The 72,089-nt window shown below is 35.4% G+C and overlaps 1 protein-coding gene across 1 annotated transcript; it reads right to left on the bottom strand.

Annotated features, from left to right (window-relative positions):
* Positions 1-13,487: 13,487 nt before the first annotated feature.
* On the bottom strand, positions 13,488-55,273 carry LOC149533566 (Calcium-binding EF hand family protein). The gene is made up of 7 exons (XM_089807776.1): positions 54,446-55,273; positions 18,785-18,890; positions 18,545-18,610; positions 15,653-15,832; positions 15,440-15,536; positions 15,058-15,184; positions 13,488-13,817 (listed from the first exon to the last, which is right to left on the bottom strand). The coding sequence occupies exons 1-6, from the start codon at positions 55,026-55,028 to the stop codon at positions 15,062-15,064; spliced, it is 1,155 nt and encodes a 384-aa protein (XP_089663902.1). The 5' UTR covers positions 55,029-55,273; the 3' UTR covers positions 13,488-13,817; positions 15,058-15,061.
* Positions 55,274-72,089: the final 16,816 nt, after the last annotated feature.

Genomic DNA, 72,089 nt, shown 5'->3' with positions numbered 1-72,089 from the left:
ATTGAACCAAAGGAGGTGGTTAAGCCATGTCATGAACCCTACGAGGGGTGCTGGCCCACTACTAACAATCCCCCTCCTAGCATCACTCATCATGGCCTACAAGATTAGAACCTATAACCTAACTCTAATACCAATTGTTAGAATATATAGTCCACCAATATAATTGAGAGGTGGGTAAATCATTTATACAACTATTATCACAATTATCAACTATAATAAAACTTAACCATATGATCAATATAATCAGAAACTACAACAAGATACTCATGCATAATAAAACTAGATATGTTAACTAAGGAAACCCTTGATCAGATGGAAATCCCTAGTGGGGATGATACCCACAAGATGATGTACTAATATAAATATTCCTTTTTAGAGGATGGACATGTTAAGAGTCTATGAAAACATTCAGTACATATCAGTCCTTATTAGGAGACTTTGAATCCCTATTAGCAGTTGTAGAAGGCAGATGGATCCACTATCCAAACAACCTCAGGGGCAAGACCAATGAACCCACTGTCCAAATGATCTATGTATCATTCCTTGCAGAATAATAGAATTGTACTGTATTGCTCCTTCCTCTTTCTTTGTCCTGTCAACCGAACCTTTGTTCCTTATGATCTTGTTACCAGATCACAAACCTCACATCCAATAATCCCTTGGATCACTTACTCGCATTTACCAAACACTCTGCTCTTATTCGCAATTTGCACTTGATATGCTTGACACATATTCCTTTTTTTTAACAAATAAGGAAAACATCTTTCCTTTATGTCGTATCTTCAAAATAATTTCCATAGTCAGCCTTGAGGATTTCTCAATTAATTATAATAAGATAATTAATTAATTTGCAATTACAATAGCACTATCAGCTCACTGTCTATACAACTTCTCACATGTGCAACACTAGGGCTTGCACACTTCCTAACATCACCATTAGACTATCTTCTGTCACTGTCTAACTGCACATCACTAGATTATATATCTGATATAAGATATAATGCAATCATCAGAAATTGTTTAACAGTTACTCTGTCTCTATACTACTCTCTATAAATCACTTATAACTTTTGTACATCTTTGACTTATGTGCATTTAACCTTACCATCAAGATATAGTGTGGAACATGTCCTTTCTCATGCATCACCAGAATATTAAACCTCTTTTCGTACAATCTTGATCTATATTTTCTACTCTGCCAGCCTTCACAGACTTATTACTATGTTGACATCAATGACAAACATAGTCATGAATGCAACATGTCAATACTTCCACATGCTCGCCAATGCTTAGGATACTCCCCAAAAGGAATGCCATCAGCATTCATGCTAACAATCTCCCCCTTTGGCATTGATGGCAACACAGATGAAAAACATCTAAGTTCCAAGAATACCAAACAATACTCTATTGTTGTTGTTGTTGTTCTCATCTCCTCAAATCCTCTTCATCAATCAAATCTGAAATCCTCTGGAACACTGCTATGTTCTACATCTTCAAGATTAGCATCATGAGTTTTTCACTAAACGACTTCTTAGCTTCTCCCTAATTCAATGGTACTCTTATCTTCCCTTTGGCATTAATAACTCTTCATGCTACATATCTCCCCCATAGATACGAGGAGATGTTTTTCATGCACTCTTCTCCCCCACTGACATTAATGACAAAGGTCTCATTATGTCAATTTTACTGCTCCATGTCTTCAACCAGCTCAAGTGTCCAAAGACACTATTCAATACCAAATACCAAGAGTCCTCAATAACTCTTCTCATCACAGATACTCCCCCATACAAGAAGCATCAGCATTCAGTCTAGTCAAACAATAGTGCTTTGTACCATTGGACTAATGCAATATGCATCATCTACTCAGAAATAGGTAGGGGCATAACCCCAAGCATACCTCTCAAGTACTTAAATGTATATTTAAGTAAGGGCTTTATAAATATATCTACAATCTGATCTTTAGCAATCACATACTTCAATCTGATCTTTTTTTTTGACTTCTCTCTTAAGACATGATACTTAATAGATATATGCTTAGTCTTAGAATGCAATACAGGATACTTAGACATACTCATTGTACTTGTGTTATCACTGTATATGATAAAAGGTTCTAAGAATTATATCCCAATATCTTTCAGCATCTACTTCATCACATAACTTGACTGTAGTTATTTGTTATTGCTACATACTCTATCTCAGTTGTGCTCTGCAAAATACAATATTGTTTCTTGCTTAGCCAAGAAACCAATCTTCCTCCAAGAAAGAATGCTCCACCATTGGTGCTCTTTCTGTCATTCATACTGCTTTCCCAATCCACATCAATATAAGACATAGAGTAAAATCACTTGATCTATCATACCATATTCCATAATTAGATGTTCTCTTCAAATATCTGAATATTCTTTTTACTACTGCATAATGATACTCCTTAGGATTAGCTTGAAATCTAGCTACAATCCCAACTGCATTGTTATATCTAGTCTGGTGTGAGTTAGATATTGCAAACCTCCAATCATGGATCTATACTTCTTCTACTCAATTGTAGGTGTCTCATCTTTGCTAGATAAATTGTGACCAGTTATCATTCATGTACCAACAGGCTTACAACTTTCCAAGCCAAATCTCTTCAACAAGTCCTTCAAATACTTCGCTTGTTAGATGAGAATTACATCACTTCTTTGTACAATCTAAAAACCTAGGAAAAACTTCATTTCTCCTATCATACTCATTTCAAACTCATTCTTCATTTCTTCAAAAAACTTATCACTTGTTTTGTCATTGCCTCCAAATATTATGTCATCAAAACATATTACTATTACCAACAAACCATTCTCAATTTCTCTCAAATACAAGTTACTATTTGTTGTACCTTTAGAAAATCCAAGCTTTGTCAAATACTTGTCCAACCTTGCACACTAGGTTCTAGGTGCTTGCATCAGACCATATAGAGCTTTCTGCAATCTGCATACCATATCTTTTTCTTCTATCAGAGGAAAACCTTCAAGTTGCTCAATGTACACCTCTTCTTCAAGTTCTCCATTCAAGAAGGCTGATTTGACATCCATCTAATACACTTTGAATTTCTTACTTGCTGCATAAACCAGGAACATTCTCACTACTTCCATTCTGGCTACAGGGGCATATGTCTCCTCATAATCTATTCCTCGTTGCTGTGAATATCATTTGCACACAAGTCTAGCCTTGTTTCTTACAACTTTACCTTGTTCATTCATATTGTTTCTAAAAACCCATTTGGTTCCAATAACATTCTTGTCTTTAGGTCTTGGAACTAATTCTCGCATTTCATTCTTAACAATCTAATGTAATTCTACCTTCATTGCTTGAATCTAATGATCATCTTTACATGCTTCATCTGTACTCGTAGGTTCAACTTGAAAAATTAGATATATTTCCTCATTAACTCTATTCCTTGTCATCACTCCTTTGTCTTTTCTTCCAATTATTTTCTCTGGGGGATGATTCTTTGTCAAGTTCCTATTAGAGGTGGGAGTTGTTAACTCAACTCTTATCTCTTCTCTTGGTTTAGATCTTTGTTCTCCTCTTTACTCAACATTTTGCAAGTCATTTTTAGTCTCAAAAAAAACTTCTACATTCTCATGGTTACCCTTTGGATCAACAATAGTTACCGAAGCTATCTCTTCTACTATTTCTTCTTTCTTAACTAATTCAAGCTCATTATCTTTATCATCGTTGTCATTCAAGAATCTTTCCATACTTGCTTTAAATTCTTCATCTTCATCAAAAAGTGAACTCTTTCTAGATTTTCTTACTCTCTTAGGACATCTAGATGAAAAATAACCAAACTCTTTACATGTCCAACAAACAAAAATTTTCATACCTTTTGGTTCTCCTTTCATAAGCAAATCAATACCTTCTTTGATCTTCTTATCTTCTACGGATCTGGATCTATCTTTACTTGTGCCTCTATTCTTTTGTATGCAACAAAAGGATTTTGAATCTGGAAACTCAATGCTTTGTTCTTTACACAAATCTGATAACTTACAAAGAATCTTCATCTTCTAAGTGTCAAAATTTTCTCTATCTGACTTGGGACTATCTTTTTTGAAATGACTTGTCATTGATCCCCCAAAGTTGTTAACTTTCTCTTCAAGGACCTGATGCTCTGATCTCGATTGTTAGAAAGGACAGAGTTGTTATTACACCAAAAGATCGACCTGTCAATGCCTAATACAACCAATGGTCTTATTGAACCACAAGAGGTGCTTAAGCCATGTCACGAACCCTGTAACTGACGCTGGCCCACTACCAACAGTTGCACCAACATCAAGAAGTTGATTTGGATTCATTGAGTCTGAGGAGGCCAAAATAACAAGAGCACCATCCTAAGCGGGTTCATCATCAACTTTCAAAGAGCCATTAGAGGAAGAATCAATGGATAATACAATCATATGATCATCATTTGCATCCTTCCACCTAGTGGAAACACTTTTACGACATGAGGTAATATTAATTTGCAACCATATAATCAGTAGGAAAGCATCATCAATATTGAAAGGGGATGCGATTCTCAACCAAAATGTGAACAAAGATAGAGGGGCCAATAGCAGTCGCAACCTCATCCAACTCTAAGAAATGACCAATAGTGCCGCATCATAAAAACACATTCTCCAAAAAATATTGAAGGGGTAGAATGGAGAGATGAACCCACATTAGACACACACTTGGTGGTTTATAAGAGGGTTAAAGCAATCTTTGGCTGAGAGAGAGTCCTTCAAACATATCTTGCTCAACACTAAATCTCGATACTCAAGAAGAAGAAGAAAACAATATAAAAAAATTATTTGTATAGAAAAAAGGCCCAATATTACCATAATGTACGGATCTCCAATAATTATTGCCCAACAATGAAGACCGAGAGAAGGTGAAAAACCAACAAATCTACAAACCAAACCATAGTAAAAATTAAAAAAATAATTATCCACCTCATCTAGGTCACACATACCACCAAGGATGTCTTGGCGCAAACAAAAGGTTGAGATTTCTTCTTTGAAGGAATAGCCAGCATATTTGGCTACATAAGAAAAGCTCCATCCACCAACAACCAAGAAAGGATTCGGGGGGAACCCTTTGATCAATAGTCCCAAAAAGAACCCTCAAATCACCCATACTTGAAGGTGCAGTAAGGCTCATCACACCCACATAAAATGTGATGCAAGAGTATCCTGGGTGTTCAGGCAATCTTGCATCACCCAAAAATATTTATGTTTTGTTTTTTCAATAAGGGTTATTTCTTTGAAGAGTTTCTATTTTTGGAAAATTATTTTTAGTAAGTTGGTTGTTTGAGCTCAAAATGTTCTTTCATCCATGGAGGCTCATTTTAGATATATCATCCTATCAGTAGAGTTTCATTGCAATGCCAAGTGAATTGGTGAATTTATTGAGAATTTTTGGTACAAAAACTTTAAGCTTAGTTTTGAAGGCCTTAGAAGCTTTGAAATGGGGTCAAACCCAAACTGAGGTTCATTTAGATTAGATTATCCTACCAATCAATAAAGTTTCTCTGTAATATGAAGTGAGTTGGTAAAGTTATTAAGAATTTTTGGTACAAAAACTTTGAGCTTGGTTTTGAAGGTCTTAGAGGCTCTAAAATGAGGTCAAACCTAAGTTGAGTTATAGATTAGGAGGTGTCTAAGCTGACTCTTATGTAAGAAAATATGAAAAATTATAATAATTTAGGGTTATTTAGCCTATAGGTCTTGGGCTAAAGTTCTAGATTCATCTTGGATGGTGGAAAAATTGCCTATATAAAGAAGGTTTTTAAGGTTGTCTAGGGCAGTTGGAGGATTGTTGGTGGTGACTCTAGCTTATAGGATATTTGAAGGAAAACACCCATCTAACTTTGCATGTTGTATTTTTTAGATTTGCAATTCCATCTTTTTGAAGATAATAAGAAGCCCATTTTCTTCTTTTTTGAATTGTTGGCATTCCTCTATTTTTTGTTTCTGTTTGTATTGATAAGTGGACTACCCTTCATAAAGTGGTATCAATAAGGGGAGTCCCTTCATCAAAATGCCAACTCAATTCGTGTTGAGACAGAGGAATCTAGGCGATAGCCTAAGATAGTAGTTTCTGTTTGCATCAAATCCCCTCACTACAAAACAAAAACATAGAGGGCATCATGCAAACCTTCAAACTCAATGCCCACAAATAGCAATGCTTCAATATTCAAAATTGTACCATGGGCAGGTATAATTGTTGGAGTCACCATTGCATGTATTAAAAAAAATGTTATTATTACTAGTTCTTGCCATTGCAAGAAACTAATGCATTCATGAAAAAAAATTGGCTATTAATGTGACCAATCACAGTATTGAATTTTAAATTGAATAAAAAGTCTAGTTTTATTTTTTTCACTTTTTTTTTCATAATTAGATTTTTTTTTTAAATCTTTTCGTATTGGCTCATATTCTAAACAACTAGAGAAAAAGATGAATTTAACCATAATTTATAATGTAACATAAACCTTTTTTTGGATCATGAAAAAAAATCCCGATGGCTCCTGCTCCCGCCTGCACGACAATTCCAACTCATGCTCATGCCCATTACTCTCCAGCCAGTGTTGGTGTGAAGGTTGCCCATCCTTTTGTTGTGGCCCGATTCCCCGTTGCATCTGCTCACGTGGCACTTGCCTTGGAGAATCTTGTGGTGGCTCCCACACAAGCGCTTGCTTCTAATCAGGTTCCTATGCCTAGCTTTGTTCGGACTCATGTGCTTGGTTCTGATCTTGTTGCTCGTGTTGGGGCTCATCTAGCTGCCTCTCCTGCCCTTCATCCTCTGGTTGCTGCCGATGATTCTTCCCCTGTTGCATCAAAGGTTTTTGTGGGGAGATCAGTTATTTCCCATGCGGATGTGGTTGCATTTGCAACAGGTATATTGGTGCTCCTGTTCTGAAGTTGGGGTCTCGTTTGGCTATGCCCTCTGTTAGTCATTCGGTGGTCCCTGTTCCTGTAAGTAAACTGATTGAGATTCAACTTGATTCAAATATTGTTGATGAGGTTTCTAAATATGTGGAAGATTACTCTTCCACTGTTGCTATTTTTAGGTTTGGGGGTTTTTGGCCTTCTCTTTTAGCTTTGCATGCTTGGATCTCCAAATTCTGGGAACCAATCATTTCATATTTAACTCGAATTTACCTTGTGGCAAGGGGTTTTTTTATTGTGAAATTTGTTGATGTTGATGACAAAAATTTCATCCTGGGATGTGGCTTCTCTTGGGAGGAAAGGTTCCCCCTAATGGCTAAGCCTTGGTATCTGACTTTTAATCTGAATACTAAAACCTTCAATAAGATTCCTCTTTGGGTTTGGTTGTCGAACCTCACCCTTCACTTTTGGCTAGATTCAGTCTTGGAGATTGTGGGGGAGGCTCTTGGGGATTTCTTGATGGTTGATGTGGCTTCCTCCAACATTTATAAGACAACGTATGCCCACATCCTTGTAGAGATTGATGTCTCCAAGGGGCTTCCGGAAAAGATAAAGTTGGCTTCTCCTCATAGGTCTTGGATTCAACTTCTTGATTATGAGGGTATTCCCTTTAGATGCAGCAAATGTCATATGATTGGCCATCTAGCGGCGCATTGTTCCTCTGACAAAGTTCATTCAAAGAAATCACTTTCTTGGTGGTTGGTTGGGGGTTTCATATGATCACTATATGGTTCAGAATATGTCCACATTGGTAGATGAGTTAGACTAGTCTTCTCTTGCTAATTCGGATGAGGTTTTGATTGTTGTCTCTGGTGATTTGAATGTTGTCCCTTCGACTGCTGACACTTCTATTACTAATGGCTCTTCTCCTATTGATGACTCTATTGATTCAATTGTTGTTCCTTTAGCAGATTTGAGTCAAAAGGTTGATGTTGGCCCTTTTTCTATCGCTAACTCTGGCCAGAACTCTGTTGCTGGTGCTTTTCTTATAGCTGGGTTTTTGAGGGTTAGTGGGGATTGGCAAAAGGTTGCAAAGAAGGTGGAAGCTGGTTGGACATCAGTTAAAGGAAAAAAAGGAAAGTCCACCAAACCCTCATTTGATATGGTTTTACGTTCTCAGAAGTCCGGACAAAACTGTAAATCTTGATGGTCTTTGGTTTCTTGGGTTGTTGGCCCTCTTGTAGGGAACTTAGGTGTGTCCCTCTAGTTTATTAGGTGGTTTTCCACAGTTGTGTTATGGTCCTCATTGTTAGATCTTTCTTCTCCCTTTGTACAAGTTTTTGAGTCCTTTCAAAACCTATTTTTACTTAATCAAAACATAAAACCTTTTTTTTTGTCATAATGAAATGTTACTTTCCACTCAATCCATGTTTTGACATGGTAGTGGACAAGTCTTCTATCAAAGAGACTTATGATTTCATGCAAATTGTTTTGGCTATTAATATAACCAATCATAGTATTGAATTTTAAAAATTGAATAAAAAGTATAGTTTCAATTTTTCACATCTTTTTTAGAATTTGATAAACTTTTGTTTTGTGTTTTCTTAGTTGTTTTATCCGTTTTAGCCTTAGAGATTTTCTTAGTGGATCATTGGATGTGTGGCATCTTTTTCAAGTTTTGTATTCCTCAATTTTCACAGACATACCAAGTCCTTCGAAATATTTTGCAAGAGATGTAGCGGTTCTAGAAAAGGCACACATCGATAGGAAAAAAAACCCCGATGCTCGCATTTTCAAGGCAAATCTTTCTAATACTTTTTTTTTTTGGGTTTTTCTCGTCATTAATTTTGTTTTGCTTGTAGAAATTCTTCGTCATTTGAAAAGGTATTGAAGTGGAATTTTTTTAGGATTGAAGAAAGAGTTAAAAATAAAAGTGGAAGAAGGATATATTCTTTAGATAAGTGGGGAATGCAACAAGGAGCATAAAAATGAAGAATATCACTGTATTGAATGCTCGTGAGACATTTTAGGCTCACTAAGAATGTGAAGGTCGAAGAGGTGATGGCTTCTATGAAAAATGGAGTATTTAACTGTGACAATGTCAAACAACCTCATCTTCAAGCCTAAAGTCTAATCTATTGAAATCTCTAGCTAAATAGAGAAAGATATATGAAATTGTCATTGAGATCTATTGCAACTTATGAAGATTTCTTCTTTGATTGATGTTTTGTGATTTTGTGTGAAGACTTTTGAGGTTTTCATTTCAAAAGACTGGGTCAATATGCCCTCTATTACTATTGAATGTTTCACTCTTTGTAGGAGCTTAAGGCAATGTAATAATTCCCACAATATATTAAAATAAAAAACTATTGAAGGTTTATGTTTTTAAAATAAATATTTTAGATGAGCATTATAAACTTATATCAATTTATTATTTTTTCTTTTAGAATGTTTCACATCAATCTTATAAAATCCAAGAGGAAAATCTCCAAGGAAATCTTGTCTCAAAAGAACATAATCAAAGCAAATGACTAGAACTTTTTTAATTTCTTCTTATTTGTCGAACTAATTTTATTGATTGACAATCAAGTCTTGACTCAAATTTTAATAAATATTTTTAAAATTTGGCTAACTATTCTTTAATCTTATAATCATAAGTAGATTTTGATCTCTAAATTGTATCATTTTCACAAAATATATAGATTTTGTATTGAAAATTATTGTATTGTTAGTCATTTAATTTGGAATATGTAAAGATTGAATCCAACTTGTCACTAGAAAAAAATACAAGCATTTCTCTTATAAGTATATTTGACCTTTATAATTATCTTTATTCGAACGATTATGGTGAAACAACAATTTAGGGCATATTAGGATTTCAATGTAGAACATAGGGTGTGTTTTGCTCTGAATAAATACATAGTTGATCAATAGTTGACTCTCAATATCATAAAAGAAACCTTACGTTCTTACATCAAAGGTGTCATAATTTTTCTTTTTCTAAAAGTGTAATATTTTGATATATTGTGTATTGTGTTATGAGGCAACATGCATCATATGAGAATAAAGTGTTTTCAGTTAAATGCTAAAACAAATTTTAAGGAGGCCCAAAACCCCATAATTTTTTTACAAAAGATATAGCAATAAAGCCCCAAAATGGTTCAAAACTGGACAAAACTAGCATCCCCATAGCCAAAAGCCAGCAAACAAGTCAACACCCACACAAACCTAACCACCAAACCAAAAAGAAGAAAGAAGATAGAAAATAAAGAGTGAAGACACAATCCATCCCAAGAGAAAGAAACCCTTATCCAATTAAGCAAGGAAAACACTAGGAAAGCCCTCATCGAAATGAGGAGATAAGATAAATTTATTAATGTCAAACAAGAAATCACTGAGGGTCTAAAGGATTGGAAACAGTACAAAGGGCAAACGCCAATAGGGGGGAGCACCAAACGATGTCTGCAGAAAGAACGTGAAAACAAAACAACAAAAGAACCAAGAAATGGAATAACAACTAAGAACTCCTTACAGGTAAGAAGTAGTCCACAATGGAAAGGTGGGCATTAGAGCAATCAGGTACTCTGGAAGGTTGCCTCTAAGGTCTACTAGATGAACATTGCCGAGTGTGATCTCTATGAGGTCTCATGGATCTAGTGTGAACCGTGATAATACAGGGAGGTCGCTTCAATCCTCAAGCAAGAAACCATAGGACTAAAGAAAGAGGTGATGAGTTGCGTATGGGTCGATGTCGAGCAAAGTTGGAGTTGTATAGTGTGCTTGCAAAGCCGCATGGTCTCCTAAATGTAGAGTGCAAAATAGTGTTGATCAATATATCTGAAGAATGAGGGAAGAGACCGACACTCTGCACAAATGGTAGAATCTCCCTCAGATGTCATAGTAAATGGGACAATGAAAAATAAAGTGAGACTCAGTCTCAACCTCCCCAAGGTGACAGAGCCAATAGATCTTGTCCTCCCTATTGATCTGGTGATCAGTCTGAATATGTAGCCGATGAGATCTCACTCCAAAAGATCCCAAGGAGATGTGAAGAGTGTGAATCCAATGATGAGTGAGGTACCAAGGGCGTAAGATGAGCCCATCTTGGATATTAAGAAAGTGCTCAGCATAGAAGCTCATACACAAACGAGGCCCACCTGGGGGATTCCTCCAAGTCGTGATAACATATTGTTTGTAGATGTCAAACCTAACATGCTCATTCAACTCTCGCTGAGATGGAAGAAGATGGGCTAGAGCGTCCAGAGAAAATTGAAAGGGGGGAAGATGATCCAAACTAATACCAATCGAGCCCAAGAGGGCAGAGACCTAAGTGTACCAGCAATTAGACCTATGACCAAAGTCCAAACTCGCAACCTCCATAGAGGAACAATAAGCCAAGAAGGAATATTTGTGACAACCATTGGAGGAATCAGCGAAGCTCCAGACCCAGTGAAGAAGCCAAACTAAATCAAAGATAGTCCCCAATCTAAAAGGGTGAGCACCAAACCCTGCCAAAAGATTTCTTATAATGTTTTCCAATAGCAAGGATCCACCCCTCCTCAACCAATGAAAATGGCTTGTGAATTCTAAAATAATCATATATGTTGCATCAGATCTAACAACCTGGATAGCGCCAACATCAACAAAATCAACAGAAGATAGAACAACAACAACAGCAACAACAGAACCAACACTAGTAGAAAACCCAGCATGAACAACCTCTGCCAATATAGAGGATCTCCCACAAGCAGCATGGAAATCAAAGGAAACGTCTGAATACTAAAGATCAACGGTGACTACTGAGCATCCTAGAGAATTACCAACAAACCCTTTAGGAACAGAGCTAGCACTAGTGGCAACAACCATAGCATCCAAACCAACCACATCACTACCCATAGTAACACAAGTATCGTCAATCAAAGTAGAAATAGAAAGAACAAACTCAACAACGAGGGAAACTTGTGCACCCTTCTTAGCAACAATATTGAGCAGCCAAAAGCCCAATGTTGTAGCATTTTCTACATCTGAAGGGAATCTCTTCATTGTTCAAAGTCTAAAACCAACTCCCATTAGGAAGCTCAACCCCAGGCACCCTTACCGGCCCCAGTGCTTGCGCCCAACACCAAAACTAAATGCACTATTACCAACACCTGTTGTTCATTCAACACTCGCACCAGCACCCAAACTAGCCTCACCAGAGCCAACAACAACACATTGTTGAACCCTAGTACCGACGTGTGCCAGCACAAATCCAATGCCAACAATGGCACCAATCATCAACAAAACCATAGCACCAACACCCAAAACCAAAACCTGCCCCAAAACCAACACCATCCCTCAAACCAGTTGCTCAGGGGCCACAAACATCACCAACAACGGCCAAAACTCTAACAATGGCAGTCACACCAGTGCCAACACTAGCTCTAACACTTGTCCGATAGCCTACGCCAACACTTTAGTAATTAGTTTTGACTTTCTAATCTAATAAATTAAAAGCACAAAAAAATCTGAACTTCCAAAACTTAATTTCTACTTATGTTGCATATGGACAATTATCCATCCACTTTGCAAATTGCTTGTGGTTTGTCTTTTCAGTAACCCATGCCTATTAAATGAAAAGAGTCTCCCTTTTTACACATTTAATCTTATGAAAAAATAGAATTTATTAATATTGAGTTGTAACATTTTCTACCATAGTTCATATTTCTTATTTCTTGCTCAAAAGCTGCACTTCAATTTCTATAATTTTTTATTTTCATTATATTTGATTATGCCTATAAGAATCTAACATTATCATAGCTGCTTCGAAATGAACAAAAATAAGCAACTGTCCATCTATAAATAAAAGTTCCGGATCATTATATTTATTATTTAGTTAATACAATATTCTAGTCAACCAGATAACCCCTATTTTCATGATTGTTATTGCATTCCACCTAATAAGAAGAGCACCTGGTTCCAAACCTAGCTGAAAACAACTGACTCTTCTAGATAAAAACTTCTGTTGTGCAATAGTTTGCCCATTCGTATGGGCAAATTATTAATTGGTGATTGGTGATTTATTTTTTTGAATAAGAGTTGTTTCAATTATAATTCAATTCAATACGTGCATTTTTTTTCTTTAACACGTTTGTTGTGTTTTATTAAGTGAAGTTTTAATCGGAATTCAAATGCTATTCATGCTGCTACCGTCTCAATTGTGTTAGTCATGTGCTCATTTTGGTATGTTAGTATTACCAACATCGTCTCTTGCGATGGTTGGGACATTTATTTGGTGCCAGTCTCATCCTTTCATACTACATAACTGCTATGATATTATAGCTGCTATCAAGTCTGTTATCTTCCAAATTCCAGTAACTAAAGTGAACAATAAATGGTACACTATATGATAAATATTCAATGATTTTACAGTTTAATTACGCATGTCTTTGTGCTATATTAATTCTATAATGTAGCTTCTATCAAGTCTGTTATCTTCCAAATTCCAGTAACTAAAGTGAACAATAATTGTTCAATGGTTTTACAGTTTAATTACACTTGTATTTGGGTGATATTAATTCTATAATGTAGAACAGAATATCTTCATTTTCATCCAACTGATTCTAATATAGAACAGCTCAATAACACATTGTATAACGTTTAATTGACAAATCATGACTTTCCTCCGCAGGCACAGTTAGTGACCCTTGTACAACAAGCTTTAAAGATTAATAAGCAGGGCCCAATACTCAATATGGCACAACAATGCTGCAATAAACCAATTGAGAAATTCAATTTTTTTCTAAACAAAAATTTCAAATCAAATTATAGAATACAACAGATGGTGAATGATTCTGAAACAAAATCTGAGAAGAAACTGGAGAAATTGGTGTACAAGTCCCTTCATGCTTCAATTGAAAAGCCATCCATAGTTACCTGAATCATCCAGACATCAGGCTTTGTCAACTAATTTGTCAAGTTAAAAACTTGCCAAAAAATAAATAAGCAACAAGCAAATTAGAATTACACTGTTTAAGATTCAAGAACTATTTTCACTCAGTATCGTAACATGCAGGCAAACAGAAAACAATAGGAACAGATAGGAAGCACGATGAACATCTAACTTGCAGCCGGGACTGCATGTAGCGATAATCTAGACCATGGCCTCTTGTATCAGGCATCCTTAGAATGGTTGAAGAAAGTAACATGGATACTACGAAAAAGCCATATTCCAGATAAGAACTAACGGAAAAAGCCTTAAAATAAATCTGACAGCTTTTTACATGCCATCTTACCCAAATGACACCAATAGTTTTCAATCTTGATATGCCTACAAATCCAATATAGGTATCTCAAGATTGATATCTCTTGCATCTTTTAGATAGATGAGAAGATATTTATGCTACTAGACCAATATTTCCTACCCAAAAGATTCAAGACAGATAGCTCCAGGCATCTTTTAGATTGATGTATTTAAGATATGTATACTATTAGACCACTACTTCGTTTACAAAATGAAAACCTAAAAAGTTAAAAGTTAAAACAATTCAAATGTCAACAGTGACAAGATAGATCTTTTTAAACTGGGCTACTTAAAAACCATCTTAGTCCGGGATCATCTCGAGAAGCTCACAAGCTATTCATTGAACCACCAAAGACTGGATAAAATAACCCAAACAAAAGAAGAGGCAGCAAAGAAACGACCTTTTCTAGCAATACTAAGGAAAAATATAACAATTAAGGGCCATGACGAGCACATGTGCATGAGAAAAATCCAAATTCCGGATATACCTGCTGTGCACAAATAGGGAAGGATCCATGCTATGCTAATGTCATGCATGGCTTACATACCCTAATCCCTCCAGACTCAAAACATTTGCCTCCTCCATGGATACACATGCATTTACCATCAGGCCTTCTCAGGCTATTAAACCAAAGAACAAAGAAGAAACTTAACTTCTGGAGAACAGGCAAACTAACACTCTCCACAGAAAAAATTCCTTGGGGATTCCCCAGGACATAATTGTAAAAATTATAAAATAGTTTAACCAGAATTAAATATTGAAATTATCTACTTACCATATTAAGTAAACTTTCCTTGGGGATTCCCCAGTGCATTGATATAAAAATTGTAAAATAGTTTAAGCAGAATTAAATATTGAAATTATTTACTTACTATTTTAACGGAATTCTTCATGATAATAGTCTTCATCATCTTCATCAGTAAAGATGGCACTGTAGAAAACATATGGGTGATCTAACATCTCTTTCAAACTCAAATGTCCATCTTTATCTGCATCAGCCTGTCATGGAATATGACATATGGCATAAGAACCATGACAAAGGAAATCCATATAAATAAAGTCAACTCAACACGTGTTACATGTGAAAGGGAAGATTAAACTTGTCAATTTTCTATGTTCATAATTCAAGATGCACATGCACATTTAATGCCATTTTCTACATATTTTGAGAGAATAACTAAAATTGTGTTTGCTTGAAACAAATGGCAAAATAAATAAAAATAAAAGAGAAACCTATAAACCATCAATTCTTACCTGCATTATCATGTAATCTGCTTGTTGTTTTGCATAATATTCTTCTCCTGGATGTAGCCTATTGATTACAGGCTGCAACTCCATGTACGTCAAAAACCTAGTCAAAATATTCAAGCATGTACGTTAAAGAAGGTCGATTATAACATCGCAGACAATAAAATGCCATATAAATATAATATCCTCCATGGGTTGCACTAGTTATCAAAAGCATACCCATCACTGTCTCTGTCAAGCTCTAAAAACAATTTCTTTGCTGCTGCTTCTCTTATGGATTCATGGCCATGAACATGAGACTCATTAGAGATGTCCTCATCATAATTTCTTATAAGATCAAATAATCCATGATAGAATTCTTTGAAACTGAGCCTCCCATCTTTATCACTATCACGCTCCCTGTGGGAAAATAACATATGAAGATGGGGTATAGATCAGTACATTATAAACAGAATATACATTGTGAATTTGCCACCTCTTATCAAGAGACAAATAAATTGCATAGCATATTTTTTATTTTATTTTATTCCAGCCCAATGCAAACATGCAAACACATCAATAAACAGACCATACTACAGAAAGCTTGCGAAAATGATTGATTCAAGTCTTGAACACTAGCTGAAAGAAAAATTTGAAAAGCATTCATGACATTAAAAAAGACCCCATCCATGTTTTGGTAGGAAGGTGATTTATAAGCCTTTTTACTGCCTCTTCACAACTCCATTTTGTTGTCTGAGGTCGGTTTTTGGTTGGATTTTTTAATATCTTTCCATTTGCTACTGAACCTTTAATAGGTTTACAAATGTTCTTGCAATACTTACATGGTTTTGATGTGACTATTAGAATGCTGTAATGTTTCTTTAATGGTCATCTTACTTAGTCTTCAGTTTATTAGATAGTTTCTATTTTTGTCTTTAGTTCATGATTGTTTCATAATAAAAACATTGCCTTTGTAAATCTCACGAGGACTTTCATCTCCTTTGTTTAATGTAACAATACATCAATTTGCCATAACATGGTATCAGAGTGGGTCGATGGGATTTCATAAAATTTGGCAATTTTTTTTAAGAAAAAATCCAGGCCTCTTCTGATCTGGAATTTTTTCCAGAAATTTATTGTTAATTTTTTTTCAAAATTTATGAAAATTGTGTGGTTTGACTTCGAAGATTTTTGCTGAAAATTGCAGCTTGGTTGAGATTTTTGATTGTGTGATTTCTGGTTTGAGCAAAAGTCTCTTATTTTCAATGTTGTACTTGAATGTTGCTTGTGTGCACTTTTTGTGAGCTACATATTCTTGCATGTGTTGTTTTCACGCAAAGTCTCCTGTTTTGTCACATGAAGGTTTCGCTAATGGGTTTTTATAATAAATTCCCTAAAAATAATCTGTTGGGTTTATAATATTTTCCTAGCAATTTGGTTTTACCGTTTTCCCTCAAAAATGATGCTTTGTATGTTGATCTGTGTCTTGCATTTTGTTGTCTGCTTTTGCTCGGATCTTCAGCTCCTGTATGGTATTTTCCAATTTTCCTCCTATAAACAAATAATTTACTTTTGCACTCTATTTGGGAGTGTAGTGCTTATCTGCAAAAAGTGTTTGGCAATTTTCCTCAAAATTGTGGTCTCAATTTCATCTAGGTGTCTCTGGCTACAGGGTGTAATACCTTTATTGCCCAACATCATGGCTTCTTGGTCATTAACATTTTGCAGATCTAAGGAGGGTCTCAGCGACAGCAAAATGTTCTGAAGAATTTGTGACCAAAAGACAGCAAGCAGTTAGACGATGACCATTAAGGGCTGGTATTCGAATATCGTAATGTTTATTTAATGGTCATCATAATTATCTTCAATTTATTGGGTAGCTTTATGTTTTCGTCTTTAGGTCACAATTGTTTCCTAATAGAAACATCATCTTTGTAAATCTTTATAAATAACTTTCATCTCCTTTGTTTAATATAGCACTAACATCAATTTACCATAACAAAATCTTGAAACAGATCGCATGAGGACTGAAGACAGCCTTAATGAAGGTTGAAAAACATCCAAATAAGTCATTTTGAACTCAAATCAACCATGGAGGAAACAACTTGGCCACTGAATGGAGGAGACGCACGCACGGACTGATGACAACTTCTTTGATGGTACATCCCAATCCATGTTTTGCTAGGAGGGTGATTTATAAGCCTTTTTTCTCCCTCTTCACGACTCCATTTTGTTGTCTGAGTTGGGCTTTTGGTGGATTTTTTAATCTCTTTCCATTTGCTACTGAACATTTAATAGTTTTGCACATGTTCTTGCACTACTCGCATGGTTCGATGTGAAACCATCATTTTGGTAGTTGAACATTACAGCGACATGTCTTTCCCTGAAGTGAAATTAAATGCTCTTCAACTACCTAAGCTTCCCTCAGTTCTGGCCATATTTGAATGGTAGGCAAGATTATCTAGATCCAAAGCTACAATGATCAGCCCTTGATAAGCTCCAAAATTTAGAATCCCAAGTCCAAAAGTATCCATAGCTAATAACATGGCCTATAAATCCAGACACTTTGTCATCAACAACACCGACTCAGTGTTGGCAAATGCACAAAACGGAAAAGAAAGGGGAAAAAATGACAAAGCAACAATATTTCTGATCTAAATAGAATGGTATTTTTGTGAGGATCCAATTATAAAAGATTGATGTTATACATAGCAGTCTTATACTAACTATTGAAGGAATGAGATCTCCTTTGACCATGAAGACAACGGTAAGAGATTTTGGATTCCATTAAGCTTCTTTTGCATCTAAACATTTTTCAGATTAGACAGTGATATTTTATCCAGATGAGGAATGAAATATGAGAATTCTCACTAAGCAGTGAAATATGACATTTTCAGTAGGCTGTCTGCTAATATACACATCTGCTAATTGAGAAAACTCAAGACAAACACATAACCACTCAAAATTAAGATAGCAAAGAAGTATCCCTTTCATCACGAATATGAAATATTCTATGCTGCAATTATTGCATCGAAATAACTAGAAGGTACTGTATTGTCACTTCTGAAGGCAAACTACTGACAGAACACAGATATATAATGATGTGAAGCTTTACATGTCAATTAAGTCTACCTTACTTCCTCCTTGCATAGCCATTCAATCAACTTTGGATTGTTGCTGTCTGCTGGGTGTAGGAAACTGCAATTAAAAATGATTTATTAATGAAAATATAATTGATGATAAAACATGTTTATTCAAGAAGTCTCTAGACAGTTACACTATAGGACAAGATTATAGTCCTTTCCACTTACATTAAGTACAAAACTAAAAAAATAACTTCTAGCATTTTTTTCTCAAGTGGGGTGAACATACTTGTTAAACTCTGTCCGATTTAGAAGGCCATCACCATCTTCATCAGAAGCATTGAAATGGTCCCCCATCCACCATCCATTCTCAATGCCATAAGCACTAGTGTTCACTGCCAATGGCATGTAAGATGCAATGATAAGTGTTCACTATTCAATCCATCTACTCATCATCTCCAATTCATAATTCAACAACAAATGATGAGCATTGAGTATGATGTTTTTCGCAACTATATGCATCTCCTAGAAGCACCCCTTGCAAATGGGAGACATCTTATAGAGATTTCTCAGTTATACCATATAAATTGCACCAGGTTTTACTAGAGTGCCAATGTGTGGTTGACAAGAGCTAAAAAAACTAAGCATTAATGCTAATAAAAATCTAATTTTCTATTTTTTGCATTAAAACTATGAAAAATATTGTAGCAGCAATTTATGTTCTTGTCAACCTCAAATAGGTAATAGTATGAAGACACACAATAGGAAACCCATATGGGGATGTCTCCAGAAATCAGAAGTCTTCAGTTGAAGGTTCTTTGCATCTCTATACATACCCTAGAAAGCATCACTTGTAAATAGAAAACTCCCAATAGAGGCTTCAGTTATACTATACAAACTACACTGATATTTCCTTAAATGCCAACATGCGGTTGACCTAAGCATTGTAGATTTTTTCCTAACTGTTGCATAAAATTACAAGTATTGGCACAAAGAGAAATAGTAATAATGCAAGTTCTATCAACTTGTTGAAATTATAGTCACCTCCAAAAAAACCCAAACCATGATTTTCAATAATGACATTCATGTTCCGTCTCTGTTTGCCACCATCTGAAGATTATGTTTTGAAATTTAATTGTTTGTAACCCTATATCAAGTGGCAGTATAACTGAAAGTCCTGGTAGAACGACAGGTATGCCAGTAAGGCAATTTTATATGTGTATGTATGTATGTATGTATTCTGAAAACAGCAATACTTATAAATATTATGGTAAAATAATGAATGTGTTATTAAACAAAGATCATAAATGATATATATATATATATACAAGTATGCACAAAAATGTTTCTATAACAAACAAAGAGAGAAAAGTAGAAACATTCTGAAGGGAGAGCAGAAGTTGCCATATTGAACAGAGAGAGAATATGGAAACATGGAAGAAGTGTGACCATTAGAAATAGAAGTAAATCTACAGAAGAGAGAAATAAAATTATGGTAAAATAATGAATGTGTTATTAAACAGAGATCATAAATGATCTATATATACAAGTATACACAACAATGTTTCTATAATCAATCAATGACATAACTTTCCATATGCAGCCAGGTTAAATTAACTTAATGCAATCTGTGTAATCATTACGACCCATGTCATAAGACGTACATTTGTTGTCCTTTGTTCTCTCCAAATCTTTGACTTTGATTAAAATGTTTTAAAAAATATTGAAACACAATTATTAATTGTACCATCCAGGTGCTGATTACCGCTCTGACTCCAAATGCCACATTAACTGTAGAGTTTTGCCAAAGATATGCCAACTCGTTGAAAGTTGAGGAATAAACTCATCCACTGCCTTAAGTGTAATATTCCCCTTTTTCGTGATTGTCATCTTTCAAATGATTAGCCTATTTCCTGACCCTCATTGGCCAATGGAGTTGTTCAGAGGGTCCAGTTGGTGGATTCAAAGGTCAATTCCCACTCTAGTGATTATGGATGTTCAAGATTGGTACACATACTATTTATAGTAACTGTTTATTTCAAGGAAAATTGGGGTTTCTATCTTTAGAAATGCATCTGAACAACTGGGCTGCAGAATTGACATTGGATATCATTGACTGGAGCAGTTATTCAGATAATTCCTATTTATAGTAAGTCAATTTAAAGTCGGTGCTATATTTGGTAGGGCACCCGGGCTCATGGCATGCATAGCGATTGACTCATTCATTAGCTGGCTCAATTTGAGGGACTTACTATTTGTAGTAAGCCATTTATGCCCATACTGCTAAAGTTCATCAGTTGATGAAATGGAATAAGTTTATTGGCTCGGGTTTAAGGATTGATTAAACCCTTTATTAATAGTTAATTATTAAAAGTTTTAATATAATGTTTTTATTTGAATGGGACCAATTTAGTTATTATGAGGGGGCTATTTAGTTATTATTTTCCTAAGTCAACGTGGGGCATTAAAAAGGCATCATTAATGGTTATTAATTGTATTATGAGTTGGCACCAAAGTTGAAGAAATTAATTAATTTATTACAAAGTCCATTTTGCATCAAAAAGAAAAGTTATGGCTTTATGTCTTAGTTACCCTCGTTCGCCCCCACACACTGCCAGACCAGCCTAGGTACGAACTATTACCTGGTCCTGGTCCAGTTTGCCTGTTAGTCCAGGCAGGGCTCAAAAATCAAGGACCCAATTTGAACTTGTTGGCTGTCAGAACTGACTCAGGCAAACCAAGCACAAACTTTGACGAGCTAGGACCTACAGATATCATAATTTTTTTGCAAATTTTATAAATTTTTTACATCCTTAACCCTGAAAGGTGGACACGAAAGGCTTATGATGGCTTCTAATGCTCATTGTTGAGTCAACTAATGCCAAAGAAGACAACGATCAAGAAGAAGAAAAATATTAATAATTTTTTAATCCATTGGTTGAACTTGTAACAATGATACTCCTACTTACTGTTATGATTTAATTTTAACGTTTTGAATCTTTGATGAGAACTTGAAGTATATGATGGTATAATCACAATTCATGAAGCTATGATTACAAGTTTATAAGTTTATGGTGTTTTTGTTGTTTAAATCATATGATTTTATAATACTATGTGACATTCTAATTTTAACTCATGCTTCTAGGCTTCATAAATATTTGTATATATAATTTTTATATGTTTTTATACGAACAAACCCAAATCCCTTTTCAAAATTAAGCCGTATCGGCAATCCAGTCCCTTTGAACCCGAACTTAGAACCGAACTCAAACCAGTAACTTAAAGTGTGAGCATGAAGCTTTGGGTCAACTTCCTCTTGGCATTTATAAAAGCCTTCATTTGGTGAAAATGAGTTAATTCTGTTGTGCATTTGCTTTTGTTGATTTGGGTGAAGAGAAGAAACAAGGGTTTGAAGAATTTCAGCATGATGGAAATATGAAATTTACACATGCTTCAGCACTTTGAATTGGTTGAAAATTTGAAACTACACCGGTGAATTGTGCAAGTGCTTTGGCTTCATATAAAGGCCAAGATTGATTCAACTGTTAGCAGAAATTGGGGATTAGAAGTCCATTTCATTTCAGAATTGCTAGCAAGGGCACAAGGCTTTACTTTATGCATATCACAGCCTATATGTAGTTCAGCCTTTTGAGTTATTGCTGACGGCAGGTCATATTGAGCAGCAGCAGGTTGCTAGAGGACAGTGTTTGGGGTTTGGATGGCTTGTTTTTTATTTTTCTCGGTGCTCACAATTTTTCCAGCCTAGCCATCACTTCCTAGAGCAGCCACGTTTTATTGGTGGTATTAATAGTGATCAGCAACCAAATCCAAGTTTTCATAATTGTTGATTAATCTTATTTCTCTAATTCCAATAACTGTTATTGTATGCAATCCAATTTCTTACTGAATAAATTGGGATACTTTGTTTGGATTTGGAAAGCAAATAGTTTGTTTCATGCATTGTTATAAGTTAACAAATCAAAACTTAGGGAATGCATGCCAGCCATTTCACAAAATATTAAAAGGTCAAAATTGAGCTTTTAGGGGTAGAACCAGCAGGATTCTTACAGTGGTATCATATCAGTTTCTTGCCATCCTATGGGGGAAGCCTCTTGAACAGAGGGTTAGTGTGAATCATGGGCAAAACAAAATCTATCCAAGGTCTCATGCCAGTGCTCATGTCTGCCTTACAGAACAATTATAATGCCTTTCGGGATTATGATAAAAATTTGTCTGAGCTCCTACAGCATCTGGAGATTCTGGATCCTTTGTTTGCAAAGAATAGGCAAACACTTATTCAACAATACAGGTTCTGATTTTTATGACAACAGTTCCTTGCTTGAGCATAATGATCGTGTTGATGTCAACCTAAGTGCAGAGGATATTGTCAGCGTCACCTTGGGTATTGACACACAAGTTGTGAGTGTCAAATAGGAGGACTGTTTGGAAAATATGAGCTCCTACAATTCTAATTTTCATGACAGCAGTGTGCTGTGTTTGCATCAGCCTGAAACATCATAGAGTTCACCTGTGGATGATGTTGGTACTCAAGATCGAGGTAGTAGTGATGCAGATTCGTGCTACAGTAGGTCTTTTTTTATATCAGGCCTTCGGAAAAGAATCAGAGAATTCATAAGTTGATAAAGGGTCCCAGGAATGCGACTTGCAAGGACTTACATGTGAAGTGGGAGAGTGCGAGGAGACTATTGCAGCAACAGCTTCCACTTTATCAGATGAGCCATTTGTTGAGGTGCTTAGCAACAATACTTCAGTTGTTGATGTGTGCAGATATTATAGCACACATGATGTTGTTGATCATGATGTAACCATTGTAGTTACAACTTCCTATGACAGTGCATATTGTGGGTCAGAGAGCTTGCCTAAGAGTTATGAATTTCAGATACACCATTTGGTTGCCCGTCAAAGGTTAGCCATGTCTGGTTGGGGTACTCCTATGTTGGATGAGCACGGTGATAGTGGTTTTTCTGTTGTAAAGATCCATTTACTTCAAGAAGCTGTCAGGATAATGAGACATAATTACCCGCAATTATTAGCTGATAGAAACTATTTTCTCGAGTGGGGTTGAACTTGCTATCATGCATTGAGGGGGAAGGAAAAGGACAGAGGAGATCACCCATGAGTTATGGGTGACCATGGATTCTTTAGATGGCACCCGATTGGCCTATAAGGAGTCACAGTTAAAGGAGGTTACCGTGGAGTTGAGCCAAACACGGTCTTCACCACTTGCAGTTAGAGTACAATCTCCCATAGTAGCAGTTGGTGATGATTCATATCCACCGGTTGTAGTAAAGATGTGATTGCATCCATTGTTGATACATGTGTGGTAGTTTAGGATGGGATGAGTACTATAGTTAAAAACAATAGAGAGCCACTTGTTCCATCAAGTTCTCCTGTAGCTACATCCACTACAGGTGTTAGTGGCAAATCAGATAACAAAGATTATATCCAAAGCTATGAGAGTCAGTGCTTGACCGAGGTGGGAGCCTTTTATTAGTTCTGAGGTTGTACCATCCTTTGTGACATGGTTATTTGCCATCTGCAAAGTCAGTACATCCATAGGAGCCTACCAGAGGATGGAGATAGTGGTAGTGCTACAAGCAAATTTGGATGTTCTTATCCTCATAGTACGAATGGGTGTGAGTTCACTGTGCTATGGGACTCAAGTGATGACAGGGTTAGTACTGCAGTTTGAGAAAGTCCCATTGATTGGCTTTACCACTTTGGACATGATGAAGTTAAAATTGAGCAGCAGAATTTTGTGGATGACCTTCTAAGAAGGCTTCTATTTAGACTTCAGGACCCTTCCAATGCATCAAGATTTTAGACAAAGCTCCCAGAGGAGTTTTGGGGTATGTGCATGGTGTGGAGTACATACGGTTTACCTTTTGACTCTTATGTGCATGATCTCTTTCAAATGCAAAGTTAAATTGTGCATGTGTTGGATGGCATGTATGACAATTCACCTTGTGCAATTTTGGTAAGTGTACTTTGTTAGCCTCTTGATTTACTTCCTGTCATGTCCCCTTTTCAAATAATTAAAAATAACAACTTTTGCTAAGGCAGGCTCAAAAAGCGAAGTTTCAGCAAAAGGGGCTAATCTTTGGAAACCAATGGATTAATAAATAAAAATTATTATTAAAATATGTATTATTGACCCCTCTTGGTCGTGAGTTAGAGTTATGCCCTCTTTTAAAGGAATTTGAAGGCATTTCAGGCTGATTCTAGAACTTGATTTTTGCTCATTGTTTTGTTGTTCTTTAGAGGCTGCCAAACTTGTGGAGAAGAAAACCCAAGGACAGGAGTTTGCAGGTTTCCAAAAAGGCTAAGAACAGGAGTTTGAGGCCATTCGATGTGCAAGCTCATGCAAAGTTTGCCCCTGTGCTAAATAGTGCAAATTTATGAGTTTTTGGGTGTGTTTCTTGTAAGAGTTTGGTGTTCCCGGTTGAGTATTTCATATCAGTTTGGTTTGCTGCTGTATTGCAGACATTTAGATGTTAAAATAGAGCTAAATACATGTATTTGGGTCGTGGTTTTACTTCTATAATAGATTATTAGTATTTTTGGTGTTTCTGGGCTATTTTGTGTTGATTTCGAGAGCCCAATGAGCATTGTTTTTGTCCTCCGTTTGGAAGTTGTTGTGTAAACTCTATACAGATCTGGAAATGTCATTCTGTGGGCCGTTATGTTGGTGAAGTTTCTATAAAAATGTCTACTTTCAGATTTATTAATAATATGTTAAGCTGTGAAGTTTTTGGCACTATTTCAGGCATAACCGATTTGGGTTTTATTGAAAAATTGGTTGATCTTTTGAAATATTGGTTGTTTGATTTTAAAATCTGATTAGAGGCTTTAAATATCATATAAAATCAGCAAGGGGACATTGCAGTGGTATCAGAGCCATGATCTTGCCAGCCTGAGGGTTTGTAGAAGTTTGCATGCAACTAAGTGAAAGAAAAAAGAGATATTCGCAGCAAGAAAAAAATAAAGAAATTTTGATCAAACCTCCAGTTAAAAGTAAAAGTACAAAATCCAAGGAAGGAAAAAGTATGGCTAACCCAAATGAGATGGCAAAAAAATTCTTCCAGGACATCTAAAATACTCAGAAGCAAACAGTGGATAGTTTGGCAGAAACTAGAGAGGCTTTGCAGATATTGACAGAAAAACTGCAAGGAGTTGCATATACTAATGAGAAAAGGAGCACTTCAGAGGAGCCAAGAAATCTAAAACCCACACCCTCTAAATCAACAAAAACTATTTTCTTGCTTGCAGATGAGCCACCAGTACCAAATCCAGCCCTTAGTCTTGTGGAAGAGGTTACAGGTAACTTGATTGCATTAAGAGCTACTTACAATGGCTTAGATGATGACTTTCGCAGTTCGGTTCCTTTTAGAGAATATGTGGATATGATGAACACTTTGATGCCCAAGAAAGAGTACAAGAGGGAGCATGACATAAGTGGACGAGAGCTCAAAAATAAAATAAGCAAGTTTACAGAACCTACTTTTGATGGAACAAATAAAATTTCAACGAGAGCATGGCTACAAAAATTACAGACCTTTTTCACACTTAACCCCATGAAGGAGAGTGATGCCGTTCAATTCGCAAGTCAACACTTGGAAGATGCAGCCTATGATTGGTGGTATCATGGAATGACTACTCAAGGTCATGATCAGGTAACTACATTTGATGATTTCAGTCAAAGAGTGATAGATAGATTTGAGCTCAAAGATGATGAAAAGTATTTTAAAGAATTGTCAAAGTTGAAGCAAACCAAATCAGTTAATGAGTATATAGAAGAGTTTCAAAAAGTGGCTGTTATGGTACCTGATATGAGTGAAAAGATGATTGTTTATCTTTTTCTTGATGGTTTGGAAGATTCTTTTAAGGGTCTGGTTAAGGCTTTCTCACCCTCAACCTTACAGGAAGCTATCAAAAGAAGCTTGCAAGTTGAAACTTGTGTGCCTATGAAACCAATCACTAATCAAAAACCCCCAAATCTTTGGCAACATAAAGGGAATTTTCAAAAAAAGACTTCTCCAGCACTACCACCAAAGAATGTGATAAATGTAGCAAAAAAGAAGGTAGATGAAGAGACTAAAAGTGAATTACAAAAGAAAAAGCTTTCTTTCACTTGTGGAGAACCATGGGTTCCAGGACACAGATGTTTGGGGAAAGGTCAAGTGCACTATATTGAAGTTGCTTTAGAATCTGATTCAGATGAGCATGAGGAATTTCATGATACTAATGAGAAGGAAGAAGAGAAGGAAAAAGAAATCAGCAAGGATGGCACTTCAGCAACATTATCAGGAGTCCTAAGATACCATCCCTTTAGAATTCGAGGGGTACTAGCAGGGCAAAGGTTGACAGTTCTTCTTGATAGTGGAGCAACTCACAATTTTATTGATGAAGGGTTTGTCATGAAAAGAGGGCTTAAAGCAGAGGATTTTGAGGGATTCAATGTTACTGTAGCTGATAGATTCACTATGCCTTGCACACGGGTGGTGAAACAACTCAAGATGACCTTAGAAGATTATAGGTTATGTGATGACTTCTATTTGTTGGCATTAGGGAGACAGATCTTGTATTGGGTGTTCAATGGTTGCACTCTATTGGAGGCTATTACATGAACCATCAAACTATGGAGTTTAAATTTCATTCCAATGGGAAAGAAGTTTTATTGAGAGGCATATTGAATGGAGTACCTAATGTGGTCATTGTAAAGAGGATGGAGAGGACTTTTCAAAGAGGACAAGTAGCATGGGCAGCAGGAGTCATAATCCATCCAACAAGCTCTCCAAAGAATCAAGGTAATTTCCATTTTGAAATTCCAAATATTCTTGATAAGCATAGTACAGTTTCCAATGATTTGCCTCTAGGATTACCACCAGCTAGAGGTTTTGAGCATGTTATAGAATTAGAACAAGGTGCCAAACTAGCTATAACAACTCCATACTGCCATCTAAGAGGTTATAAGGAAGAAATAGAAAAAACTATTAAGGAACTCCTAGACATGGGATTCATAAGGCCTAGCTCTAGTCCATTTGCATCCTCTGTGGTACTTGTCAAGAAAAAGGATGGTACAATGAGAATGTGTATAGACTACAAGGCTCTAAACACGAACACCATAAAAAATAGGTATCCCATACCACGCATAGATGAACTCATTGATGAATTACATGGTGTTGTATACTTCTCAAAAATTGACTTAAGATCAAGGTACCATCAAATCCGAACTAGGGAAGATGTGGAAAAGACCACTTTCAGATGTCACTATGGGCACTTTGAATTTCTTGTTATGCCATTTGGCCTCACTAATACACCAGCAACATTCCAATCTTGTATAAATAAGGTTTTCAGCAAGCATCTTGGAAAATTTGTCTTCGTATTTTTTGATGATATCTTGATTTACAGTAAAACATGGGAAGAGCATCTAAAGCACATAGACACTATTTTGGGAATCTTGAAGCAGCAATCTAAATGTGAGTTTGGTTTGACAGAGATCCTATATTTGGGACACATTATAAGTTCTAAAAGAGTATAGGTTGATCAACAAAAAATCTAGGCAATTTTGAATTGGCCTCCACTCACTAATCTTGCACAGTTGAGAGGTTTCTTTGGGTTGTGTAGCTACTATAGGAGATTTACCAAGGGATTTTCTTAGCTTGCTGCCCCGTTGACTGATTTGACAAAGAAGGGAGCTTTTGTTTAGACAGAAGAGGCACAAAAAACATTTGATAAGCTTAAGGAGGTAATGAGTTCATGACCTGTGCTTACAATTCTAGATTTCTCTTTACCTTTTGTTGTTGATTGTGATGCTTCTGGAGAAGGTATAGGGGCTGTCCTAACTCAAAGGGGACATCCAATAGCATTTGAGAGAAGAAAATTAAATCAATCAGAAAAAGGTTACTCCATCTATGATAAGGAAATGTTAGCAATCATGCATGCACTTCAATAGTTTAGACAATATTTGGCATGTGAGAGATTCATTGTAAAGACAGACCATAATAGCCTCAGGTTCTTCTTGAACCAAAGGGATTTGAATAATCGTCAACAAAAATGGGTAAGCAAATTGCTTATGATTTTGATATTGAATACATGAAAGGAAAGAATAATGTGGTTGCTAATGCTCTCTCAAGAAAGCCCACTTTGTGTTCCTTAACATCTATCTCTGTTGATTGAAAAGTCTCCATAATTTCAGAGTATGCTACAGATTCCTTTGCCACCAAGATTTTGGATAAGTTAGTGGATGATAACAGGTACAAGGTTGTTGATGAATTGATTTATTACAAGAACAGGATCTTCTTAATGCCAGGATCAAAAATTAAGGAGAGGATATTGAGGGTCTTTCATGACACACCTTTGGCTGGTCATCAAGGATACTTCAAGACATACAAGCAACTTTGAGAGCAGTTTGCATGGAAGGGTATGAAGGAGGATGTCCCTATACACATTAAGGAATGTATTGTTAATGTTTTTATAGCTTCAGTCGGATAAATCTTAAGATGTAAGCTTAAAGGTAAACCTCTTTGTTTATATATATATATATATATATATATATATATATATATATATATATATATATAAACCTCTTTGTTTATATATATATATATATATATATATAATTGTAATATATATATGTATATATATAACATCTAGTCAAAGTTTTATCTATATAATTTCATTGATTAAATATTCTTAGTATTTAGTTGTGTATCTTAAAATATTATACTAATGTTATTATTCATATTTTCCTTGCAATCGTTGTTAATACTCGTGTTTGTCCTTCTTATATGCAAAGGTGATCGGGGTCAAAGTATGAGCTATTCTATATTTATTAACCCTTCTTAATTATGTTTGACCGGTCTTTTGCAGCATATGTCTTACCTTTTCCTTGGTCTATCATTGTGTCCTTATCTCCATTCGGTGCATATTTTGTGCTCCTTCATTCTTGCCACCCTCCATCCTTTCATATATAATATTGGTGTTTTGTTTCCTATGAAACAATAACATATATCACCGAAAGGAGATCTTGCATATTTTGTACATAAGATCGGACATTGATTCAAATAAATATTAACTCAGCACATCAAAGGCGCTGCTAATGAATATACTATGAAATTATATTGATACATATGCAAGGGATTATTCAAGGATTTAGTTCATAAGAAGATATGTATGATATCTCTAAATTAATATAGAGATATAATTGAAAATCCTAAGACATTCATAAAGACAATTACTTTAATAAATCTAATCATTAATTTTAACATGTATGGTATGCCAACAAAACAAGAGTGAGCAAATTTTTTTCCTGCAGGGTTGTTGCAACCACTTCCTATTCCTAAACAAAAAAATGGGAAAATATTTCCATGGACTTCATCACTGGGTTGCCCAAGGTTCAAGGGAAGGACTGCACATATGTGGTGGTAGATAGACTAACTAAGTATGCACATTTCTTTCCCATCACATCTGATTTCAAGGCATCACAAGTGGTCGAATTGTTCTTCAAGGAAATTTTTAGATTACATGGCTTGCCTAGAAACATTGTCAATGACCGAAATAGTAGATTCCTCAGCTCTTTTTGGAAGGAGCTCTTTCATTTGGTAGGAACTGAACTCACTCCCAGTACTAGCTATCACCCTCAAACAAATGGACAAACAGAGATAGTTAATAAATGGATAGAGGGATATTTGAGGAACTATGTTTCAAATCAACAACATGCTTGGGTGAAATGGTTCCACCTACGGGAGTATTATTACAATACATCTCATCACATGTCTATTGGTATGCCTCTTTTTCATGCTCTTTATGGTTATGATGTCCTTTCCTTTGTTGATCTAGTACTCTCAAATAGCAGAGTACCTGCAGCAAGTGATTTAGTCAAGCAAAACCAAGACATAATAAGGTCCCTCAAGGATACTCTACAACATGCATAGAACCAACAAAAGTTGTATGCTTATAGGAAAAGGACTGAAAGATCTTTTGAGGTGGGAGATTTGGTATTTGTTAGGTTGCAGCCATATAAACAAAGCACTTTGAAGAGGAGTGGGGCAGAGAAGCTCAAGCCAAGGTTCTATGAGCCTTATAAGATCATCAAGAAGGTAGGAGAGGTAGCTTATGAATTGGCGCTCCCACCAAATAGCAAAATACATAATGTTTTCCATGTCTCTTGCCTGAAGAAGGTTCTAGGCCAGCAAACCATAGCATCTACAGAATTTCCACCTCTTGATGATGAAGGGAAATTAGTTTTGATACCAAAAGAGGTTTTGGATACAAATGAGAAAAGATTGAGAAATAGGAGCATCATAGAGTATTTGGTCAAATGGAAAGGATTACCATTGGAGCATGCAACTTGGGAAAGAGCACATATTCTTGAGCATCCCAACCTTCATTGCTTGAGGACAAGCAATATTTGGGAGGGGAGGACTTGTCATGTCCCCTTTTCAAATAATTAAACATAATAACTTTTGCTAAGGGAAGCAGGATCAAAAAGTGAAGTTTCGGCAAAAGGGGCTAATCTTTGGAAACCAATGGATTAATAAATGAAAATTATTATTAAAATATGTATTATTGACCCCTCTTGGTCGTGAGTTAGGGTTAAGCCCTCTTTTAAAGGGATTTGGAAGCATTTCGGGCTGATTCTAGAATTTGATTTTTGCTCATTGCTTTGTTGTTCTTCAGAGGCTGCCAAACCTATGGAGAAGGAAACCCAAGGACGGGAGTTTGCAAGTTTTTAGAAAGGCTAAGGATGGGAGTTTGAGGCCATTCCATGTGCAAGCTCATGTAGAGTTTTCCCTTGTGCTAATAGTGCAAATTTGTGAGTTTTCAAGTGTGTTTCTTTTAAGAGTTTGGTGTTTCCGGTTGAGTATTTCATATCAGTTTGGTTTGCTGCTATATTGCAGACATTTAGATGTTAAAATAGAGTTGAATACATGTATTTGGGTCGTGGTTATACTTTTATAATATATGATTAGTGTTTTATGGTGTTTCCAGGCTATTTTGTGTTGATTTCAAAAGCCCGATGAGCATTGTTTTTGTCTTCCATTTGGGAGCTGTTGTGTAAACTCTATACAGATCTGGAAATGTCATTTTGTGGGCCGTTATGCTAATGAAATTTCTATAAAAATGTCTACTTTCATATTTATTAATAATATGTGAAGCTATGAAGTTTTTGGCACTATTTCGGGCATATCCGATTTGGGTTTTATTGGGAAATTGGTTGATCTTTTGAAATATTGGTTGTTTGATTTTAAAATCTAATTAAAGGCTTTAAATATCATATAAAATCAGCAAGGGGACATTGCACTTCCCTTTGAGTTGTTTCCTCCCGCGACACCAGTTGTTGGTATTAATTTAGTTTGGCAAGTACTGTTAGTTATTCTAGTGTTGGTGTTACAAGAGCTAGTTGGTATCAACGGGAACATTACACATTTCTACTCATTTGATCTGGAAGGACTAGTGTATTTTTTTGTTTCTGAGATTGCTTGGGGACAATAAATTTCAGGATGGGTGAACTATAATATCCCTTCTTTCATGAGTGTCATATTATAGAGGATTAGCCTATTTTCTAACCCTCATTGGCTAATGGAGTTGTTAAAAGGGTAAAGTTGGCAGATTCAAAGGCCAATTACTACTCTAACGGTCACGAATGTTCAGAATTGCTCTTATTTTGGGTCAAATCATCACACTTACTAAAAATAGTGCCTATTTCAAGAAAATTCAGGGTTCATATTATTAGTAATGCACCTAAACAACTAGGTGGCAATGTTGAGATTGGGTATCATTGACTAGAGCAATTATTTAGAGACTTATTATTTATACTAAGTCAATTTAGTGACAATGTTGTATTTGGTAAGGCACTTGGACACATGGTATGCACAGTGATTGAATCATTCGTCATTTGACTCAGTCTGAGGGACTTACAATTTGTAGTGAGTCATTTATGCCCATCTTGTTATTTTTGGCAATGTGCCTGGACTTGCTATTAGCAAGGTCCATCAGCTGATGCAGTGGTATAAGTATATTGGCTCAGGTTTTAGGTATTAATTACTAATAAATTATTCTTTATTAATAATTAATTATTATAAGTTATATAAAAAGCTTTTATTCAAGTGGGGACGAATTGAATTATAAGCAGTGTTACAAGACTCGGCAAGTCTGACCAAGACTTGGCAAGTCTCAAGGCGTGCCTACCTTGCCAAGTTTGGGTCACTCTAGCCTACGACTCAACCGAGTCCTGGGCGAGTCTACATTGACTCACTGAGTCAACAAACTCACTAGACTCATCAAATCCCATTGGATTGACTTGGTCGTTTCCCAATACTCATAAAGTGCAAAGAAAAACATTTTAAATGATCTTTGCTTTATTTTTTCAGTTCAGATCACATGTCTAAGACCTAAAAAGGTCATTTTATCACTTGCAAACACAAACATTAGAGAAAGAAGACTTGAGAGAAGAGTATTGGGGTTTTGGGAGATAGATTATCAAATCAATTGGCTCTCATACATCAATTGTTGATTGTTTGTGCCACTTTGTAGCTTGCATCTAAGCATTGAGAAGAGTTAAAAGAAGTATTTGGAGGAGGCTTCTTCATACTTGAGTTGTATTTCCATTTCTAGAGCAAATTTGAAGAGGTAAGATATATTTCTGTGTTATTTTGTAAATTTCTCTACATTCATGAATTTTTTTTATTTACATTTGTTTGGACTCTTTAAAATTTGTTCCAATTTATGCTGGTGAAAAACTTGAAGAGTAAACAGCCCTAGTGTTTGTAAATTTGATTTTCTATATTCTAGATTTTTTTTTATTTATGGTATATTGTAGTAGCAAAAACATTGTGTCTCAGCCTGAGAGTAGTGGCACTAGGCCTAAAACTAACCCTAATGTTGACCCTGTTGTAGTATCAAGGGATAGGGCTTGGAAACATGTTATTCCTGGCCATAAAAAAGGAGTTGTTATATGTTGGCATCATACGGTAGCACATAATGAGGGAGGCATTAATAGATTGAAATATCACCTTGCACATATACCAAAGCGTGATGCCAAACAATGCAAGGCTATACCCCAACATGACATGTGCGATATGCAAGCTCTTTTAGAGGCATCTCAAAAGAAGAAAGAATTAAAAAAGAAGGAATAGGAAGAGATGGCACACTTAGCTGGAACTAGAAGTGTAGAGAACTCTTCAAGTTATCACAGTCACCTTCCAATTCCACCTACTAGTACTACTGCATCTATTAGTGAGAGCATTAGGCCTCGGGTTCACAAGCAAAGATCCTCACTTGATTCCATCTTTTCTCCATGTACAACTCCAAGAGCACAACCATCGGTTGAGGGCATGGCTTGGAAAAAGGAGAGGCATGAGCAAGCAAAGTTGGCAGTTGGAGATTTCTTCTTCTACAACCTTCCATTTAATGCAGCAAGGTACTTATTATTTTAATTTTTAATTTGTGTGTCTTATCTTGCGTTCAAGACTCGAGAATTTGTATGTCTTACTTCTCTTACTAGTAACTTAGCAAGTATACTTATTTGCTTATTTAATTTGTTTTAGATCTCCTTAATGGTAAATTGTCATAGATGTTATCATTTCTGTCCAGGGTTCAAAGCCCCTAATGATGAGGAGCTAAAAGGTCTTGTTTTGCCGAACAAGTGGCTGCTGTAAAAGTTCAAATTGAGGAGCAGAGTAAAGTATGGGTCATGAAGGGTTGCACCATCATGACCGATGGTTGGATTGATCGAAGAAATAGGACATAGCTGAATTTTCTTGTCTCCATATTAGGTAATTCAATATTGTACTTAGAAAGTTAGAAGTTAGTAAGTTAGTAGTAAATTGATTGGTCATTATGATTGTACTAAATTTCTTTATCTTTTTTGAGGTTCCACAATGTTTTTGAAATCAGTTGATGCCTCAGAGAAGGCAAAAAATGCAAAGTATCTTGGTGAGCTAATAGAGGAATTGTTGAAGGGCATGGGTGAGGAAAATGTGGTGTGAATTGTGACAAATAATACATCAAATTATGTTGTTGTTGGTAAACTTCTTATGGAGAGACGTCACCACTTGTTTTGGACCCCTTGTGTTGCCCATTGCATTGACCTCATGTTGGAGGATCTAGGTAAGATTCCTTGGATAAAAAAATGTGTAGAACAAGCAAGAAATATATGTAAATTTATATATAATTATGCTTGGGTCCTCAACCTTAAGAGGCAACACACAGAGAAAAAAAAGTCGTCTTGTCCAGGGATCACTAGATTTGCAACAAATTTTATCACGTTGCAATCTTTACTTAAGTCAAAGGCTAGTTTGAAAGGCATGTTTGTATGTGAGGACGAGACAAGTTCATCATATGTAAAGATCAATGCATCGGCTAAGGTGATTGATTGGTCTTTTTATGAGATTGTCTTCTGGCAACCCACCAAAGAGATTGTGGAGGTAATTTTCCTTTTTGTCCTCATTTCTATTTCATTTCACCATTTTAGTTGAAGTTTTAAACAATTGTTTATGCTCATTGACATTCACATTGTTCATTTTTAAAAGGAAAACTTAAAGCTTAATATTTTTCTTTTCACAATGATTGTAGTTCATAGAGCCTCTTATTGTTCTCCTATAGATTGTTGATGGAGAGAAGCACTCAATTGGTTACATTTATGAGGGCATTGATAAGGCGAAAGCGGCCACTCAAGCTTTTTATGCAGGGAATCAGGATAAATATGGTCCCATGGGGGATGTCATTGATAGGTGATGGCACAATCTACTTCACAGGCCTATACATGCAGCTGTCCACTTCCTTAATCTGGCATGACAATTCAGCCCAAATTTTAAGCCCAATGACGAGGTGTGGAGTGGCTTCTATGACGTTATAGAGAGGATGTCACCCGATAAAACCATTGGAACAATCATAGTCCATGAGATAGAGATGTATAAGAAAGCACAAGGAGACCTATTTCATGAGACTTATGCAAGAAAAACAGAACAAACCTATGCCTCGTAAAAATCTATGATTTCAACTTCTAATTTCTAATTTTATTACCACTTTAGAATCTAGAATCTAGATTGATAAAGTCAAAGTTAAAGAACTGATTTAAAATTTTATTGTTTCAGATGTATAGTTGGAAATATATACGGAGGATTGCAGTTCATATCTTGAGCCAATCATCTAGTGCTTCAAGATGCGAATGCAATTGGAGTATGTTTGTGCATATACACTCGAAGAAGTGTAATAGGTTGGCAGCAAAAAAAATGAATGATCTTGTGTTTGCTCACTACAACACAAGATAAATATGGATAGATAAGGCGAAAGCGACCACTCAAGCTTTTTATGCAGGGAATCAAGATAATATGGTCCCAAGGGGGATGTCATTGATGGGTGATGGCACAATCTACTTCATAGGCCTATACATGCAGCTGTCCACTTTCTTAATCTGACATGCCAATTCAACGCAAATTTTAAGCTTGATGACGAGGAGTGGAGTGGCCTCCATGATGTTATAGAGAGGATGTCACCAATAAAACTGTTGGAACAATCATAGTCCATGAGATAGAGATGTATAAGAAAGCACAAGGAGACCTATTTCACGAGACTTATTCAAGAAAAACAGGACAAACCGATGCCTAGTAAAAATCTACAATTCTAGCTTCTAATTTCTAATTTTATTACCAGTTTAAAATCTAGAATCTAGATTAATAAAGTCAAAGTTATAGAACTGATTTGAAATTTTCTTGTTTCAAATGTATGGTTGGAAATGTCTACGGAGGATTGCAGTTCATATCTTGAGCCAGTCATCTAGTGCTTCAAGATGCGAATGCAATTGGAGTATGTTTGAGCATATACACTCGAAGAAGTGTAATAGGTTGGCAGCAAAAAAAATGAATGATCTTGTGTTTGTTCATTACAACATTCACTTTCATCAAAAACAAATTTTCGGCACGACACATCTCCTATTGTATTAGAGAAGGTTGATATACAAGTAGGGTGAAACATAGAGGTTGATGATTCTCTCTTCATTGATGAAGACTTCGAGTGAGTCAATCAAGTAGATCGAGAGGCAAAGGCAGTGGAGGAGGCTAGAGCACGAGGAGATCCAATGCGAGAGCCTATGGCCAAGAGTGATGGATCTGACTTTGATGATGAGGATTATGAGGATGAGGAGAATGATCATGATGAGCATGTCGCTGGCATTCAACCTCAAACATAGGAAAAGAGGATGGCTCTAGAGTCTTCCATGGCCTATCTTAAGCGTACTCATAGAAGGACATAGGCTACCATGAGCCTTTATTTTGATATATGTTTTTAACTTTTGATTCCATGGATTGCATATTCCATGAATATTGTAGACATTTGATAATTACACTATATTTCTATTATGTTATTCAGTTTAAGTAATTTCTTTCAAAAATCGCATTTTTACGTTTGTGATCTATTAAAAGTTGTGCATGTGTGCAAAGTAGCTTCTATTTATCTCAACTACTGTGTATTTGATGTTAATTGGCCAAATGATGCATGAAAAAACTTAGAATCCTTAAAACTCTTTGAATTTCATGGGTTTTTTAATTTGTTGAGTCTGGTTGTCGAGTTCGAGCCCAATTTGGGCTTGCCAAGTCTAAGGCTTGTAACACTACTTATAAGTGCATTAAATGAATGTTATAATGAGGGGGTTGTTTATTTATTATTTCCCTAAGACAATATGGGACACTAAAAAGGCATCGTAATTGGTTATTAATTGTATTACAAGAGTTAACACCGAAGTTGAAGGAATACTTAATTTAGTGCAAAGTTAATTTTGCATCAAAAAGCAAATATAATAAAAAGCTAAGTTATGGCTTTAAGTTATTAAGATAATGAAGCTTTGGACCAACTTCCTCTTGGCATTTATAAAAGCCTTCATTTGGTAAAAATGAATCCATTCTACTATGCATTTGCTTTTATTGATTTGAGTGAAGTAAAGAAACAAGGGTTTGAAGAATTTCAACGTGGTGGAATTGTGAATTCTACACAGGCTTCAACACTTCGAATAGGTTGAAATTACACCAGTGAATTGTGCAAATGCTTTGGCTCCATATAGAGAGGCCAAATTAATTCAACTGTTAGCAGAAATTGTTGATTAGAAACCCATTTCATTTCAGAATTGCCAGCAAGGGCATAAGGCTTCACTTTATGCATATCACGGCCTATATGTGGTTCAACGTTTTGAGTTATTGCAGCAGACTGTTAGAGGACAACAATTCGGGTTTTGGTGGCTTGTTTTTTATTTTGTTGGATGCTTATACATCTTTCCAACTAGGTGTCACTTCCTAGAGCAGTCATGTCTCATTGGTGGTGTCAATAATGATTAGCGATCGATTCCAAGTTTTCACAGTTGTTGATTAATCGTATTTCTCTAATTTTAACAATTGTTGTTGTATGCAATCAGATCTCTTATTAAACAAATTGGGATACTTTGTTTGGATTTGGAAAGCAAATTGTTTGTTTCATGCATTCTTATATGTTAAGCACTTGCAGAACCACTCCATACAAACAAAACAAACACATATACATTCAGAAATCAATAATTAAGGATTGCATGCCAACCATTTGACAAAATTTCAAAAGGTCAAAATTGAGTTTTCTGGGGTAGAACCAATGGGGTTCTTACATTAAGCTATAGACCCCAAGAAAAAGTCCTTCGAACAATGTTGTGTCACTAACCAACAATAACTTTTTTAGTTTGAATTCAAATTTACTACTGCCAAACTAAGGTTATGAGCAACCATCTCCATGTCAAGGGGCGGGGAGATATATTTCTTTAATACTGACTCCTTCCACTGCAATATTCGCTAATTAATTTGCTTCTATGTTACTCTCCCTAAATACATGATTGATCATGAAACATTTAAATATCTTAATAATTTCCATGTCCTACCCAACAAGCCATTTAATTTCCAATCAAGGCATGTTGCCCCATCTAACCGCATTCACCACAATGGTCGTCTCCCTCCACGTCAATAGAATCTATACCCCTTTCTTTACATAATTAAAGGCCCCAATAATTGGATTGAATTTAGCAAATTTATTATTGTTGACTCACATGGACATTGTTTGTTTCCCTTTCAGGGCCCTTTCCAATCCTTAATGATGCAAGTTGCTTCCAAGGGCTCTCAGGTTACCCCGGCAGGCCCCATCAAAGTTTAGTCTATACCAGTCATTCATAGCAGTGACCATTGGGCTTGAGTCCCCAACTTAGCTCCAGCCTGTTGGTACCCTTAACCCTCCCCAACAAAATTTCATTTTCCCATCCCAAGAAGACAATACTTCACAATTCAGCTTTCTTTGGAAGGATTGAAGACCTCTAATTGACCACTTCCACTATAATTGTCTCATCAAGGAGGGACAAATTTTCCAATAACACTTAGCAAGCTCAAGTTTGAGTTTGCTAGCCAAAACTGAAAGAGCTTGACAGTCCACCCCAATTTCACAAACATCAATCTCCAACATTCTTGTGCAAAGTTGCATCTAGAAGAATGTGATTCACTAATTCCTCCTCTTGTTTGCAAAGCACACATCTCGAGTGTCCCTCAAAACCAAGTTTATTGAACCTTTTTCTTGTAAGAATCTTCTTTTGCAAAGTTGCCCATGTAAATGTACCTGCCCTTGAAACACATTGTTTATCCAAACATAAAGAAGTTGGAATCTCAAATTTGGGGAGGTCACATCCTTCTAATATCCAATAATATTCATTCTTGCATTCTAATTTATTAATGTTGCCCAAATCAATCTATCTTCCCCACTACTAAAATTAATTTACCTTAATTTAAAATTTGCTTTTCAAATCTCTAATTTCCTACACTAGCAAGGGGAGAGACTCCAATTCCTTCCATTTCCACCCAAAAGTTGATCCCTATGAATGGGGATAATCTTATCTTTCATTTTGTTGCCGTGATGATTTAAGAGGAAATTTTTGGTAGTCCCAATATCTATTACATTGTAATTCTTGGAAGACCACACCATGACACTTCCCAAAACATGGCCTTGCTCCCATCATAAATATCCCATGACAAATAACTGCATATGAATTGGTTTGTAATAGAGCATAAAGTTCTAAACTTGACCCTGTCGGAGGATCAATAATTCTAACAATATCCAACTCTATATTACCACTAAGATACTTTTCTTGAAGAACTTTGGCCCATTTCAGCTTGGATTGTCTATCCATTTTCCAAATCAGTTTTGCTCCTAAAGCTTTTTTCTAATCGATATGGTTTCTCAAGCCAACTCCCCCACTCTCCTTTGGTTTACAAATCTTATTCCAAGAGGTCAATACCAAATTGTGTTTCTCTGAAAGCCCCTGCCAAAAAAATTCTCCTCATTTTCTAAATAGACTTTGTTAGCCCCAGTCATGAGAGCTAGGAAAGATAATAAATATATAGCGAGTGTTTAAAACAAGGTAGCACACACAACTAAGAGGGAGGGGAAACCGTCATGTCGCAAAACTTAATACCTTTTACAATTCATAAACATTAGAACTCATATCTAAAGGATAAATAATAGAGCACATAAATAAACAACACCGCAACACAACACCATTTTTTTTGTGTGGAAACCTAGTTAAGGGATAAACCATGGTGGGGATCAAACCCAATAGATGATATACTAGCACAAATACCTTGTTAAAGGTACAAAAGAAACGTGCATGCATTCAGACACACTGCCTAGAGCTCATTGCTCAAAATACAAGAGGGCAACAACCCTGAAATTACAGCAAGGGCAACAATTCAAGACGGACTACAATCCACTATGAACAACAATCTATTGAATTATGAATTGACTAATAACATCTCTAGTATGCCAACTCACCTCCAATGAAGTACAACAATTCTCTATCTAGATTCCACTCATACCTCTTCACTTAATCTTTGATAATAGTACATTAGCACACTGTCACACATATGCTCTTCCATACATACACACTCAATCATACAAATGAGTTCATCTTTGTTAGTGAAATAGGATCATTAATCTATTTTGTAACTTGTAATAGCACTTGTAGAATTTTTATGTGTTTTCCAAGTTACTCTTTGAATGAGTATATATGTGATATAAAGAGGCATGCCTCTTGAAGAGACATGTCTCTTTAATATATTAACTTACATTAGTTATAGTTATAACACAATTAATATATCCTTAACATATTATGATGGTTATGTGTATATATATCACTCTTAATATAAGTTAATTTTAATATTTGCCGTATATTATATCTTATATATATAATATAATTTATCCGATAGAATTATAACATTAACACTCTCTCTTAATGAAGAAGGATGAACCACATAGATATTACACCATAGGTAATATTTCAAAAAATAATACATATAGGAAATCTTTGATCAAAAGATTTCTAGAATATGATATCATGTAAGTATTGGCCTATCAGATCAATATATGATATTCACCAATTACTATTTGATATCATATTTGGTAACATGAGCATTGGCCTATCAAAATATCAATCAAATGATATTCACCAAATACTCCAAGTAATGGCCTATCTGAACATCAACTAAATGATATCCACCAAGTACTCAATGTGGTAATGGCCTATCAAAATATCAAGGCAAGATATACACCAAATACTGAAAATATATCTATACAAGCAACTTGTAGATAATCAAATTAATGATATCAACCGCCTAGTTGTTGATTTATAAGATAAAGCCTTTACATGAATCAATTTTGCAAAAATGAATCATGCTGCAAGTTATTCTAAGGACGTCACTTTACAACAACTTCTCCTAATACAAGAGATAATCATTTAGAAGTCGTCACTTCTTCATGATGTACACAGGGGACAGGCTCATACATGTATGACATCAAAATTTCGCATGAAGTCACCATGAATACTGTCATGACATTCACCATAAAACACATCAAAGAATAAGGTTTCTCCCTCTTAGTTTGATATCAACTTTTTTGACCTCTTAGCTCAAGGTTCTCTTCGATGAAGTATCAAGCTTCCTCTAAATCTGTTATCACCCTTCTAACCTCTTGGTAGCAAGTCATGTCATGCTTCCCTAGTTCAATGGGTATCCTGATAGCATAAAGCCTTCCAGTCTACATACATGAGACTTTATCCCATGAATCATAGTCTTTTAGCTATTATAGTTTCTGACTAGTGTTGAATCCATCAACAAGCTCTACTCCTTCTGAACCAATATCATCAAAAATCTGATTTAAGCATTTTTTTTTTTTGCTCCTTCTCTTTCTCCAAGGTTGCCTCTAATGAACTATTTGACTCCTTCTCATAATTTCAATCATCTAGGATATTTGCTTCAAGAAACTCTCATTATCCAACCTGATTATCAAATGATTCGTGAATCCTAAATCATAGCTTCTTTGGAGCTACTATCATAAGATTGAGTCTGCACAATATTTGGTAGCATAACTAATGTACCAATCTTCTTTTCCTGCAAGAGCATCCTCAGAGACAAAGGAAAAAATCAAGGCAAATAGCTCTTTATAGTAATTATAGAAATACAATAAGAGAGAGACTACAATGAGTAGATACATGCAATACCCGTGGATAATAAATACTTATCTGCACATCAACAAGTTGCTCCAATGAAGGTCCATATGCATCAAATTAGAAAATGCCTCCATATAAGAATTTGTCAAACAATTTGAGTACATCTTTTCTGCTCCTATATAAGGACAATTCAAATGGTAATAGAACATTGGTTATCATTCCCCCTTACAATGTTAGATTTCCCACTCTTATATTATTGAACATATTTTGTATCTCATCATATATGATAGACTTCATCTCTGACATCGTTGGTAATAGATGGCCAGATCATACCACAAGTTTATAATCCTCTATGATCACTCGTCTTTGCCTATTTTGTTCTCGGACTTCATAATCCTTATCAAAAACATCTCAATCAACAACAATCACACAAGCACTAGTAGGAACTGGGTCTACGGCATCCCTACTATTCAGCAAGGCTAGGTGGCTCCTTTCATTGGCGTAGGCCTATAGATTCAATAACTTCCTATTCCTCTACATGGGAGATAGAATTGTACCAACCATAAAAGTGAACAAAATTTAAAGAAGATCAATTTGGACCAACTTTTCTCGATCATGAGTGTACTCTTGAAGACATAATAGATATTGCTACCTAGAGCTCATGAAGGACATGGATCCAAGCCTCTCGCGTGCTCAAGAAAAGACCCATGTGATACCGATCAACTTCCTTCGCAACTTTGTATGATTCATCTTTCACTATCATTTCCAAGTGCCCTTTGTGCCTGAACCCAAATGCATTGAATTGGATGATTTTCCTTTTCAACATCGATGTTATAGTCAATTCACTAAGTTTGAACCCATGCAGACTGTAAGGCATATGTTGTACTCCCAATCAGTATAGCGACAAAGAGTCCACTTGAGGCTCATCCCATCTATGGCACATTCTGTGCTCGGTCAACACAAATCCAACTACAGGTAGCAAGTCACCGCACCAAGTGTGAAATTGAACTGCAACACACACATTAATCACAACCACTAATTCCTAAACGAGTATTTTCTCAACATTTCTGATTAGCGAGCCCATGTCAAAGGATTCCATGCTGGGCGTCAGGTGTCAAAAAAAAGTTTATCAACACATATATGCTCATCTTCCATGTAAATCTGCTGACCTATCTGCATGGGGTGAGTAAAAGAGTTTAATTTTTCTTTGCCACCTTTGATTGTAGTTTGTTCCACGCTTTCAATAATGGGTGTGCTCTTAACAAACAGGCCGTCTGCTAATGTCATTGCATGTTGGGTATTGTCAGGGACTCCTTTCCTACTTCCTATTCGATGTGATTGGTCCTTCATTCTTTGTTTTATATATAATCTTTTTCGGTCTCAAATGTGTCGTCGGGAAATAATGATCTTGAGGACTTACATGCTTGCTTCATTCGAGGCTATTCCTTCATTAATATTCAATTTCCTTTCTATGATAATGTCAGACCATATTATTCTGCCAATATACCTTCACCATGCATTATTTGTTCAATTACCAATCAGCTGTCATCTTTTTCCATATTTGTATATTCCATCACCTTGATTAATTGGTCAAGCCAAATACTGATGAATTAATATTTTCTTTTCTTTTCTGCATTTTTATTTTTTCATCCTGATATATAAAGAACCAGGCCTGAGCACAATGAAGAAGATGACAAAACTTAATGCCAAACTCCATATAGAAGAGGCCAGGCCCATTATTGGGGATAAACACGTTTGATAAATACAGGGGCAGTTGGTAGTAAAAGTTACACCATTCTACTTTTCCGCCATGTGTATCATCTTCTGGCTTTAGAAAGGACAAATATAATCTCTATGGCATCCAGAAATGACAAATAATTATTGATATATCGAATGTTGCCAGGTAGCGACTATCTTTGTGCCATATGCTGAAATTTTGACTTTGATAGTACTGGTGTTCAGAGATCAATATGATACAGGCCAATGTATCACTACTCAGATATATCTCCAGCGATTTATGCACTGAAATCTCAGTAAACTCTTCATAAAATGTCCTAATTGGGTAATCCATTTGACCCCTCGAAGTCCCATCTAGGTCAGGTCTCACATCGGTGAAACTGTATTCTCATAGAAAGACAATGTTGTTTCACAAATTAAAGGGAAATAATTATTCAGTCATATCTTCCACAAATCCCAAAGCTATGCTTATTATATGAAATTTACTGTGCAACAGTTTGTTCAATTTTAAGATTTCTGAAGTCTCACGGGCCTAGCTAGGAACTTGCTCTGATACCATGTTAGTGAAATAGGATCATTAATCTGTTCTGTAACTTGTAATAGCACTTGTAGAATTTTTATGTGTTTTCCAAGTTACTCTTTGAATGAGTATATATGTGATATAAAGAGGCATGCCTCTTGAAGAGACATGTCTCTTGAATATATTAACTTACATTAGTTATAGTTATAACACAATTAATATATCCTTAACATATTATAATGGTTTTATATATATATATATATATATATATATATATATATATATATATATATATATATATATACATACATATATATACATATATATACATACATATATATATATATATATCACTCTTAATATAAGTTAATTATAATATTTGTCGTATATTATATCTTATATATATAATATAATTTATCCGACAGAATTATAACATTAACAATCTTTATATACATTACATCAACCTTGTAAACATAAACAAGGTTGATCTCAACCTTAAACTCAATTACACAAATCGCATTACAATTATCAAAATGATACAAAACATGTCAGCTAAGACATAGCTAGGACCAAACAATCAAATCTCCTACTAAATTGAGAAAACCCTCTAGGTACAAATCTAGCTTTATATTTTTCAACACTCCCATCAGTTGCATGTTTAATTTTGAACAGACACTTAGAAGAAACAACTGATTTACCTTTAGGCCTAGAAACAATGTCCCAAACATCATTCTTGATAATGGATTGATGCTCATGGCATCCTTCCAAACTTGTTGTTTTGAAGCCTCCTCAAAAATGGAAGGCTTGAATGCAATAATATGACTCATCAAAGCAACATATCCTACAAACTTATGAGGCTTTTTACTTTCTCTAAAAGTGCTACGTGGGGCTGCATATTTTTCAGCCTCTTGCATAGTATGTCTAGCCCACAAATGTCTCTTCTTATCAAATGAAATATTACTTAGACAACCAATGGAATCAATAGGATATTCTAACTCAGTGGTCTCCCTCTGAATCTCTGATGGGGAATCAGGGACAGCAATATCATTATCTTATGAAGGCTCAAGATCTTCTCTAGCAATTTCCATATTAGTCTCTTTGAATCTTTTGCAAACTGCGCCTTCTTCAAAAGAAACATCTCTACTAATTTATGCTGAGAATGGGGAGATTGTTGATAATAAGGAGTTGGAATTGTTGTTAGCATGCAGGTTTTGTCATGGATGTCAACATGTGTTCAGGAGTTTCATAATGGAATTAGACAAACTTAGATTTTGTGTGTTACATGCTATTAATCAGAACTGTACAGATAGTGTACGGCATTTCTGAGTATGCGAGCTTGGATATGTGTTGTAGGATGAGTATAGATCTTATGTCTAGATCTTTATGTTATGGTCAGACTGATTTACAATGTGTTGCTAGAGACTGGTTGCAGGCCAGTGACAGAGAATTATACCAAAGGTAGTTGTTGTGCTTTGGGTATAGCATGTCGATGAAAAAGACTTGAGGTTTGTGAGCATACAGCATGGTAGAAGATTTGAAACATTGCATGCTTCAGGATTCGTGGGTCACTTGGTTCATGTTGTGACGATTGCTAGCATGTAGCGTATGGACTATTGTTTTTTGGAAGGCGACAGGATAGTGTAGCGTGTTGATTGATGTGGCAAGCGTAAATTGTTGATCATCACGCGAAATTTGATTAATGTAATTGTTGTATAACTGTAAAAAGTGTCATATGTATCTTAGCATGGGTCTATTTTATCAATTGTGCATTGGGGAAGTCCTATCAGATCGACCTGGTTGCTTGGTTGCAACTTGTACAAAGGAAAGTAATTTTGTTGTTTATAATGTATGAGCATGAAATTGTATGTGCGAGCCTTCTTGTTGGATATCAAAGAAAAGTTTAAGGATTGTCAGATGCTTTGGTAGTGGTATGAGTGGAATCTATTGTTATTCCTAAAAATGATTCACACCCCACAATTGTATGGTGTGGATTGTTCTTACTGCCCAATTTCAATATGCATTGACCTAGAATGCAACTCCTATAAGCTTTTGAAGGTTAACTGTAACTAAAAAAATACATTTTTTTCATGAAGGTTCTAACTTAGTTCTTTTATCTTTTGGAACATGTGTGTAAGTTGGACACTCAAAAAATCTGAGATGACTAATAATTGTTTTCAACCTGTGACTGCTTCTTCAAGAGTCAGATTGTCTAGAATTTGATGTGGACTATGATTCTAAACATAAATTGTTATCTAGCAAACATCTGCCCATAAAAAAGTTTGAAGCCATATATCATGGATCATGGCTTTTAATGCCTCAACAATAGACATTTTCTTTCTTTTTGCAACACCATCTTGTTGTCAATTATAAGGGACACATGACTCCCTCTTAATCCCAGCTTCAATACAGAAATTTTGAAATATACCAAAAGTATATTCACCCCTATTATTAGACCTCAAAACCTTGATCCTCTTATTGGACAAATTCTCTACAAGTGTTTTGAAATCTTTAAATCTAGACAGCACCTCATCAAACTCTTTAGATTTCAGAAAATAAATTCATTACTTACGAGAGAAGTCATCAATAAAAGTAACATATTACCAAAAAGAAAAGTCATCTATAAAAGTAACATAATACCAAAAACCACTTAATGAAGCAACAGACATAGGACCATATAAATCAGAATGAATCAGCTATAGGATTCCTTTACTCTACTTTCACGATACTGAAAAGGACTTTTAATGTTCTTACCTAGAGTACAACACCCTTTGCAAACACTCGTGATCTTGATTTAGCTTTGGACGGCCAACAACTATCTTCTCCATGGATGACAAAGTTCTAAAATATAGATGAGCAAATTTTTCATGCCACAACTCGCTAGTATTCGTTGAATCATGTACTAAGGCTTGAATAGGGCAATTTGAAGTCTATATAGGCTTTCATGAAGAACACCAATCTCACAAGTTGTCTTAATGCTAGCATTCTTCCATGCATGAACTTTGATTTAACAAAAGCTACATGATATCTTTTATCTTCCAACACTAAGATAGAAATCAAATTCCTCTTGATTCCAGGAACGAACAGCACATCACTCAAATGAAGAGGAATTCCTGAATCTAAATGAAAAGAAGCATAAGCAGCACCCTTACAGGATAGCAAGCATCATTACCAATAATGACTTGTAAGTGAGAATCTTTTTGTTTCAGATTAGGTAGATGCTCATGGTAACCCGTAATGTGGCGAGAGGCTCCACTATCAATTAGTCAAGTATCACTGTCAAAAGAAACATTACTTGAAAGAGCAGAAATAAATAAGAAACCCTCAAAAGTTTCACTTGACTCTACGAGGAGAAGCATTATCAACATTTGTAGCAGCAACTAGATGCCTGAGTCTAGTAATACAATCTCTAGCAAAGTGACCATACTTGTCACATCTAAAGCATTAAATCCTAGAGAGATCCTTCTTCTTTTTAAGTTCAGGGGCGAAATCAAAATACCTATCTCTATACATCTTGAAATTACCTTTATTTCCTCTCTTCAGAAATATGGGTAGAGAGGACATGACCTTCTGCATGCTGAGATCTACATACATTTCTTCTAGCCTCTAATCTGCATTCCTCCTGAATGCAATCAGTACTCAACCAATCAAAATTAGGTAGTTCAGCTCTTCCACTAATTTCTTGAATGAAAGATTCTCAAGAGTGAGGAAGACTATTTATGGCCAGCATAACAAGATCTTTGCCTTCAATGGAATCTCTAATAGCATTGAGCTAATCCTTCAATTCTGAAATCTGCATAAAGAAAGAAACAACAGATTCTCCTCTAGCCATTTTAATATGAAACAGTTGACATCTTATGTCTAGAGCTCTACTAGTGTCGTTGAATTCATAGAGACTTTGAAGACACTCAAACATCTCAGTTGACATCTCATGTCTAGAGCTCAAATAGTGTTGTTGAATTCATAGAGACTTTGAAGACACTCAAACATCTCCTTAGCTGAATTCAACTTGGATATGACAGATAGCAGATGATCCTTAATAGAATCAATTAGAATCTTCCTTGCCATGATATTGTTCTTTGTCCATTGTGCTTTCTCAGTGTCATCAGTAGGCTCAGCTACATCAGACTTCACGTAGTTAACTAGATCATTCTCTTCAAAGTTTCAAATGCAATTAGGACCTTGAATTTCCAAGAAGTGAAGTTGGATGCTCAATCCAACCTATCTTCAACTTTCAGTCCATTCGCCACTGTAGAAATCTGAAACAAGCAAATTGAATGTAGAGAAAGAGTAATTCGAAACTTAAATTTTCTGATTCTGAATCATTTCCTTAGACCTGCTCTGATACCGTGTTGAATTTTGAACCACAATGCGTAAAGATGCAATGAACCGAAACTCAAAACACTAAAGAACAGCGGACAACAAAACTTATCCTGGGAAAACTTGTAATGTCCCCTTTTTAGTGACATGTTATTTTTCAGGGAATTTGCCTATCATGGACTCTCATAGGCAGATGATTTTGGTGAGAGAGTCATTTTGATGATCATTTGGGGATTGGATGGTCTTATTTGCTCTTGGGGAGATGGGGTTTATCATATTTTTATTTTATGTGTTATGCGGGGCCAAAATATTATAATTTTGAGTTGAGTTGCACTTTTTATTTTATAAAGTTACTTTTTATATAAAAGTGCATTACAAAGGGATTTCATAAGAATATTTTATGGATACTTCCAAAAGTCTTTAGTGGCTTCTTAGGAAAGTGCATAAATAGAGTGCTTGGCCTCTCATTTGGACATCCTATGACTTGAGTTTACACTACTTTTCTCTTTAAGCATTTGTGGCGCCATCTTAGTCTGCAAATAGTCATTTGATCATTAGGAACGGAGTCTCCTAAGGATTTGCATAACTAAGGAGGTGAAATATCTTTTGAAGGGTTGCACTTTGGAAGTGGTATTCAACTACTTCAAATTGGGCTTGTTTGGTCATTTCCAGCAAGGTTCAATTTTCAGCCTGAACATACATTTTTGCTCATATCTCACTGTTCGCTAGGAGTTTGATTTTCATTTTCTGGGAGAAATTTCCTTAGAGCCTGGCAATTATTTCTACACCATTTTCGGCACCTTTCAGCCCAGCATTTATTTTTTCCAGGTGTCATACCAGTCCGTATATGTACAGCTGTACCTGCAGGCCGTATGGTCAACAAGTTTGAGGGCAGATTGGAGTTGCATTTTCATCATTTCATCTTCAGCATTCAGTCTCCAGCATTTGCTCAATACAAGTCCTTTCATTTCAGTTTGTAGTGCAAGAAATTCTCAGTTGCATTCAGCCAGTAAAAGTTTGTTCGTAATGTGCCATGTTGTAATGCTTTGAGTTGAAAAATCACATATCATATGTAGAAGCATTTGGTTATCTTTGAATGAATATATTAGCACTATTTTGCATCAGTTATTTGAGTAGATTTGTTGCACAACAATTTCCTTTATTCAGCATTTTTACTTTCAACAGTATATTTAGTTTGCATGCCAAGTGTTTGACAAAATTACACAGTTCAGTATTAGTGGTTATTAGTGGCCTATTGGCAAGGGCCATTACAAAACCCTCCACTTAAGAGTGAAACAAGCCAACAAAAATATTTATCCTTTATTGAGTTCTCAAAAAAATCCAATGATCTCTCACTTATGATTGAAGACTCTAAACAGCCAATCGATAAGCCTTATTTACCTTAGCCGTAGATTGATCATTTTGGCTATACATAACAGAATAAACAAAGGCCATGAGTATCTCACAAATACTTCTAACATTGAAAAAGTCTTAATGAATATATATTGATCAAATGCACAATAATAACACAGCCCTATCTCATGTAATGCATATAAAATGAAATGTGTATCTCAAACATAGAATAAAATCAGTGTAACAATTCACATAAGTGTCTTCACTAAATCAGTAGCAGTACATTAATATGTTATGTGTGACTGTTTCTCTCATCACTGGCTCATACCATTGAGACTTCACCCAAACCAAGTGGTCTTCATGATGGAATGCAAGAAGGCAGCCATTACAAGCACCACTGACACACTTCATTGCTTGATGGTGATAAATAATCGTTAACCACCCCCATACAACACAAGGCATATCCATGATGCCAAGTCATCCCATTTACAGTGCCATATCATCTTATTCCAGCAGTGAAATCAAACATAATAAGAATAATATATGAACAAAAACTGATAACAATAGAACAGTTCAACCATAATGTAGGAAGCTACACAATGTCTCTAGATGGGCGATAACAAACAATGAATAGAGTCACAGACATGATAGTGTCTACGTTCAGAAAGTCATAGACCAGAACTAAATATACATTCTGATATGGATGAAGAACACTGAAGGATCAAATGCAAGTATAAAGGACTTCTCTCGCAGTTACCAGAACATTAACAGAGGAACCATCAAAGCAGCATGTGAGGCAGTCTGACTTTAAAGGATGCTTTTTGACATGAAACTTTCTTGAGCAGAGATTCACCCTTGCTTTGTGACAACCAAGATGTACTAAAACATGCCAAAATTCAGTCTTCCACAAGTGTACAAAACATGATGAGTTTCATTGTCATTTCATACACCAACTTGTAGAAGATGGATCAATGATGTTATAGTGTGTTCCAACAAAGTATTAAACTATATACATTCTTACCAAATCCTTGAGTACAGGCAAATTTGTCAAATTTCAGGACTATCTTGGTGTAGTTAGTAGATTGACCATTAAGGGAGGGTATTAGAATAATGTTGTTATGTTTAATATAATGGTTAATTATGTTAGTAGATTAGTATTTAAAAACTTTCCTTGTTTCTTTGCTTTCTTAGTTGTCAATCATTTTGATTTTAGGAAGATCTTTTGCAATCTCTTATATAGAGTCTTTCAATCCGTTGTTTATTATCAATTTTTTCAATCATTTTATTCACTGCTATTACATGTGCATCTGTTTGAGGAGGATACTGTACTTGGGGTCAAGGAGGTATCAGCACGTTTTTGTACTACTTGTTGATAAATTTTGGATCTGGATAATTCAAGTGTGTTCTGAGGCCTTAATGGAATCTGTGGCCATAAAATGGCATAATCAGTCAAAGTTGAGTGCACGACATTTTTCTCTTGAATGACATGAAATCCAAACTAATTGATATTATTATTTGCTAATAAAAAATGGTTGAATTATATTTAACTTCAAATAGTTTGTATTTCAGTATTGAATTGTTTGGCAAATCTCATGAAAAAACAAAGTCTTCCATACATTCAATTTTCCACTATTATAATCAACACTTTGACATTGGCACTCTTTTATTTTCAAGTTTCTAAATATGTTTTTGAAATTAAAAAAGTTGGGTTTGCCAAGTGCAGGCCATCCTGGTCTCAAATCAGACCCAAAATCAACAAATATGGGTACACTGGAGCTTAGCAATACTCGGTAGCAGACTCTTTAAGCATTTTAAATCTTAAATCCTTCTAAGTTGCATATCCATTGTACGAGTATTTTTTATTAATTTAAACTACATATATTTATATTTTTGCTGTCTTCAAGTACCCATCTCCTACTCTTTTTAAAAATTATGTACCGGTACGAGTAGCCATCCATGTCTCCAGGTAACTATTATAAGATGGTAGTGATTTCTGAGAGATATTTTCTTTAAAAATTATTCCAATCGCATACACTCAGAGATAAGTAAATGCAATTTAAGGTATTTTTGAAAAGTTTAGACACAACCAAATGTAAAATCAGAATATCTACGGTTAAATATTCATGTTATTAGAATCCCAATCTGATCCATTTGTAGCCCATAATTTTTTTATTTTCCTAATTCCCATAAATTGTGGCAAACAACTGTAAGAGGATATTGAAGTCCTAGCCAGCTATATGGTACTTTTGAATCCCACTAACCTATTTTGCCCATTAGAGAAGCTCAATGTATTTTATGTATTTTATGCTAGTGAGGTGATTCATTTAAGTCATCTCATCACACTGCTCACAAAGATCAATAATTTCTGCAAGTATGTCTATTGCATGAACACATATGCATAGATCTCTAATTCTAGTTATCAATCAGCTCTATCTCTTAATTGGTATTGCTACTAATATTAATTCAGTTCTGACTTCAATTCTGTTTCTGCTTGTTTTTCTTAATCATTCAATGCCCCTTCACAAACTAAATCTCCTTTTTATAACTTCAATTTTGGAGGGTCATACCCTTTCAGTGGAAGAGATATATCGTTGAAAAGAGAATTGCCACCCTTGCTACCTTTCATAAACATTGCCGCCCCTAGATAAAATTCTCAATCCTACTTAGCATCAGATAACTATTTATTAATTGTATTGTTTTAAGTGGTCTGAGTGGAGTTAATGGTGAAGAGTCCCTTGATGCTTATCGCTGCTCTAAATCAACTAATGCTTGCTCGATTTATGATTCTGAAATTGTCATCAAAAAAAAATGTGTTTAAACTCTTATCCATGGTAGACTCATAACGATCTGACCAGTCACTATTCAGAATCCATCTTCGTGAGTCTACTTGAGTCCATTGAAAAATAAAATCTGAGTATTACTCCTCCTTTTATACATTTGTCAAATAGGTCCCAGCCATCAATAACATTCTTCTCTCTTACAATTAGCTCGCCTATGCATTTTGTGTTTGTAGACTTTGTACGATGCATGATTGTCTAATACCATTTTTAAGTAATCAACAATATGATTGAAATCAATCTTCATAACCCATGTTTATGAGTAATGATACACAAGATCCCCTCTCTCACAGAATTGAATGGTTACACTTGGCACTTGTAGCGTATAATGATCAGAAGTGTGAAGAGCCAAGACATTTATAGAGGATACATAGCTTCATAATATAGCTAGAATTTCTCCAAGAACCAAGACCACTTAGCTAATGAAATTATCTTTTCCTTTTGGAACACGTCATGTTTTCCTCAAAGCCAATTGCCAATGAAAATTATTGGCAAGGTCAAGGCCTCAAGTGAACAGGAAGACAGAGAATGTTGTTTGGAAATGACTCATACTGATAGGAAACTTAGTGTGTATCATCTAAAGTGTAAAATAGCAGAGAAATCAAATAATTTTCTATATGAATTATATGTGGAGTATCAGTGATGAGGCATGTAATCCATAGAGTCTCAAATGTTCAAATCCAGGAGTGTAGGGTGCGTAAAACCCACAAGAAAAGACAAATTAGAACCAAGGGTGCTAGGGCATGTGTGTATTCCATAAAAGCCAGTACACGTCTGAATACATCTATACTCCATAGTGGAGACACAGGTTTTAATGCCAAGATGGGTAAGGTATATTTGCACTAGAAAAAAGAAGGCACAAGTTTGATTCTAATGGGGAGCAGACAATGTATACTACATTAATAATACATAACATAAACAGAAAAACATTCCCCACGTTGACTTTCACAAGAAGGTCTCCCACATCAAAACCATATCTATCCAAGAAGTCTACGTCTCACTTGGAGGTGACTTCAGATACTATTATTACAATTACCTTTAATTAAGAAAAAAAGGTTTTCTGGAATTAATGAATTTGGCGTATTTACTGATTTATGTGCAGCTTATTCGATCTACTTCCAAATGTTGGCGAGCATATTACCTACATCTTACTCGGTTTACACCTAAAAGTTGTGTTGAAGTTGCTCCTACGCCTTAAAAATACTTGATTCAAATTGGAACACCTCTAAAATTTGGAGAATATAATTAGTTCAAGATTTTCATGATCGCAAATAGGCGAGTAAAGTTTTTTAAACTCTCTAAAATTCCATGAAGAACTTGCAAACGGGAAAAAACAGCCCATAGCAAATAAATATTACCATTTTCATTAAAAATGCTACTGGCAAGCAAATGGGCGAGCAGGTCAGCTTATTAACGTGAGTTTCCAAGTTGAGGTCCCCGCAAAACAACAAAAATCAAATAAACTTGTGTCACAAAGTCCCCAATGTCTGTTTTTAAGTTAAAAAGATAAACATCCAGTATTTTCTCAGCCCATCAGCATCAGAAACACTAATCATGAAACCCTTCAACTTAATCACAAGAATTGAGAGTTCCCTAAATCAAAAAGCTAGACGTTGCAGAAATTCTAAGCCTCCAGTACCAAAATACATATAACGACCAACATACCTGAATCCCTAACCCAAGAAGGAGGCTCATATTCCCCTAACGAAATGAATCCATCGTGGTTCTTATCATACAACTCAATGTCCCGATCGGTGCGGTGCAAAACATCCTGCAATGCCTGGCGGAGGTGCCAGTCCTTAAGTTCCTGGTTGCTCAACAAACCATCGGCAGGAGCCACATCCACATTGGGGAAAAGCATGGTCAGCCTGTGCGACACATTGAATCTATCCTCGTCATTGAGATAATCCTCGGCATTCATGAAATCCTCCCATTCGGGCTGAGATTCAGCGGCAGGAGCAGCATCATGATGAGGATGATTCTCATTACTATCAAATTTATCTTTCTCAATATAATGGCGCTCCCATTCACGGTCATCTCTGCGGCGCTCCATTTCTGCGACCAGTGGATCAAAGGCCACAGGCTCATGTTTAGCATGAGAAAAAGAAGACCTGAGCTTAAGGCGCCTGCCAGGACCCACCCTGCGATGCAATGCCCCGCTGCCACCATTGTGGGCTTCTTTTCCTCCATTCCAAATGACTAACAGAGCTACCACGCCCAGAAGTAGATATACATAGAGGGCCTTCATTTTAAGCCAATTCCCCTTTGCTTCTGTCGATCTTGGCACCCCGAAATGTGCAGTTCTCTGAGTTATTTCAGGGAATGGTTTCAGTAGTGATGTGATTAATCAAAGTAGGGCCCTCCGTAGGCATGATTTCTCCGTTTTCGAGCGAATCGCTGCGCCGCCGAGTGAGGGAGAGATGTGGGGGCGCCTGCGTATCGCAGATGGCGCTGCAAGACCGGCTTTCCTTTTCTATTGATTATTTAAATCTTAGATCTCTCGAACGTTTTCCTTTGGAATTTCTAGATCTGTAGCTTCTGCCAGATTCCGTTGGTTTTACAGGAATCGCTTAATAAATTATTTTTTCTTCTTTCTACCTAGAAAAGGAACTATCAATCTTAATTAAGACAGTTTTGTTGTGTGAGGAGTTATCATAGCCTTCCCAATATTTATGATAATAATAATTGTGTGTTATTTATTTATTGATGTGCATTTTAAAAAATCGACAAGTCATCGATGGAATTAGGTTGAATGCATGGGATTTTGATTGATTTAAAGATTTAATTGGTAGAAGTGAAATGTAAATGATAGATATTTAGTTTTTGATATGTAGATAGTTTTTGATAAGAAAAGTATCAATATGGTTTTTGAACAAAGATAGCTAGTGTATTAATAGCACATTATAGTAATTAGCACAATCACAATGAAAGCAACCCTAATCTTACATTTATCAAAAACATAGTAAGAACCATAGTGTAGAGTAATTAACCTAACAATATGAGAGTCTTTCAATTGGTAGTTAACATAATGTCTATGTCACGTAGGGTGGATAATAAAAGTCTTAATCAAAAAAATTTTGAAGCCACACAAGTTGTATGAAACCAAAACCCAAAATCTACCAAAACTCATAACAACACTTAAACATTCCCACCTAGTTGTTTGGATAGCAGCATAGCAAACCATTCCTCCTTAAGGAACTCACAGTTCCTTGTAATCATCGTCAGTATTGGCATCGATGTCAGTGATCCTTTCCTGTATCATACAAAGAGTGACCAAACAGATGTGTATGACTTTGATAACAAATTTGTTCGAGTCCTTGATCTGCTTATTGAAGTCATCCACCTTCTTCTTCAGTTTTTGAACTACGCCCTCGAGTATCGCCAATTGGTTCTTTAAATTTCTTAGCAACCCTCCAACCTTGGGGCCTATGGTGTCCATCATAGGGGCTTGCATAGATGAAACCTAGGGGGTCCGGTTGGGGGTAAGATTAGGGCTCAGGTTTTGCAAGGGGCTAACATGGGGGAGGGGTGAGGAGTATGGTTAATCTCTGGAGTGGGTAGATTTCTCATCAATGACTTTTACAACAAAGTTATCTGACTAGGTTTCTATGTTTTTCTTCATGGCCTGCTTACATTCTTCTTTAACAGTTCTATTGGACCTACGGGCACCAGGGGTCTCAATGTGCTCACCCGACTCAATAGTGTAAACTTCTTTTTTGCTTTTTTTAAGGGACCTAGTGTGTTCAATGCTCATTATTTCACTAAATCTAAGGTGAGGACTATTTTCTTGCCCTTTTCTTGTTGATTCCCACCCTAAGAGGGACCAATATCATGGGAAGAGCTAGGGGGTAGCTTGGTTTGCAATATGCAAAGGAAAATTGATTGGGGGACAAAAGGCCCAACAAGAGTTATACAACCTAAACATAAAGCCCCAAGTGCAATATGACATTCTCTTTACCCTTACGAATAGCCTCAATATTACTATCCATAGAATGAAGTAGGTAGAAGTAAATTTAAATAATATTGTTGTTGCACAGATGTTAGAGGAAGGGGAGATGATAAAAGTAGAACACGGTAAACTTAGCTTTCAAGGTGAAGTATTCTATGACAATGTGGCAAACTCTCGGAAGGTCCTCTCTGTTATAACCACCTTGTTTCTTCAAAGGTTCTTCATTGAGGAGCCTGAAGAATTGGTTGAGAGCGTCATTGTCTAAAGTCTTGCTAGTTTTTTCCATTTTCACCCTTCCATGGAAAGGTTAGTTGCCTTTGCAATGACCTCTTCCTTTTCCTCAAAGGTAATGCCCTAATGTGTAACCCATTGCTCATTCCATGATGAAACAAAGTATTTTGAAACAATTTTGTCATGACAACTTGTCATATGCTCCATGACGAGAAAGATTCCTCTTTCCTCACAAATGAACATCACCTTTGGGTTGTTTTTTAAGGCATCGTCGATTCTACTGGGTTTGATACACAACTTAGCTCCACCCATGACAGTGATATGCAAAGTGAAATACAAAGAGAGATTGATGGTGTAGATGAAGATGGCACGTTGTAAATAGAAAGACCCCAAAAACACCTTTTGAAGATTGTCATAATCTCCACATTTATTGTAATAATGACCATTAAGATGGTACCACATCATAATGTGACATTTATGTGCGTATGCGTGTGGCTTTTTAAAATCTATGGTACAAGCTCTAATTCTTGTAAAACTTTTAGCCTTGGGATTGTTGACATAGTTATTTATTTTGCATGTCTAGCAATGCAAATGCCATGTCATAATTACCCATTGCAAGTGTGGAATCAACTAAAGGTCAATAAGGATAGATTTAGAATCCATAATTAAACTATCCATCATTATATCACCCCAATTATCATCGTAGAATTTAATCATCATCAAACTGATAGGAAAGTTATTATCGTGGTTAACATAACCATAACCCTAGCTCCCATTACTCATATTGGTTTCCTTTGTGGTTAAGATTATTAGCCTTGTCTTCTTCCCTCTTTAAAAGGTTATGGGTCTCCTCTAGCAACTAACTATTTATATTCTAGCATCTCAGGACCTCTACTTGTAAGTCGATCAGAGCCATAGAGTTAGCAACAACATTGGCCTCACTGTAAATATGGTCGATGGTATAACATTGGAAGCGATGTAGGAAGGTGATAGAATCATTGATAATGAAGTTAGCTTTCCAACCCACACTATTCCCTTTTGAATAGCCTCAACTATGATTTTGGAATATCCTTCTATCACAATCTTGGTGATTCCCATAGAGTCAACAAAGTTCAATCCCTAAAGCAAAGTCATACCTTCAGCTTGGTTAACAATGTGATCCTTGAGCAAGCCAACATAAGTAGCTCTGAGCTGATCGTTATGGCCCCTTAAGATTCCCCCATCCACCTACATATGACTTCTGGTAGCACCATCAAAATTGAATTTGTACCATCCCTGGGGGTGGGGCCCATTTGACATTAACTCTAGCCGAATTTTTTGAATTGTCAAAATTGTCAAAGCTCTAGGGGAAGTTCCAATTTTTAGCTATCCTTTGGTCCAACAGTTAGGGGGTGAGTCAAGGTATTTCCATTTATAACTAGAGATGTTTTTCGTGAGCAAGCGCAATCCCAGATGGAGTATAGTTCGAGGAGTGTTTTCTTTATTTCTGAATGTTCTATTATTTCTCTCTTTATATATGCACCAATGGACGTGGGGGGTATCATCTTCTAGAGGATTCTAATAAGAGGATGTTTCGATGTTCATTGCCAATTGACAAATTGATTTATGTCTTTACTCATGACCCAGTTAATTTCAAGTTTGTTAGCAATTTGTTGCTAGACGAGGGAGGTGAACTTGTAGTGAATAAAGAGGTGATTAATGCTCTCAACTGCCTACTTACAATAATGCATTTGTTGGCAAGATTAAAATCTCTTTTGACTAGGTTATCTTGAGTGAGGATTTTGAAGGAGGTTCCACTAGAAGAAATTGATTTTTGGTATCAGATGTGGGTCCTACATTTTCTCCCACTCTTAGAAATCATTTAAGGATGTTAAATTTAAGTAATAGGTTGACTTAGTAGTGAACATGCTGGAGGTAGCAGGGGGCCATATTATCCTATCTTCCTATCCAAATTGAGGAATTATAGTATGCAACAAGTTATCCAATAGTTATTGTGAAGCTCTATGGATGCCTATATTATCGCCCACAACTTGGACAAAGTTAGTCAACCTCCCCTAGCTGATGTACCCAACCACTTTCTCACCCAAACAGGGATAGGTAAGTTGTACAAATTAAGGTGTCTATTAGGTTCTAGGGAGAGACAATCAAACCAATTGTCTAGCCAAAATCTAATGTTTCCCCCATTGCCAAGCTACCATTTGAGCACATTGTGGAGGAGCATTTTCCTTTTGTTGAGATTATCCCATATTTTGGAGCCCTAAGGTAGGTTCCCATTCAAAAATAGCTCATTAAATGAGCCCCAGTTGAGGTACCTTGCACACATTATATTGCACCAATCCTCTTTCCCCATGCTTAGTTTTTAGGTCACTTTGCAACTTAGTGCCTTATTGAGATTGTTAATTTTCCTCGACCCTAAGCCACCAAACTTCTTGGGAGGGTAGATTGTTGAATTTCTAGCATCTATCAGATATCTAATATCTAATTATTGTTTAGAAAAAATAATATATCACACACACAGAGTATTATATTTGACTATCCAAAATGATTTGATCTATTTTAGTACTAATTCAATCTTTGTTACAATCCAATGATCATGCTATGATAACATCACAGTTTGCATGAATCGTGGATGTGACTATTATGTCACATACTATTCTCCCACTACCATGGGTTATTTTATTACTCTATTCATAGACTATGGTCAGGTGCTCATGAATTATTAAATAACTAACTAGGATAGGGCTCATAAGATATGTAATCACCAAATGTGGTTTGTGTTAATGGATTATAACTAAAGTTGTTAAGGGTCATCTCATATAGAGACATGACCCTATAGGCCCAAATGGCATGTAGCATCAGGTCTCTGATGTCTCTGCATGAGACATAACCATTCCATCCCTTATATATACTGAGTGCTATGATTGCTTGGAAACACATCACAATCACTGTAATATTTTTTATTCAACAAATTAATCATGGTGAACAATATTAGAGTTGAGGATAGACTAGAAGGCACCTCTAACTTTGTCTCATGGAAAATTTGAATTATAGCAATACTTCAAGAACTTGAATTAGAGTCATTTTTAGAAGAAAACAAGAAAATACTAGAAGATGAATCATAAAAGACAAAAAGGAAAGGCGTAATAATAAGGCTAAGAAAATAATCATTGATGGAGTTAAAGCTCATATTCTTCCATCAATAGAAAAACTAACATTTGTTTTATGAATTGTTCAAAACTATTCAAGATGCATCTGAGATAAACAATGCAAGCAAATATCTCACCTTAAAACAACAACTCATAAACATCAAAATTGATAAAGAAGATACAATTTCATCATATTTCTCAAAAATTTCTAAGTTAAGGGACCAACTGTCTACTATTGGAAATAATGTAGATGATGTGGAATTATCTCTAATAGCCCTTGGAGGATTACCATTATCATGAGAATCCTTTATCCAGTGCATTAGTCATCCCACTATGATGTAGAGCCTCACCTTGGAAAACTTAGGAGGAAATAAATCACTCAACTAAATTTGCATCAAGGGGTTCATACATCTCTAGGATTGATTATTCCTCTTAACTCAGATTGACATCTATCTTACTCTCTTAATACCAACTAATGTGTAGATATGCGACAAGAACCCATTCGACTTCTTATAGCCACATTGACTCTCCTGCACAGACTTAACTTAAACTGACTAGATTATTCTTTATTGAAATTGAAATAAATGGACAACATTAATCAACTTTGAATATAATTGGGAACCACTAAATAGAAGTTGCCTATCAACCAATATTATTCCCTATTCCAAGCTATACCACCTTTCTACATGTGTGGGTTTAGAGCTCGATAATAGACTGACCAACAACCATGAAATCCATAGTCATGAACAACATCTAGGAATCCCTTAAATGGACCAACATTTACTAATATCACATATCAGCTATGTGATTTTAACATATCAATGAATACATGAAGATATTCACCGTAAACGTGAACTGTCTTTCGCACGAACACAAACAGAGATAACTCAAAAAGAAAATGCAAAAGAGAACATAAAAATATAATACATAACTCTCTACAACCCTAGACAATAGATCACAGAGAGTCTACTAGACTCACATCTACAGTCACGACGCAAGTACTTACATTCACGATTAAAAAAATTGAATTATCTATAAAAAACTATGAAATCTGCAAGCTTAGTTTAGATTTAAAAAAACCAAACCAATGTTCTGTCATGTGACAACTAGGCTATCAACATACTCTCAGAGTTTAGACTTTCGAATTCTGGAAAGCAAACAAGAAATCACACATTCAATTTGGAAAAAAATATGAAAAATAAAAAACAACACTCAAAAAACTTTCTATTCCTTCTGTTGTATTTGATCTCACTTTCAGTTACAGAATCTATCTTTTTAAATACTCTCTCATCTCTGAGATTGGGAAGATGAAATATCCACACCAAAAATAAGAAAGCCAAAACTATTATCGAATCATGAAGGGATCAGTCAGGCATCAAAATTTGCCACCAACTTTTATAGCTATTTGAAACTTTGTGTAGCCATCAATTACATAGCTAGCCTAATTATTTCAAACACACTCAGAAAGATAACTGACTCAAAATCTAAAATGAAAATTGACTTTATCTGAAGTGGCTATAATTGGAGAGCTTATAGAATCACTATTCCATTCATGCCATCACATTGTAGGACTTTATTACAAACATCAAAATTTAAAACACACTAAAACATGACACAACTTCCTTCATAGTTTCTGCACTTCCTATAGCATCATCTTTGTTATGCCTTCCTATCGCACAATTTTGAAGTATTATTTCATCCTTATTTGTTCTTATAGCATATTTCACCATGTTAGTTCCTGTAGCATAATCTATCTGGTCTACTCTTGCAACATACGCCCCTATGGAATAAATCTCAAGTCCACTTGAAATGAGGTGTTGTAGAGATGAACCATGCCTGTTGATTTGTATCTCATTCATCCAAACTTCTTTTGTTATAGGTTTGTTCTTCCATTTGACTAAATATTGAGAATATTGTTTGTTGAAGTTGATGAAAGATCAAACCCACAACTCCCAAGAATCAGTTTCATGCAAACACCTATCGCAGAAAGAGAGAAGCAAAAGCTATGGAAGTTGGAATTCCCAAATCCATAGAAGAGACATTCTTGACAAGCAAAAAGAGAGATTTCTATTATCAAAGGTGAATCAATAAATTACAAAGAGATCAATCCTTATAAAAGGATATCAAAACCCTAATAGGTAACTAACCTAGGAAGCATGATAATAATTAATAAAAGAATTAATTATTATATGCCCAAAGTTTAACTTAAGTAAACTATAAATAATATGTGGCTTAATAATTAAATTAATATGATTTAATTACTAAGAAAATACTTTATTACTCTAACACCCCCCCTTGAGATAAGCTTAAGGAGTAGCTAAAAACCTAGAAACTACTACTGAAAGTAAAATTGAGTCTCAACAACAAAGGCCTGATGAGGTACCCAAACACAACCAAATCTTTGGAAAGAGGATAAATAGAGAAAACCATATGGGAAGAACCCTACTCCAAAAAGAGAGGGAAAGAATGTTCTAGAAGATAGGAACAAAAAATGATCATGAAGAAAACCACTGAAGCATGAAGCTACAAACACTTCCAAACTGTTGATCTGAAGAATCTCTACCATATAGAACATGACCAGGTAGAGAAGACTAAGTTTGAAGAGATGATCAATCAAAGATAGAAGGTGTCTTCATGACCTCCAAAAATGGGAATGAAAGAATGTCTATATGGTAAATGATCCATCTCACTGAAATGCATAGGTATCTAGCCACTATAATTGCCTAGTACATAGGATCAAATACTGAATACATAGCTCATTCCATCAAACCAAGAAAGAAAAAGAACCAACTTAAACCCCTTATAATGTTGAGAGGTAAGATATGAACACTGAAATTGGGTACAATATCTCCTGTAGAAAGATGAACCAGGAACATCGAGAGTGTAAAAGAAGTGCAAACACCTATAATGGAATGTGTCATCGACACATTATGAGGATAATGTCATGGAAGGAACACTCACTTGAAAAAGGAAGATGGAAAATATGGCCAACATGAAACCCCCCTAAGGAACTTTATAATGTAGTGCAAGTACAACAAAACATAAAGATGTGCAAGATCCTAAAATGCAATTGAGTAGCACTATCTTAGTGTGTTTGCAAAAATACTACAAAAGGATGTCAACAGAGATCAAAAGAGACATAAGGGTGATACAAGAGATAGTACAACCCATGAAAAATCATCTAAAGAAACAAAATTGATCTCCAGACCTAAAACAACCAAGATATCCACCATAATGCAAAAAAAGCAAAAAAGTGAATGGGATGCATCTGAAGTAGAATCTGGAAAATAGAATGGCTCTGATACCATGTTGAAGTTTATGAAAGATCAACCCGACAAATCCCAAGAATCCTTTGCATGCAAACACCTATCACAGAAAGAGAGAAGCAAAAGCTACCCAGATCCATAGATGAGACATTCTTGATGAACAAAAAGAGAGATTGTTATTATTAAAAGTGAATTAATGAATTACAAAGAGATCAATCCTTATAAAAGGAGATCAAAACCCTAACAGGTAACTAACCTAGGTTTCACGATAATAATTAATAAAAGAATTAATTATTATATGCCCAAAGTTTAGCTTAAGTAAACTAGAGATAATAAGTGGCTTAATAATTAAATTAATATGATTTAATCACTAAGAAGATACTTTATTACTCTAGCATTGTCTCCTTTGAGTCTTCTTTATATTTGTATCGAGTATCTTCTCCAATTGAGGTGGTGTTGGTTTGGGTATTTGTTGCAAATCTATTGTTAATGAATCTTCATGTGCTGGTTGTGTTTCTGAACCTTTGTACGGTGTGAGATCACAAACATTAAATATGGGTAAAATGCCAATTTCTAGAGGTAATTGAAACTTGTATCTATTGTGTCCATATTTTGCTAAGATTTGACAAGGACCAACCTTCTCAGGTAATAATTTAGTTTGCTTGGTTTGAGGTATACTCTCTTTCTTCAGTTATGCCTACACTAAATCACCAGCATTGAATTGTACTTCTATTCTTTTCTGATTAGCAAATTCTTTGTATTTCTGATTTGAATTTTGTAGTTGCAACTTGACTTGATCTTGGACCTCCTTAATAGCTTCAACAAATTCTTCACCATGTGAACTACTAGAAAAAAAAGTTTGGAAGTTCTCTAAGCTCAATAATTCCTCCTGGATGTGTACCATACACAATTTGAAATGGAGATTTTCTTGTACTTTTATTCATTGTGTCATATTATGAGAATTCAGCTTAAGCAAGTATAGAATCCTATTTTTCTCCATGTTGTTTTCAAACACATCTTAACAAGTTTTCCAAAGATCTATTGACAAATTTTTTTTGACCATCGGTTTGTGGATGATATGCAAATGAGAAAGATAAGTTTGTGCCAAGTTTCTTCCAAAGGGTCCTCCAAAAATGACCTACAAATATGCCATCTCTATTTGATACAATATTCAATGGTAATCCATGAATTTGAACTATCCCTTTGAAGAAGAGATTTGTTATGTATGAAGCATCTTTAGTAGATTTGCATGGTAGGAAATGCATCATTTTACTAAATCTATCTACAACAACAAAAACACTATCATACCCCTTTTGAGTTTTTGGTAATCCCATAACAAAATCCATACTGATGCTTTCCCATGGTCTTAAAGGAATGGGTAGGGGCTGATATAATCCAACATTAGTACTTTTTGCTTTGCTTTTCTAATAAATGGTGCATTCTTCTAAAAAAATTTGCACATATTTCTATAACTTTGGCCAAAAGTAATGCCTACAAACCAACTCTAAAGTCTTATCTAGTCCAAAGTGACTAGATAATGCTCCACTACATTTCTCTTGTATGATGTTATCTCTCATTGAGCATTTCAATATACAAAGTTGTCCTCCTTTGAATAGTAACCCTTCTTGGATCAGAAAATCTACATACTCATGATTGTACCTATCATCTAGATTAGAACATGCTTGATAAATTTCTTTGAAATCGGCATCATTAGCATACATATCTTTCAAATTCAAAACTCTTGTAGTTTCCAACTGAATTTGTGATGTAGTCAAAGCTCTTCTACTTAAAGCATCAACAACCTTATTTGTAAGTCCTTTGTTGTGCTCTATTGAAAAAGTAAATGCTTGTAATGTCTCCACCCATTTCATATGTCTATGATTTACTTTCTCTTGAATGCTTATGAAACTAAGGTCCCGGTTATCTGTGTATACAATTAATTCTTCAGGGATTGGACAAGGACAAATAGTATCTCCATTTCTTGAGGGATCGGACAAGGACATACATTTCTAAATCACATGAAGAATATTTTTTTTTAGCTTCACTAAGTTTCTCACTAAAGAAGGCTATAGGTCTACCCTCTTGACTAAGTATACCTCATATTGCTACGTTGCTTGCATCACATTCTATTTGAAAAACTTTACTAATATCAGGAAATGTGAGGACTAGTTGTTGAGCTACTTTCTTTTTAAGAAGTTCAAAGGCTTCATTAGCTTCTATTGTCCAAACAAATTTACATTTTTGTCCTCCTTTTATAGTATTTAGAATTGGTGCACAAATCAAGCTGAAATTCCTAATAAACTTTCTCTAGAAAGTGGCAAAACCATGAAAGCTTCTAACTGTTGCAATAGTCTTAGGAATTAGCCAAGAAAGAATTGCACTTACCTTATCTTGATCCACCTTGAGTGTTCCTTTTGAGATTAAAAATCCAAGGTACACCAACTCTTCTTGCATGAAACTGCATTTCTCCAAATTAATCGTCAACTTTTCTTCTTGTCGTCGCCTTAACACCAAGTCTAGATGTTTCAAATGCTCCTCCTTTGTGTTGGTGAAAACTAAAATTTCATCTAAATATACCATCACAAAATTTCTTGCAAAATCTTTGAGAACTTCATTCATGAGTCTCGTAAATATATTAGGAACATTAGACAATCCAAATGGCATTACCTTCCACTCATATAATCCCTCATTTTTTTTAAACATTGTTTTCCATTCATCTCTTGGCCTAATTCTTATTTGATGGTATCCACTTTTAAATCAAATTTTGAAAAGTATCTTTCTTTACCCAAACAATCAAGTAAATCTTCTATCCTAGGCATTGGAAATTTGTACCTTATGGTGATTTTGTTCAGTGCTCTCAAATCTGTGCAAAGCCTCCATGTTCTCAAATATGTGCAAAGCCTCCATGTGCTCTCAAAGAATTACACTTACCTTATCTTGATCCATCTTGAGTGTTCCTTTTGAGATTACAAATCCAAGGTATGCTAACTATTCTTGCATGAAACTGCATTCTCCAAATTAGTCGTCAACTTTTCTTCTTACAGCCACCTTAACACCAAGTCTAGATGTTTCAAATGCTCCTCCTTTGTGCTGTTGAAAACTAAAATTTCATCTAAATATACTATCACAAAATTTCCTGCAAAATCTTTGAGAACTTCATTCATGAGTCTTGTAAATGTACTAGGAACATTAGACAATCCAAATGGCATTACCTTCCACTCATATAATCCCTCATTTGTTTTAAACATTGTTTTCCATTCATCTCTTGGCCTAATTCTTATTTGATGGCATCCACTTTTAAATCAATTTTTGAAAAGTGTCTTTCTTTACCCAAATAATCAAGTAAATCTTCTATCCTAGGCATTGTAAATTTGTACCTTATGGTGATTTTGTTTAGTGCTCTCAAATCTGTGCAAAGCCTCCATGTTCCCTCTTTCTTAGGTGCTAGGACTATAGGTACTGTGCGTGAGCTTAGACTCTTTCCAATCAAACTAGCTTCAAGTAATTCTTTGATTTTCCTTGCCATTTCTTCATTTTGTTGTGGTGTTAGCTTATATGCAGCCTTATTGGGTAATTTTGAACTTGGTATGAGATCAATGCAATAATTGATTTCTCACATAGGTGGGAAACTTCTTGGTATTCCATCAACTATGATTTTGTTGTACTTGTCCATAATTGGTTTAACTTCTTCCACTACCTTTAGTGTCTTCTTTTCTACCACTTCCACCTTCAAGTTTGAATTTTTCATTTATCATTTTTCTTCCTTAGTTTGATTTTCAACATTCTCTTGTAATTTATCTTTTAGTATGGGAATCAATACAAAGAGTGGACACTTCTTTCCTTTAACTTCCTTTAGAAATTACCATGATCTTAGCTTATGTAGCTTTTGCTTCTTCTTGACTTGGTTTGGTTGGAGGTATTAGTTCAATGACCTTTCCATTCTTTGTAATGGTGCATGTGTTCTTTACTCCATCATGACGTCCTTGAGATCATACTGCCATGGCCTGCCAAAAAGTAAGTGGCATGCATGCATATTAACAATGTCAAACAACAATCTATCTTTGTATGCTCCAATATGAAATTCATCCCAAGCTTGTTCTTCCACTATAGTTTGTTGTCCTTTATTTAGCCAAGACACTTTGTAAGGATACAGATGAGGTGTTCTTGGTAATTTTAACTTCACCATTTCAAGAGCTATGAAATTTTCTGTGGAACCAGAGTCTACCAATTCCCTGCAAACTTTTCCTCTACACTTACAAGAAGTTCTAAAAATAGCTTTCCTTTGTAGTGGTTCTACTTTTATAGGCATCTTCAAAAGTTTTGTTCTCATTATAAGGGCTTCTCCTCTCTCTAGATAAAAATAAGTCTCTAAATTATTTTGCAAATCAACCTCTTGTGCCAAGTGTGTTCTCCTTTCTCCATGAGTACTAGAGGTTTTCTTTGTTGGAAATGTGTGTGCCATGTGGTCTTCTTGGTTACAATTATAACATCTTATTGTTCCATTCATTCTTCCTAGTGATATTCCTTTGAAATTTGGTCTTCTATCTCTAAAACTTCCTCTAAAATTATCAAACTTGGTTACTTCATTATGTGTCTCTGGTTGTGGCTAAAAATTTGGGCTTCTTCCTCTCAATGTGCCTCTTCCTCTACATATGTTGCTATTCGCTTGTCCTCTCTTAATTTTCTCCTCCACTTTCAAAGCTAGTTGGTAACATTTAGCTATAGTGTTAGGACTCAATAACTGTAACTCCTCTTGTTTGTTTATTCTTAGGCCATATAGGTATCTTGCTACCTTGACACTCTCAGGCTCTGCAAATTTTGATATGACTCAATTTTTGGAATTCCTATATATAAGTGCAGATATTCATATCTCTTTGTTTGAGATTCTGTCTCTTCTGGTGTAACTGTACTTCATAATCTTTAGGAAGATAAGTCTCTTTTACCATAGACACCATCTTCTTCCATGAACAATTTTTCTTCTTGTCTTCCTTTACTCTTTCTTCTTGTAGAAAATTCCATAATGTAAGGGCTTCTCCAGTCATCCTAAACTTAGTCAGCTTGACTTGTTGTGATTCTAAAATCTTCTCACATTCAAAGTAATTCTCTAAAGCTTCAATCCATTCCAAAACTAATTCAACATCCATCTTTCCCATTGACATAGGTAATTCATTGGATTTTCCTCCCAAAGCCTTCAATGCTTTAATGAATGGCCTCTTAGTTTCAAATACCTCATCCTCTTTATCATCTAGGACTTCTTCCTCCTCTTCTTCTTCTTTCTTTCTTTCTTCTCAACCACATTTTTCATGTATTCCAACTTATTTGCTAATTCAGTTAACATCCCTTTCACTTCTATATTCTCTTTCTAATAGAGCTCTTCTTGCTCCTCAACCTTTTTAACTAATTCTACATCGGTCACTATCTCGCTTGACCCTACTGAGGACTCTTGATCAGGTATATACAACATGTTAACTTCACACAATCTAAGGACTCATGTTGTGATACCAAAAATGATGCAAAGTCTCACCTTGGAAAACTTAAAAGGAAATAAATCACTCAACTAAATCTTCACCAGGATTGATTATTCCTCTTAACTCAGATTGACAACTATCTTACACTCTTAATACCAACTAATGTACAAATATGTGATAGGAACCCATTTGATTTCTTGTAGCAACATTAACTCTCTTGCACAGACTTAAATTAAACTGGCCAGATTCTCCTTTATTCAAATTAAAATAAATGGGCAACATTAATCATCTTTGAATATAAAACTAGGAACACCAAATATAAGTTGCATATCAACCAATATTAATCCTTGTTCTGATCTATACCACCTTGTTGCATGTGTGGGTTTAGAGCTTGATAATAGACTGATTGTCGACCATGAAATCCACCATCATGAACATCTATGAATCCCTTAAATGGACTAGCATTTACCAATATCACATATCAACTATGTGATTTTAACATATCGGTGAATACATCAAGATATTCATTGTAAACGTGATCTATTTTTCGCACGGACACAAATAGAGATAACCTAGAAAGAAAATGTAAAAGAAAACATAAAAATATAATACATAACCCTATATTACCCTAGACAATAGATCATAGAGAGTCTAATAGACTCTCATCTATAGTTACGACTCTCAAAATAACAAGTACTTACATTCACGATTCAGAAAATAGAATTTTCTATAACAAACGAAAAAATCTGCAAGCTTAGTTTAGATTCAAAAAAACTAGACTAATGTTAAGTCATGTGACAACTAAGCTATCAACATACTCTCTGAGTTTAGAATTTTTAATTCTAGAAAGCCAACAAGAAATCACACATTCATTTGGAAAAAGACATGAAAAATAAAAAACAACACTCAAAAAACTTTCTATTCCTTTTGTTGTATTTGATCCCCCTTTTTAGTTATAGAATATGCCTTTTTAAATACTTTCCCATCTCTGAGATTGGGAAGATGACATGTCAACACCAAAAACAAGAAAGCCAAAATCGTTCTTGAATCATAAAGGGATCGATTAGGCATTAGAGTATGTCGCCAACTTTCTATTGGTTTAAAAATTCTTGTAGCCATTGATTACATAGCTAGCCTAATTATTTCAAACACTCTCAAACACACTTAGAAAGAAAAATGACTCAAAACTAAAATGAAAATTGACTTTATCTGAAGTGGCCATAATTGGAGAGCTTATAGAATCATTATTCCATTTATGCCACCACATTGTAGGACTTTATTACAAACATCAAAATTCAAAACACACTAGAACATGACATTAACTTCCTTCAAAGTTTCTACACTTCCTGTAGCATCATATTTGTTATGTTTTCCAGTCACACAATTATGAAGTATTATTTCATCCTTGTTTGTTCCTGTAGCATATTTCACCATGTTAGTTCATGTAGCATAATTTTTCTGGTCCGCTCTTGCAACACACTATACCTAAATTTGATCATCTAAAAAATGATTGCACTCAAGAAGAGCCTCAATTAATCTCAAGAGGTATCATCTCTAATAAGGACAAAGAGATCCAAGCATTACATGTAAAATCAAATAATAAGAAGAGTAAATCCAAAAGGAAGAGAGGAAAGAAAAACTATAAGAAAAGAGATCCATCTAAAGTTCAATGTTATAGATGTGACAAATTTGTACATACTCACATGTATTGTCCAAAAGGAAGATAAATCCTATCAACATGGGTGAAGTCAAAAAAGCAAAAAAGTCTCTATTCCTCCTTGCCTTATAAAGTGAGTTAAACACCAATAAAAACACATGGATAATTTATAGTGGAGCCTTTAGGCACATAATTGGATTTAGAGATCAATTTGAAAATCTTGAAGCATATTCAATTGAAGAAGTAACAATAGGAGACAACTCCACCTACCCTGTGAAAAGAATTGGGACCTTTTCAGTGCAACTAAGTACTAGAGTTAGCTTACACTTAAAAGATGTCCTATTTATTCCTAGAATCAAGAGAAATTGTATCTCCATATTTGGTCTAGCAAATCAAAAGTATCGGGTTTCCTTTCAAGAAAATAATGTCCTATGTTGGCCTAAAAATTCAAACATAAAAAATGCAATTTCCATTGGATTTAGAGAAGCGAGTCTATTCAAACTTTTTAATTTCTCATATTTATCCCTAAACCATGAAATTGGGAAAAGAACTAAACTAGAGCCCTCAGGAAAGAAAGGCACACTCATTGGCTACAATGATTCTCCCAAAACCTACAAAGTATATGTGTCAGGGTCAAGAACAATTGAAATCAGCAGAGATGTCAAGTTTGATGAAGATATTGTATACAAGACTTCTAAAGATATAGAAGAGCCTAATGATTATTCCATTCCTAAGAATAATGAAAGTTTTATGAGTTAGAGAGAGAGTGGTATAGAAGATATTGGACCCAGTGCACCTAACTCTAAGGATAATTCAAACTCACTCAATAAGAAAAGACCCTTATGGGTAAGAAAAATGTTTGAAGAAAACAATGTTACCACCAATGGAATCCTTAGAGAAACCAAGACAATAAGGCACCATTTATGTTATGAGACTCACATAAATGAGATTACTAATTCAGAACCTTTTGATGTTGAAAAATCCCTAAAAATCCAAGCTTAGAAGAATGCCATGATTGAGGAATATCAATCTATATTGAAAAATAATGTTTGGGATATTGTGCCAAGACTCTAAGACAAATCAGTTGTCCCCTCAAGAAGGTTATTTAAAATCAAACAGGCACCTAATGGAAATATTGAAAAACACAAAGCTAGATTTGTGGCTAGAGGATTTTCACAGAAGGAAGGAATTGATTATGAAGAAACATTTGCTCCTGTTGTTTGTTACACATTTGTTAGAACTTTAATTACAATAGCTGCATCCAAAAGTTGGAAGGTACATCATATGGATGTAAAAATGACATTCCTAAATGAAGCCAATAATGAAGAAGTATACCTGGAACAACTAGAAGGGTTTATTATCCATTATAAGAAATCACATGTATAAAGACTAAAGAAAGTTCTCTATGGTCTTAAACAAGCCCCTAGAGCATGGTTTGATAGAATAGACAACTACCTTGTCAAATTAGACTATTCATGAAATGAAGCAGATCCTAACATATACTTTAAGAAATTTTGAGGGAGATGATTACCTTATTGTTAAATGTAAGCAAGGCCTCATATTTGAATTTGAAATGAAAGATTTAGGTCTTC

Source organism: Cupressus sempervirens, chromosome 10 (genome assembly GCF_028749045.1).
Source record: "Cupressus sempervirens isolate cs-2001-9-10 chromosome 10, ASM2874904v1, whole genome shotgun sequence".
Lineage (NCBI taxonomy): Eukaryota > Viridiplantae > Streptophyta > Pinopsida > Cupressales > Cupressaceae > Cupressus > Cupressus sempervirens.
The sequence above is the reverse complement of the archived record's forward strand: the minus strand, read 5'-3'. Positions and strand labels throughout refer to the sequence as shown.

What these genes read in the sequence shown, in the direction of transcription:
- LOC149533566 (XM_089807776.1), bottom strand. Translation starts at nt 55,028, where the DNA reads ATGAAGGCCCTCTATGTATATCTACTTCTGGGCGTGGTAGCTCTGTTA. An exon ending in AATCGGACAGAGTTTAACAA is followed by an intron (nt 18,611 to 18,784) that starts GTATGTTCACCC and finishes TTTTAATTGCAG; the next exon opens with TTTCCTACACCCAGCAGACA. An exon ending in CTATGCAAGGAGGAAGTAAG is followed by an intron (nt 15,833 to 18,544) that starts GTAGACTTAATT and finishes ATTTTCCCACAG; the next exon opens with GGAGCGTGATAGTGATAAAG.